This window comes from Lontra canadensis, unplaced genomic scaffold (assembly GCF_010015895.1).
Source record: "Lontra canadensis isolate GAN:19392208 unplaced genomic scaffold, GSC_riverotter_1.0 scaffold1, whole genome shotgun sequence".
Classification (NCBI taxonomy): Eukaryota; Metazoa; Chordata; class Mammalia; order Carnivora; family Mustelidae; genus Lontra; species Lontra canadensis.
This window is the reverse complement of record NW_022630995.1, coordinates 22821455-22892859: the sequence shown is the minus strand read 5'-3', so window position 1 is coordinate 22892859 and position 71405 is coordinate 22821455. Positions and strand designations below refer to the sequence as shown.

The 71405-nt window shown below is 40.4% G+C and overlaps 4 protein-coding genes across 7 annotated transcripts in view; 2 read left to right on the top strand and 2 right to left on the bottom strand.

Moving 5' to 3' along the window:
• The window catches only part of CRACD (capping protein inhibiting regulator of actin dynamics), a 266740-nt gene extending 259415 nt beyond the window's left edge, over positions 1 to 7325 (top strand). Inside the window, exons 11-13 of the mRNA XM_032851243.1 lie at positions 4317 to 4507; positions 5056 to 5218; positions 7034 to 7325. Of these exons, the coding sequence (XP_032707134.1) occupies positions 4317 to 4507; positions 5056 to 5218; positions 7034 to 7194 (515 nt within the window). The 3' untranslated portion in view covers positions 7195 to 7325. The remainder of the gene's footprint in view (positions 1 to 4316; positions 4508 to 5055; positions 5219 to 7033) is intronic.
• Positions 7326 to 12512: 5187 nt separating this feature from the next.
• On the bottom strand, positions 12513 to 49594 carry AASDH (aminoadipate-semialdehyde dehydrogenase). Of its 4 annotated transcripts, XM_032851236.1 has the most exons (15): positions 49482 to 49594; positions 46194 to 46468; positions 44577 to 44697; positions 40996 to 41312; positions 35441 to 35633; positions 27979 to 28220; positions 26784 to 26890; positions 25725 to 25897; positions 24891 to 25083; positions 24190 to 24305; positions 22005 to 22797; positions 17227 to 17390; positions 15472 to 15594; positions 14857 to 14988; positions 12515 to 13134 (listed from the first exon to the last, which is right to left on the bottom strand). In XM_032851236.1, exons 2-15 carry the CDS (start codon positions 46421 to 46423, stop codon positions 12745 to 12747), a joined length of 3294 nt encoding a protein of 1097 aa, XP_032707127.1. In that variant the 5' UTR covers positions 46424 to 46468; positions 49482 to 49594; the 3' UTR covers positions 12515 to 12744. The 4 variants fall into 4 exon arrangements, with proteins under 4 accessions (XP_032707133.1, XP_032707132.1, XP_032707127.1 ...); XM_032851240.1 differs by lacking the exons at positions 12515 to 13134; positions 14857 to 14988 and having other exon boundaries at positions 15538 to 15594; positions 17150 to 17390; XM_032851241.1 differs by lacking the exons at positions 35441 to 35633; positions 44577 to 44697; positions 46194 to 46468; positions 49482 to 49594 and having other exon boundaries at positions 12514 to 13134; positions 40996 to 41129.
• Positions 49595 to 58133: 8539 nt separating this feature from the next.
• PPAT (phosphoribosyl pyrophosphate amidotransferase) overlaps positions 58134 to 71405 on the bottom strand; it is a 36757-nt gene continuing 23485 nt past the window's right edge. Inside the window, exons 2-11 of the mRNA XM_032851213.1 lie at positions 69521 to 69587; positions 68704 to 68910; positions 66390 to 66502; positions 66151 to 66296; positions 65510 to 65582; positions 64805 to 64956; positions 64272 to 64399; positions 62765 to 62986; positions 61640 to 61760; positions 58134 to 60568 (exon numbers count right to left, since the gene is read on the bottom strand). Coding sequence (XP_032707104.1) covers positions 60372 to 60568; positions 61640 to 61760; positions 62765 to 62986; positions 64272 to 64399; positions 64805 to 64956; positions 65510 to 65582; positions 66151 to 66296; positions 66390 to 66502; positions 68704 to 68910; positions 69521 to 69587 — 1426 coding nt within the window. The 3' untranslated portion in view covers positions 58134 to 60371. The remainder of the gene's footprint in view (positions 60569 to 61639; positions 61761 to 62764; positions 62987 to 64271; positions 64400 to 64804; positions 64957 to 65509; positions 65583 to 66150; positions 66297 to 66389; positions 66503 to 68703; positions 68911 to 69520; positions 69588 to 71405) is intronic.
• LOC116863454 (multifunctional protein ADE2) overlaps positions 71191 to 71405 on the top strand; it is a 46550-nt gene continuing 46335 nt past the window's right edge. The window contains exon 1 of the mRNA XM_032850929.1: positions 71191 to 71405. This exon is cut by the window's right edge and continues 182 nt beyond it. Coding sequence (XP_032706820.1) covers positions 71206 to 71405 — 200 coding nt within the window. The 5' untranslated portion in view covers positions 71191 to 71205.

Here is a 71405-nt window from a genome sequence, read left to right as displayed (position 1 = left end):
GGGTGTGTTGGACTGAACGCCCTCATCAGAATAAAAATGTTAAAGCCTGGATCTCCAATTTCCTTTGTTAATTGTGTGCCTGTAGTGCTGTCATTAGCTAAAACCCCTGGAGCTCCGCGTGCATTTAGGGTGAAGTTCACTGAAACAACGGGGACATAAATCTGTTGCAGATCATGGTGCTTCCTTTTATTTTCTTTGGCCCGCTGCTTGACAGCTCTGGCTTTGTCATAAAGCAGCGGGCAAAGAGCTTGTCAGCTCTGCTAGGTTCTTGTGTTTGTATTAATAGCAACCTCACAGGATGCTAAAAGCAAAGGAGTGAGGAGAGCCGACAAGAGACAGCGTTAGTAGTTGTCCCCTCCCTGCACTTGGAGCTTCCACCTTCGGGGGGGGGGGGGGGGGCGCTGTCAACATGCTGTTTGTTCTAGGTGGCCTTCTGCAATATGGCCTGAGTGAGGATGTCTGTGCCAGTCTAAATATTAAATATTAGAAAAGCTTAATTTCATTTTTCTTTTTAATTTAAACATACTCAAATTCTGACCTTTTCTTCCTAACTTAGCCCCAGTGAATGGCCAGACACATTCCCTAGGGCGCACACACCCTTTATTTTGTAGGCCACTGGTGTAAAAGAGACTTCCATCCCCAAGGCTGAGGCCAGTGAGAACCAATCCATAGGCTGAGCCACTGGGAGGGCTTTGACTCTGAATCTGCCCCCGTGGGAATGAAAATAACAAAGGTGATCCCCCGTTTGTCCTCTAGAGGTCATCTCATTCTGAAATTTCCACCTCCTTATGGTGTGTGGAACCGATAATAAGTGGCCCTTTCTCCAAGAACTTACTGCCTTCAGGAGCTGTGGTTCAAACCCTGTAAGGCCGGGATGGACTTGCTTGTGTCCCCAGAACCCGAAGGAGGGCATCTGAATGGCCTGTGGCTCCCCTCGTCCACTGAGTTCAGAATGAGAAAGAATAACCCTGGCTTCTTCTTCCCCCAACTCTGATTTTTCCATGACCTTGTGGTAGCTGTCTGGGCCAGTCCGAAGTCGGTGATCTAGAACTTTACTTCAGGATATGAGAGTCAGTGCCATTGTACGTTGAAGGCCTTTGGGCAGCCTTGGCTGAAATTCACAGGAGCCCCATTTTACCTTCCTCAGATGTTTTCTGTTTATTGATCCCCAGCTATAATCCGGACCTGTTAGGCCCTTTCTCATAATGTATTAGAGCCTTTTTAAAGTCCGGTCATAACTCCAAAACATGCTATTCAAGCCACAGTTCTAAGGAAATAAAAATCTGACTAGTGATTTACCTTTTCAAATAAAAAAATTGGCAATTATACTTTAAAGGTATTTTGACCCTTGTGATAAAACACCTGTCAAACTGTTGTCAGGAAACTGGCCAGTGGTTTTAATGACCTTCAGATGGAATGTTTAGTGTAGGAATCCCTTTACATAATTGCTTTAAATAGAAACCATTTGGATCTTGGCAGTTTGGTTTTCAGACATTTTACAAACAGGTGTTACACGGCCCTTGAGTAAAAAACCCAAAATTTATTAAATTAGTCCCCATGTATCTAGAGCTTCTCAGTTAAGCATTATGCTTAAAGTGGTGAATGCACTTGACCCTTGAACATCATGGGGGTTAGGGGGCGCTAACTTCTTGCACAGTTGAAATAGTGTATAATGGTTGACTTCCCCAAAACTTAACTATTAATAGCCTACAGCTGACTGGAAGCTTTACTAATAATGTAATCAGTTGATTAACTTGTATTTTGTACATTACTGTATTTATACAATAAAGTAAGCTGGAGAAAAAATGTTATTAAGAAAAACATAAGAAAGATAATACATTTACAGTACTGTGCTGTATTTATAAAAAAAAAATCCACATAGAAGTAGACTTGCACAGGTCAAACCCCTGTTCAAAGGTCAACTGTATTTAATTTTTTTGGTTAACTAAAGATTAATAAAAAATACCTTTCAGGGATTTTGTTTTTTAAATACTTCCGAAGTATGCCAGTTTTCTTCACTGTGTTAGATCATACCTGAATCTTTATTTGATGATTAGGGATAGTGTAACCACCAAGACTCACTGTAATAGGCATTCTCTTTGTGTAGTGTTAGAGATCTAAAAGGTACAGAAAAGCAGAATCTGCCCCTTTTTTGTGCTTGAATTCCTAATTTGATTTTCTTTGGTTCTTCTCCTATAAAGTCGAGTTGCCTGAGAGCCCTGTTTGGTAAGGTTCTAGATCATCAAACTGTGAACTTCTAGTAGATTTCAAAAGAGCAGGACTATAGTGGGCCCTTTTCCTTTGAGATAGTAAAGGATTCAGTAACAGAATGATTATCTCTAAAAAGGCATAATTTTTACTTGAGGGAAAAGAAGGGGATGATTCTCAAAAACCGAACAGGTCACTTGTAAAACGGTTACTCTATGCCAAGCGCTGCTCTGAATGTTCTGATGCCCACGATCTCTTCATCTTCTGGCCAGCCTGAGGAGGTATGCGCCATTATCATCTCTACTTAGGGATTAGAAGACCTTAAGGAGGTTCAAGTAACTTTAGTTTGACATGAGGTCAGACCCAGGGCTGCTCAGTTTAAAAGCCTAATTACTCAACCTCTGCTGCCCATCTCCTGCGGAGCGCGTTTGCCCAGGTCACACGGGGGAGGCCATCAGCCATAAGAAAAGCACAGACTGGAAATCAGAAGTCCTAGGTTCAAACTTCAGCCTGGGCGCTAACGGCGGGGTGACCCCCAGCATGACCCTGGCTTGCTGTATGCTTACACTCCAGTCTGTCAGGGGAGAGCACTGGACCAAAATCACAGTTTCCTCCAGCAGCCGCACCAGGTAGAACAGCCTCCCTTGTATCTCTCCCATCCTTTGGGGTTCCACATAGGATGTTTGGAGAGGGGTTGAAAAGCAATAAATAAGAACAATAAATCAAATAACAGCCTGGGTCCCCTGTAGGCCTGAGATTTTCTGACACTGGAGATCTTATTTTTACTTCCATTTTGAGGGAAAGAAAATGCTTCTGTGTTTCTGTTGATCAAAGATGTTACCTCCCCATGCAGAGAAGTCTCTGAGGCATCCGTACAGAGTTCATTTCAGGAAAGGCCGTTGAGTATTTCATGTCATAAGCTGTAGGGGGTGCGGGATCCAGATAAGTGAGCAGTCTCACCGCGAACCTGCTTTCCGCCTTTCCCGGTTCTGATCACAGATCCGTGGGGGGCAGGGGCGGGGTGGGGGCTCGGCGTGCTGGGAGGGCAGGTCTCCAAACCACCAGACGATCCTCAGACACGTTTCAGCTCAGGTCTGACACTGTCTACCTAGAGATAGCATCAGGCCCCACCTGTTAAGGGCTCAGTCCCACAGGACTGTCCCCGCTTTAGATGCCATTTCCAAGGCCAGGCCATCACCTGTGCTTCCGATCCACTTTGAAATCAGAGATTCTCCTGACCCCCTCCTTGAGTTCAGTTAATTTTCTTTAGTAGCTCACAGAACTCAGAAACATCTTGCTTTCTAGATGACCATTTTATTACAAAAGACTATAATTCAGGAACAGCCAGATGGAAATGATACAGAAGGGCAAGCTATGGGGGATGGTATGGAGCTTCTCTGCTCCGAGAGCACACCGGTCCCTTCAAATCTCTCCGTGTTCACCAAGCAGAAACTCCCTGAATGCCCTCCTTCTGGAATTTTATGGAGGCTTCATTACATGGGCGTGACTGATTAAATCCTCAGTCATTGGCAACTGAACTGTCTCTAGTCCCTCTCCCCTCCTGCAGATTGGGGGGTGGGAACCAAAGATCCAGCCTCTCTAGTCCTGCGGTTGGCTCTTCTGGCAACCGGCCCCATTCTTAGTGTTGCTCCCAGAGTCATCTCTTTAATGGAATAAGAGACACCTCATGCTCTCATTGCTTAGGAAATTCCAAGGGTTTTTCGGAGCTCTGAGCTCTAGAAATGGGCACAAAGGCCAAATACATATTTCTTTTTAAGAAAAATTATTTAAAGTTTATTTAATCTCTGCACCCAGTGTGGGGCTTGAACTCATGATTCAGAGATCAAGAGCCCCATGCTGTACCAACTGAGCCAGCCAGGTGCCCCCAAGTACATATTCTAAATCACAATATTGGGGCGCCTGGGTGGCTCGGTCAGTGAAGCATCTGCCTTGGGCTCAGGTCATGATCCCAGGGTCCTGGAGTCCAGCCCCGCCTCGGGCTTCCTGCTCAGCAGGGAGTCGGCTTCTGTCTCTCGCCTTGCTCGCGCTCTCAAATGAATAAATCTTTAAAAAGATAAATCACAATATCTCAGTCTCTTTTTCCACAGAAAAGCCGGTTCTTCAGAGCAGGCACTCTTTGGATGGCTCCAAAGTCGCGGAGAAGGCGGACACCGCGCAGCCGCTGTGGATAACGTTGGCGCTGCAGAAGCAGAAGGGCTTTCGGGAGCAGCAGGCGACGCGGGAGGAGAAGAAGCAAGCCAGGGAGGCCAAGCAGGCAGAAAAGCTCTCCAGAGAGAACGTGAGTGTGCGTCTGCAGCTTTCACTTTGCCGTCCCTGAGTTTGGCTCTCTTTCAGGTTGCCAGGCTTATGGGAAGAGAAAAGCCAGAGCAGAAACAAACCGGCTGAGTGGCCGAGAGCACCTGGGCCAGAGCAGAAACCCGAGCCCCGCTCATCGGGGGCGGTGGCTCCGGGGTTGACTCTGGTTTCCTCGTGCTCTTCCGTTACCTGCACTCGGTAGAATTCCCGGAGGAGCAGGGACCCAGGCCCGCAGTCACACGAGAACTAGGAGCGGGATCGCGCTTGAGCAGGGCCTTGGGAGGAAGATCAGGAGTCTTGTCTGCAGCCCCGATTTGCGGGGCCGCTCGACAGGCCTCTGCAAAGTGGCTTCCGTTTGAGCTGAGCTGCTCCGCGGTTGGGCGTCGAGGCTCCGCGCTGCTCCCAGGTGCGGTGCAGCTGCCCCGCGACGGGCAGAGGTTGCGGGCTGGCGGGCAGAAGGCCCCATGGCCTTGCACGGTCAGTCTTCCCGTGTCCCCAGGCTGACGACCCACGTGCCCGACTCTCCCCCAGGTCGGCGGCGGCCTGCAGCCCGGAGGCGGCGGCGGCGGCAGGGCCGGGTCCCCGCACAAGGCCCGCGCCCCGCCGGAGGAGAAGCAGCCCGAGACGGCCGCGTCCAGGCTTGAGCGCAGGGAGCAGCTGAAAAAGGCCAACACGCTTCCTACATCTGTGACAGGTAGGGAGAGCAGGTCCCTGCCTGTGTCGCCGTGGTGACAGGCTTGTCTCAGAGCTGCTCTGTGTCCGTGAGAGCGAGCGCAAGTGCAGCCCGCGAGGCCCCGCAGGGCGCAGGCTGCCTCCCACCCACCGTCCTCTCGCAGCAGCGTCTGCTAAATCCCACCAGGGCCTCCCCCGTGGGCGTGTGCTGGTGGACGGTTCCCTCACCCTTTGGGCAGCGGGGAGGCCTCGGATTTGTAGCATTTGACAGTTTTCACGGGGTAAATCCTCCCGCCGCGGCCAGTGTCCAGCTCCCCGTGTGGTATCCGCTGGTCCCCCGAATTCCTGAATGTGACCGGGCCCTCGCCGCGCCCCGCGGCCTCTTGTCCCCGCGGCGTGAGCTGCACTAACCTGCTCCTGCGGCGGAGACTGGAGACCCTAAGATCGTCTCAAGGGAGGAGGAGGCAAGGTTATAAGAGGATATGGGGGAAAGGGTGAAGGTGAGGTACGATTCAGTGGAGTGGGGTTTTGACAGGTTCAGGACAGAGCAAGAGTTGTCTGTAAAGGGGCTGATTTCAAACCTGAGCTGAAAAGCGGACTCGGGTCCTGTTGCCAGGCAAAAGCTGGATGGTCTCCACTCACTGAGGGGATTTCAAAAAGCAAGTTTCTGGCCAGCATGACTTTAGAGGGCAAGGTTTTCCAGCTGAGTTGTTTATGAAACACTGCGTTAATATATTCAGGACACATAAAAAGACATTTAAAAAAAAAATTCTTTATTCTGTTAAAGCGATCCTGTAACGTTTCAAACTATTTCCTTGTTACAAATCACTTGAAGGATGGAGAGGAGTTTTGGAACAAGCTTCCTCCCAGCGGTTAGCAGAGCACCTGTTTTCCCTTCTGGGCAACCACCCAGAGACCCAGGCTGTTTTATGCCTCTGTCACCTGCTAGCTCAGGTTTGGAGACGTAAAGAGGTCCTGCCCTTGAAGCTCTATGTATTATTTTGGTGAAGAGAAAAAAACAACTGTATTAGAAGAGCACTTTGGAGCACTGTAATTTCTCAGAAACTTCATGGATGTAATTTCATTTGATCTTACACCCAAGACCTGAGGGTTCTAACCATATGGGTTGTAAAAGGGATCATTCTTTCAAAATAAAATTCCAAAGTCGGGGATCACACCTTTCTCTGTGTGACTTCTGTGGAAGTGCCAGAGAGTTAATGCAATTCAGAGTGGCTCCGCTCAATGAAGCAAACGTTTGTTCTGATATATTTGTCTTTTCCATCAGTATTTCCCGACTTCTGTTCAAGGGTTGGCCATTGCCACGGGCACTAAATAGGACTCAGAGATAAGCCCATATCCCTCACCTTAAGAAGCCTTTAAGGTCAGGTGAAGAAAGAATTGTGAGACAAGCCTGGAAGTGGTCAGAGCTGGCAGGAGCAGGGGCCTGGGGGTGGGGGGTAGCCTAGGCCTGCTCAGTGGAGAGGGTAACTTTTGACCTCACCAGTTAGATAAATTCAGGCTACTGGTTGGATGTTTTTCTTCATGGAACTGACCAGCTGGATAACTAGAATATAGCATTTACCTTTTATTTCCTATCATGGATCATATTTCCTATGCCTCCATGATAGGAATTAGGCTTCCAGAAACTCTGAGATTAAAAGCAGCTGCACTATAGTTCTGTAAGCAGTAGTTCTGATCACATTGCTTTCTTTCCCTAATCCTTCTCACTAAAGATGCCCAGTGTCTCACGGGGTTTCCTTTCTGAATCTTGTACTTCTATCACCTCAGAACGTGGCTCTGACTTACACTTATCCTTTTCCTTCAAAACGCAACCCAGTGGAGATCTCGGATTCAGCGCCCCCCGCGCCGCTGGTGAAAGAAGTCACAAAGAGGTTCTCAACCCCGGATGCTGCCCCTGTGTCAACAGAACCAGCCTGGCTGGCTTTGGCCAAAAGGAAAGCCAAGGCCTGGAGCGACTGTCCGCAGATCATTAAGTAGAGTGACTTTCATCCACTCCTCCTGCCAGCTCTTGGCTCCTCTCTTGCCCTTGTTATTTATTTTTTATATGAGGTGAAGACACCACACTAGGGAAAAGCAGCATGTGTTGTAGGCTCTAAAGTCATGTGCAGAAACTGTAAAGAGTGTATTTGCACAATCCTAGGTCCTGGTGCCTGGGGCTCCTCCTTGTTCTCAAGAGAAAATTCCATCCGAGGTACCACGTGAAGCAGAATCTCCAAACTAAGAATTTTTCACAAGAGCCTACTCGGCCCCTTCCCCACGTACACATGCACACACCATTTAGAACAGGACTCTTGCCAGTCTTTTACATGATTTGTCGGTTCTCCAGCTTCTTTAATCTGGAACATTTACCCTACCATGTTTGGTGGTTTCTTTCCTTTTCTACAATCATGGTGAAAGAAAGGGTCATACAGACAGAAACGAGATGCCGTTCTCCCGAGTGCATCGGGTACCTGGGAACCCTGAGAGCCTGGCTGCCGTCTCTGCCCGTGTCCGCTTGTCTGACTTCCCCCCCTCGACTGAAACCGTACCACCGTGAATCTCCTCACCCTTCCGCCGCACTGATGTCCCATAGGTCCTGTCAAACCAGTGCTCTCCGTGAAGACGTGTTAAACATTTGGCCCATGTGGCTCTGAGGGAACATTTTTATTTAGGGTCATGAAGAAAGGAAGCGACAGACTGTCTTCCCAGCTCTGAGAATCTCCCCCAGGGCAGTGGTTAAGACATCCCCGTCCGCCTCCTGCCTTCCGAATTAGAGCCTGTGAGTCTGGGCCGGGAAGGTCTATCAGACGAATTCTGACACATCCCAAAGGAGTACTGTGGGCTACACTGCTTCCAGGGTAATCCAGCTTTTAAAACTCGGAAGGGGAGGCTCATTTTACCCAAATAAGTGAGAGGAAAAATAAAAAACCCCCCAAGCCAGACTTCTACTGTAAGATAGGAGAAGCTACTGGCATTGAATGTCTCTGAATATCCCTTAGGTCTTTAGGGAGAATTTAACAGGAAGCCAAGACTTGGAGCCTTTGTACTGAGGACTTCTGTGGAAGTTTCTTCACCGTAGTCGAGTGATTCATATTCAGAGTCAGATGTTCAACAGCATTTGTAATTTTGAGCATTCACCTTGGTACCTTTAAAAACCATCTCCAAGTCTTAAGTGGCCTTGCTGCTATCCACACATGTGGTCCAAAGAAGGGACATGGCAGTTCAAAAGCACGAGGCATAGACCCACCAGCAAACCCACACATCGCCAACATGGACATTACAGCGCACGGGGGTGGCACATTCTCCTTGGCAGAAACCGTACCCCACAGTAGAAGTACACCTCTCTCGCCCAGTGCATGGGGAACTGCATTCCTTTTTCCCCTCTTGCAAAAACACATTTTACCATTATCCATCATTATTTTACTCTACGCAGAGCTCATTTGACTGGCAACGTATCGTTGCTGTCATTCACCATATAGAAGGCATTTTCTTTCTGGAAACGATGGCTCAGCCCCATGGTTAGCAGCGGGCAGGTGTGGTCAAGCGGACATTTGTACCCTTGCAAGTTGGCTTTAATGTTCTATAGACCGGACCTTCCATCGGTTAAGAATCAGTGTAACTAATTTTCTTTTATTCCTGTGGGAAGCAATTCATATCCCGCTGCATGTTTTCCACACCGATGTTCGTTTCTAAATCAAACGTGGCGGCATTTGTTCGTTCTCAGTGGTGTCACTACTGACAGAACACACTTTTTAATGGGAGTCTTTCCACTAGAGCCCTGGTCTACAGCGCGACGAGAATCCTTCTGAACTTTTCCTCTCATCCCGCCAGCTCTGGATGACACCGCAGTGAGGGCGGAGAACGGGGAAGCAGTCGGGTCATGACGAAGGATCCCGGATGAGCCACCACTGCTGGCGCACACAGCACCGAGCACACACAAAGTAGGAGAAAATACCTCAGTTACAAAGTTTCTCTTCAAGTCTTCAAGGGTACACTGAGGACAGGATAGTCACAGCACTTACTTCCAGCAACTTCTAAAGGGTCCATGTTTATCTCATGTAAAATGGCTCCAAATTTGCACTAAATACCAATGAAGTGTTATTTTGCTTTAGTTGTGTTGCAGTCTTTTCTGATCAACAAACTATGGGGGAAATTCTGTAAAAAAAAACCTTTTTTTTTTAATGAATGATTGCTATGTTAAATATTTTTTTTTAACTTAAACGTACTTCTCTTGGCAAAGGTAACAGATTAACCTCTGCTCATAAACATATATATATATAAATAGTTTTTTGTTTACTTTTTTAATTTTTCAAGTGCAATTGTTTCTTACACATTACTATTAAATTATCATTTTAGCCAGTTATCAGCAAATTATATAGTATGTATTCATTGTCTCTTCTTGTCACATTTAGTTTGCTTATTTTAAAGCAGAAACATTAGTTACACGTGTCTTGCAATATTTTTACCAATAATAAAATTAGAGACAACAATGAAAAATATCTTAGTGTGATTTTAATATTATTTTGAGATTTTTGGTTGTATAAAGTTTTAATGTAAAATGTCTATTATTGAAGGAAAATGATCTTTCAATAAAAAACACCTACAAGATCTTCAGCACTGATGAAATTTCCTTTTCGAGTTGAGGTTTTTGCTAATTTCAGGGACCATCTACAAGTAAGCTCATGTTTACATAACTTTTGTTGAGAAAGAAACATTTCAAGGCATTTTATGGGCTACCTTGTATTTTTTACTAGGTGACTCAGAGAAAAGTAATGAATAGGGGCAAATAAAATATTTATTTCAATCCTAAATTGGAATTGAATGCTCTGCATCTCAGAGAAAATACTACCACGCAGCCTCCTTCTCCGTGTGTGGGCTGCAGAACTGCCCCTGTGGCGGAAGCTGGAAGCCTGTGGGAAAGGCGGCTTCCGGCCCCAGGCCAGACCTGCTGACTCACAGGCCTACACACGGGGACGTGGTTGAGGGAGGGGAGCTGAGGCTTCCACCTTGGGGGCCACAAAGCTGATTAAGATAAAAACGATTCTATTACTATATTTGTTTAAAAATAAGAATTAGTACTTGGAGCACTTGCTAGCTCAGTTGGTAGAGCATGGGACTCAGTCTTGGGATCGCGGAGTTCAAGCCCCATGTTGGGCTTAGAGAGTACTTAATAAAAAATTAGTACAAATTCCATTGTGAACAAATATCAAAATTTTCAATAAAGACAGGGGCCTTTATTGCTATATTAAAGACAGACTTGGGGTCAGTATTACTGATTTTTCTTTTTGCCACAGGATCCACATGGCTTAGCAAAGCACCCTTTCAGCCCTCGTAATTGGAATGTGCATGTGGGCGGCAGGCCGGCAGCGGCGGGGAACGGTGTCTGCGTTAGTGGGTTGAGCATCTGAGCTTCAAGGACAGCAGCTTGTGTCTTCCCCAGGCCAAAGTCATGGTGATTTCAGGAATTCACAGTTCCTGGCTTCTGGGCCTTGTCCCAATTCTCTAAGGACTTCTAGTCCTTGTCCCAATTCTCTAAGCTATCCAACATTCTTTTTAATAATTCTTTTCTGCTTAGGGGTGCCTGAGTGGCTCAGTCATTTAAGCATCTGCCTTCGGCTCAGGTCATGATCCCAGGGTCCTGGGATCTAGCCCTGCATCAGTCTCCCTGCTCAGCAGGGAGTCTGCTTTCCCTCTCGTGCACACACTCTCAAATAAATAAACTCTTAAAAAAAAAAAAAAGGTGGGGCGCCTGGGTGGCTCAGTAGGTTAAGCCTCTGCCTTCAGCTCAGGTCATGATCTCAGGGTCCTGGGATCGAGTCCCGCATCCGGCTCTCTGCTCAGCGGGAAGCCTGCTTCCCCCTCTCTCTCTGCCTGCCTCTCTGCCTACTTGTGATCTCTCTCTCTCCTCTCAAATAAAATCTTAAAAAAAAAAAAGGTTATTTTCTGCTTAAAATAGCCCAAGTTGACTTCTGTAGCTTGCAGCTAAGAATTCTGGCATGTTTGATATTTGGGACTTTACTGGAGAACAAATGGACAAATGAAACTGATACCACAGTTGACTGTAGAGATGAAGGGAAGCTAAACAATGGGAAACATTTCTGTTACTTTAAGTGCTTGGGAGCAAGTGTCTGGTAGGTGATAGGCCCTAAGTAGCAGTGACTTCTACCACGAGTGGCAAAATTCTCAGTATTGTAGCAAAAAAAGAAAAAAGCTGATTTATTACCTGAACTAGATCATGAAATGCCAAAGAAAACTGAGACATCTGTCCATCTTTTGAGTAATTTACGTGATGTGAAAAAGAGTAACACGTAAGTTTTGTTCTAGTGATCTTTGCTACTACCACCCAGAACTTAATACCCTAACATGCTACCCTAAAACTTAGTGGCTTAAAACTGCCATTTTATTATTTCTCAGGATCCTGTGGGTGAGGAATTAAATGTCTGGCACCAGGATAGCCTGAATAGCTGGGGCTGGCTGGAATGCCGGGAGCCCAGTGCATGCGATGTCACCTGTCCCTGTGATCTGGCTTTCTCGGGTTGTAGAGCGTGGTGTCAGGGCCTCTCCCTCCCCACACGGCCTCTCCATTTGGCCACCAGACTTTTTATGTGACAGCTCAGGGGTTCTGTGAAAGCAGAAGCTGCCAGGCCTTCTTAAAGCTTAGGCTCAAGAGTGACAATAATGTCACCTCCACGGTGCATTCTACTGGCTAAAGCAGAACATGGACTAAGCCCAGGTACAAGAGGAGGAGGATGCAGAAAGGGCACAGCTCACAGGAGGAGGAGGGATGGTTCACGGCGGGCAACTTCATGCCAGCAAATGTGGCTGTGAGCAAAGTGCTATGGGACTGGAGAAGCAGCTCCAGCCCTAAACCGTACAAATTATGAGAAATCAGGATAATTAAAAGGATATAGGGTATTTCCCTTCCTAATGTTTGTTGTGTGCCCTTCCGCCAAGTCAGTGAACAACAACAAAAAGACCTACAGCCACAAAATCAATAAATTGATAAACAGAGGTATAAAAATACTAAGATTTGTGTGTCAAAAATTGGAAAAAAGAGGGTAAATCAACTTAAAACTCTACTATAGGAAGACACAGATATATAGATATAATACTGGTATTCTGTTCATTTAAAAATACTAATAAATATGGAACTTAATTTGACAAAAAGCTCCCACCTTTGAAAACCTTTGTTACGAATCTCACTGTAATTAGGTTAAGTGGAACATCACATCATGGACTAAGTTTTTAACCCACAGGGTATATTCTGATCTTGTTTTTCACAGAAGTCGTCTATAAAAACAAAGAAAAAACCCCAAAGTTGAATATCTGTAGCCTAATTAAAAGAAAGTAATAAATACATGTTTCTGTCCTATAATTCCTTTTAAAAGCATTTGTTGCTCCTACTGAAGTAAAGTATAATCATTCTCCAATAACGTATAATAGGCAAGTTTCTCAGGCAAAATATAATCTTTAGTAAAAAATAAGACTATCCAAATGCTCTGTAATATTTTCAAACAGCTCAGCTGATCCAATAAGAATGGAGTCTGATTATATTTGATAGCCACCCAACAAATCCAGACAATAAACATAATTATTTCTACATCCAATAATAAGCATTGATTCCCAGACCACAGGAGAAGAGAAAACTTCCCCCGGAAGTTCATATGCGCTTTGCAGTTGGCCATGCTTAGAGTCCAAGATCCACAGTTTCCCATCGGTAGATGCCGCTGCCAGCAACACTTCACTGCTGCCTTCTTGGCGACGGAAAGCAAACGGTGTTGCATACACCCGTGAAGTGGTTTCAAATTTCCACTGGAGATGACCTTTCATATCACAACAGTAGATGAAGCAATCGTGGGAACCAAAAAATATTTCTTGCTCTGATGCTGAGGTACATGGGGATGAAAAGATTGGTTCACTGGTAGAGAACTGCCAGACCTGAAGGGTGATAAAGGCAAAAATCATTCATTCATCTAATTTCAATTCTCCTGTACAGTGAAGCTTTTTTTTTTTTTTCTTAGAAAGTAATAAAGTCTTTTATTTTTGTAAATTGGAGAAATTCATCAGACAGAGTTAAGGGGAAAAAAATCAAGGGAGATAAAAATATTTCTCTATCTCTAGTGGCTGTCACAGCACCGTGCACGGATGCTACGTTACCCGCCTACAGCTGCCGCCGCGCTTCTTACTGCCGTGGAAGTTTTCAGGGCCAAGTGGAGCTGCGCTTCACAGTTCCTCTTAACGAAGTCAGTACAAGCCCTCTGAATAAAAATGCTTCAAAGGATGTGGAATGGACTAAGAATCAGGTTCACCAAAAGTGATTAAAAAAAAAAAACAAAACACAGATTAAGTAAAAGACCCCGAATCACTAAGGAAATGTTGAAAAGGGAAAACAAAATTGGGGCCATCACGTTGCCTGATTTCAAGCTTTACTACAAAGCTGTGCTCACCAAGACAGCATGGTCCTGACACAAAAACAGACACACAGACCAGTGGAACAGAGTAGAGAGCCCAGATATGGACCCTCAACTCTAGAGTCGACTAATCTTCGACAAAGCAGGAAAAAATATACAGTGGAAAAAAGACAGTCTCTTCAATAAATCGTGCTGGGAAAATTAGACAGCTATGTATAGAAGAATGAAACTCGACCATTCTCTTAAACCATACATAAAGATAAACTCCAAATGGATGAAAGACCTCAATGTGAGGCAGGAATCCATCAAAATCCTAGAGGAGAACACAGGCAGTAACCTCTTAGGCCCAAGTTTAAGGCAGTGTTTGCAAATGCACGGTAACAGCAGCACAATAAGAACGAAATGAACAGTGGGCCTCTTCACGAAATAGGATTTGTAATCCTAATTCTGTCCCTCGCTTGGACAAAATCACTCTCATCTTCCTATGGGTTATCCAAAAAAAAAAAAAAAAGGAATAATAGCATTTGCCTCTTCTAAAGGTTCGAGAATATATTCAAACAACTTTGTAAATTAAAATATTAAGTGAACATAATAAAAGATTTCATCACAAAGTAACTGTCACACAGCAAGAGGAACTGCCAGGCTATGAGAGCTGAGAGTAGAAGGAAAAGCACCAGAATCCATGCTGGCCATGACCAGGCTAACTCGGGCGGGAACTCGTGTGCTCGAGGCCACCACAAACCCTCCAGAGCACACATCCAGCACCAGCTATGCCCTCAATGACAGTGACCTGTGGATAAAGAAGCGGAGATGATGCTCCCAACAAAAGAGCTCATGTCGCCTAGAAGCAGCCTCCCTGTCAGTCATGATGTTGAAGACGGGACGTCCACTCGTGCAATTTGGGTTACGCAACCTATTTCAGTTTTCACAGAAAAGGCAGGGGCTTCTTTAAATATTCAAAACCTCAACAGAAGTTATAATAAAATTGGCTAAAAGCTGGTATAGTTTTTAAAATTAGAGGCGGCCATGGCACATCAGCAGAACCATGGTTGAGTAGAATCTTCAATCTACCACCCCCTCATTCAAAAAGTAAGACAATCTACCATCCCCTCATTCAAAAATTAAGAAACCCATGGCCTGACAATTAAAATCAAACTCGTTTTCAACACAGGGAGTTGAACGACATTTATAAAATTTTACTACAATGACTTGGAGAAAGATACATAAAATTAAACCAGAAATTTTTCACCTGTTCTCCAAAGTGAGTAAAGCAGAGTAAATTCCCATCCACACAGCCAATACAAACATACTGCAGGCAACACCGTGGAGAAGAAAAGAGTGGTTTTCCACAGCAATGTTTCCAAACTCTGTTCCCAGTGGCCTGCCATGGGCAAAAAGTGATTGACAGCATTTAAGTCATCCTACTAATCTACTAATCAATTACCCTTTATAAAACAAACTCATAAATCTCCCAGAGGCAAAGCTATAAACATCGGAGTAAGCTATACTGGCATGCTGACAACATAAATGAAGCTAGTATACGTACACACAGCTATGAAATTAGTCAGTGCTCTTTACGAGAACTGCAATAACAACTTACAATAAAACCAGGAAATAATTAGTACATAAGATCTATCCTCAAACCATTCTAAGTTCTAGTATGACTGAGAAACTTCTCTCAATTTAAAAAAGAAATAAAAGACACATAGAACTTCTATTTTCTCATCCTTCTAGACTTCATGATATATTTAATGAGTTCTGGTTCAGTAAGCACTCGACTATATCTAATTAAAAACTACTTCGAATTGCAAAAATAAAACATTTAAAAAATAGGTAATAACATCAATACGTATTTTATGCCTACAGGATTTATAGCCAGCAAATGTCCTCCCAGTGTAGCCACATATAAGTGATGTGGAAGCAGGCTCAAACAAGGGGAAGAAAAGACAGCTCCTCCACAATTTAACTTCCAAACACACTTCTTTTCCTGCAAGTAAGAAAGCAAATTAATTGGCTTCTGTTGGTGGTTAACAAATCTACATGCCCTAATCCTCATGATATTATGTCTATTTAGTTAAGTAACTTTTTATTCTTAGTATAAAAGGAATACAGGCTCCTTGTATAGATTCCAGTCAGCATAAAGACAAGGACCACCCAGAGATAATTATGTTAATAGTTTAGCATTTTTTCCTTTTGCTATGTTTAATATAGAGTTTAATGCACAGTTTAATATAGAGATCATTCTGAATATATACTGAATATATATCTACTTTGTTTTAAAAAGATTTTATTTATTTGAGAGAAGAGAGAGAACAAGCAGGGAGGAGGAGCAGCAGGAGAGAGAAGCAGGCTCCCCACCAAGCAGGGAGCCCAATGTGGTGCTCGATCCCGGGACCACCACCTGAGCTGAAGGCAGGTGCTTAACTGACAGCCACGCAGGCAACCCTACCTGGCATGTAATTTAGCTCACTTACTTGGTAAAACTCCTTAGACACTACTTTAATGCATAACATCCCATCTGAACATAAAATAATTTCTCTTATCACTGAACGTTGTCTGGAACGGATTTCCTGGTATTATGGACAACTTAGAAATACACATCTTGGTGTACACGTATATCCATGTTTCTGATTGGTTGGCCAGGATAGAAGAATTTTACTGAATCAAAGGATATGAAAGTTACCTGTGGCCAAACTGTTTTCCTCAGAGGCTTCACTAGTTACGACCTCCCCCAACTCCCACCAGCATTTACCATACCACTCCAATCTAATACTGTTTCTTCATCATATAGTTTAGAATTTTCATTCCTTTGATTATTAAAGTTATGAAACACTTAAATATACTTATTAGGCATTTCTTTTTGGGGGACTTTTATGTTTAAAGCCTTTCTTTTTCTTTTTTTTTTTTTTTAAGATTTTTATTTATTTATTTGACAGAGAGAAAGAGATCACAAGTAGGCAGAGAGGCAGGCAGAGACAGAGAAGGAAGCAGGCTCCCTGCTGAGCAGAGAGCCTGATGTGATTTGTTTATTTTCTATATGGGTTTTTATAATTTGCCTTTGTTCTTTTTTTTTTTTTTAAAGATTTTATTTATTTATTTGACAGAGATCACAAGTAGGCAGAGAGGCAGGCAGAGAGAGGAGGCAGCAGGTTCCCTGTTGAGCAGAGAGCCCGATGCGGGGCTCGATTCCAGGACCCCGGGATCATGACCTGAGCCGAAGGCAGAGGCTTTAACCCACTGAGCCACCCAGGCGCCCCATAATTTGCCTTTGTTCTTTATTTCCGTTTATTCTTATCAACGATTTTTAACCATCGCACTTGCTTCACATTGTTTCCCCAACTTACCAGGTCTTACTGATATTTTCCTTTGTGATTCTTTTATTGTCAAGATAGTAATTCTAAGTTCTTTATATTTAAAAACTCTGAGTAGCAAATTCATTTGTGAAAATCTGGTAAGGAAGTAAAAATGTCTTCAGATATTAAGACTGTTAATTAACTCATTCTTCCCAGGACAAAGTGCGAAATTTAGGGAAGAGTTAATACCTGCTCCCTTAGTCAAGAGCACCTGACAGTTTCACATTCTTCTAAGCTTATAGGAAACCGATGGGGTGAATTCTCACATAAATATCCAAAGCATATGCGCGCCGGTCATGAGAGCCGACGTAGAGGAGTCCTGAGGTCGCGTCCACGGCTGCCGAGCTCCTGACAGCATCCTCCGCAGGAAACGTCCAGTGTGTTTCTCCACTATTACTTCTCAGAACATAAACTAACCCATTGTAACAGCCTGTCGGGAGACAAAATAGGAAAGATGAGATTTAAATAGGTCACTGGAAAATAATTCTCCAGCCTCGATCATGAGGATTTATATTCGATGCTCTTCGTGTGTCCATCTGTGTTCGGCTCAGACTGAAATTTCAGCAATGCAAAGCAGTAACCACTTATAAAAAACATTGACTTAGAGACACACCTTATTATGTCTGAAGTGCCCTGAGGTGCTTCACTGCTGAGAACACAACTGAGAAACTCTCCACTGCAGAGCAGAGAGGCTTTGACAGACCCGGGATCAAATCTCTTCATGGCCATCCCTGGGCAAGTTACCCAGCACTGCTGAGCCTCAGTTATGTTCTGCGGCCTGTGGACACCTCCGCGCCAGTGTTAGCGCGATAATTAGGATAACCTGGGAAAGTACCCGGCGCATATCATTCAAGAAATGCGAACATTGACAGCGGCCAGCATTTACTGAGCGTTGTCCTGGTGAAGTGTTCTCAGAACTTTACATCTATTAATCCATGGAATCCTCCCAATGAGGCGAGTGCTATTTTAAATATCCGCATTTTACAGATGACAAAAGGAAGCGCCGAGAGCTTACGCTACTAGGGTAAACTATTCAGCTGACATGTGGCAGAGCCAGGACTTGAATCCAACAAGTCGAGCTCCAGGCCCATGCGCGTCACTCCAGCAGACTGCTTCTCCCAAACCGCTGCGAGAATGAGGAGACAAGGCAGGAGTCCCGACCTGGTGCAGCCAGAGTAACCCAGGGGGACGTGGGGGTGCTCAAAACCTACAAGGAGAAGATGGTTCAAGTTCCCCGCAGTGCATCTAACTCAGGGGAAGTTGCCTTGGGGCACCGGCCCGCCATTTTCTACTTGGCTCTGCCTATGCGCATCACCTACTCACTTGGGGCTCACTTGAGACCCAATTTCCGAAGAGCGATGTGCTGTCTTCTTTCGCGCAGCTACTACTTAGTAGTAAGGCAGTGGCCTGCTCAGTGATGGCGAAGGGAAGCGTCCTACCACGGTGCAGTACCCCAAGACTCAGCTGGGTGAGGAAACATTTCTTTCAGTTCATTTCCAGAAGGAAATCTTTGTGACCTTGGGTTAGGCAAAAATTTCTTGGCTAGGACATCAAAAAGCATGATCCATAACAGAAAATAAATGATCAACTGGACTTCATTAAAATTAAGAACATCTCTTCAAAAGACAATGTTAATGAATAAAAGGGAAAACAAGCCACAGACTAGGAGAAGATATGTAAAACATGAATCTGATAAGGGACTTGTATCCAGAATACATAATATTCTCAGAACCCAGTAAGAAAATAAGCAATAAAAAACTGGGCAAAAGATCTGAAGAGACAGGTCATAAAGGATACACAGATGGCAATTAAGTTTATAAAAAGAAACACAACATCATTAGTCACTAAAGAAATGCAAATTAAAACCACAATGAAAGACCACAACATAACAGTCTGAGTGGCTAAAATAAAAAAAATTTTTCAAATTCACCATACCCGGTGTTAGCAACGGGGAACAACCACCTCTCTTATATCGATGGTGGGAATGCGAAGTGGTTCAGTCAACTTGGAAAATATTTTAGCCATTTTTTACAAAGTTAAAATTACAGGGGCGCCTGGGTGGCTCAGTGGGTTAAAGCCCCTGCCTTCGGCTCAGGTCGTGATCTCAGGGTCCTGGGATCGAGCCCCACATCAGGCTCTCTGCTCAGCGGGGACCCTGCTTCCTCCTCTCTGCCTGCCTCTCTGCCTACTTGTGATCTCTGTCTGTCAAATAAATAAATAAAATCTTAAAAAAAAAAAAAAAAGCTACACTTACTATATAATCTTCACCTCCTAGGTATTGACCCAAGTGAAATAAAAACTTACATTCACACAAGATCTCGTTCACAAATGCTTACAGCAGTCTTACTCATAATTATCAAAAACTGTGGGGAAAAAAACTGGAAATAACCCACATGTCAACGGACAAACATGGTACACCCACACAATAGAATACTCGCAGCAATAAAATAAACCTCTTGGGGCACCGGGTGGCTCAGTGAAGCTCTCACTCCTGATTTCCGCTCCGGTCATGATCTCAGGGCTGTGAGACTGAGCCCTGCGTCTGCCTCTTTACCCCATGCCCACCCCCGCTCACACAGGCGCTCTCTCCCTCAAAAAAAAAAAAAAAAAAAAGAACAAGTCTGCTGATATATGCAACAGTATGGACGAATCCCAAGCACATGTAAGTAAAAGAAGCCAGACTCAAAAGCAAAGACCAAAAAAAGCAAAACTAAAGGGACAGAAAACAGATCAGTGGCTGCCCAGCGTTGAGTAGGAGGAGGGACGACTACAAAGTGACAGATAAGTAATGGACTTGTGATTGTGGTAGCGCTTACATGACTCTACACATCTGTCAAAACAGAGCTATGAGGGTAAGTTTTACTGCATGTAAATTGTTTCTTAATTTAAAAATGTCGGAGCACCTGGGTGGCTCAGTCAGTTAAGCGTCTGACTTCAGCTCAGGGTTCCTGCGATCAAGCCCTACATTGGGCTCCCTGCTCAGCAGAGTCTGCATCTCCCTCTGCCCCGCCCCCTGCTCGTGCTCTCTCTCCCTTTCAAATAAACAAACTCTAAAAAAGAAAAAAATATCTGAAGTCTTAACTGACCACCATGTGCCACAAGCCTTGACCCTTGGGCTACAAACAGTCACATCCGTGAGCTTTCAGGACGGGAATGACACGTGCTCACGCACACGTACCGCCGTAAGTTTCCTGTACCAGATGTTTCAAAATGTACGTGGACAAGAGGGAAGGATCAAACTCAGATTCAAGCACATCCCAGCTAGGATACCCCGAGCAGGGAGACATACTCCGAAGCACTTCCCACAAGACTCGACAAGCAGATAAAGGAAAACTTAATGTAGTGCGGGGAGTAAAGAGAATGGCAGACAGAAGGGGAGGCATTCCACCTGGACCCCATATTCTTAGTCAAGTAAAAGCCACCTATAACCTTAATGAAACTGAACAGCAGCTGGCAGCCAACGCTTAAGGAGTCTCTACCTAACAATGCACCAAAGGATTCATGAACAATTACCTCGCTTCATCTTCTCAAAAGCTCTATATTTTATGTGGAATTTAAGAAACACGAGCAAGGGGAGTAGGGAGACAAACCACGAAACAGACACTTAGCTCTAGAGAACAAACTGATGGTTATGGGGGGAGTGGGGGGAGGTGAAAGAGGTGATGGGGATTAAAGAGGATACTTGTCATGACAAGCACTGACTAATGCACAGAATTGCTGAGTCACTCCATTGTACACCTGAAACTAATGTAATACTGTTAACCGTACTGGAATTAAAATAAGAAACGTTAAAAAAAAAAAAAAAAGCTCTATGATGATTGTAGTGGTTTTAAAATCTGTCCACAAATTCTCTGATACTCTTCCTTTCAAGAGCTGGAGCCTAAATTCCCTTCCCCTTGAGTACAGGCCAGGCTTAGCGATGTGCTTCTTTTTTTTTTTTTTTTTTTTTAAAGATTTTATTTATTTATTTGACAGGCAGAGATCACAAGTAGGCAGAGAGGCAGGCAGAGAGAGGAAGGGAAGCAGGCTCCCCGCTGTGCAGAGAGCCCGATGCGGGGCTCGATCCCAGGACCCTGGGATCATGACCCGAGCCGAAGGCAGCGGCCTAACCCACTGAGCCACCCAGGCGCCCCTAGCGATGTGCTTCTAATGAACAGCAAAAAAGTGAGGGTATGCAACTTGGGAGACTAAGTCATAAAAGTTACTGCATTCCTCCTCCCCTTCCCTCCCCTCCGTCCTGCCCCCCCCTCTGGGAGCACTCTCTCTGACGGAAGTGAGCTGCCAGGCTGCGAGGGTGCTCAAGTGGCCTGGAGGGGCCCACGTGACAAGAAACTGGAAAGTTCTTGTCAAGCATCAGCTCGAACTGAAGCCTTCTGCTAGCAGCAGCGTGAGTCCGCTGTCCCGGAAGCAGATTTTCCAGCCCAAGTCAAGCCTTCAGATGACCGCAGCCACGTGGGAAACCCTGAACCAGGACTTCTAGCTAAGCTGTTTTGGTTTTTTTTTTAAGATTTTATTTATTTGACAGACAGAGATCACAAGTAGGCAGAGAGGCAGGCAGAAGAAGGAGACGAAGGGAAGCAGGCTTCCTGCCGAGCAGAGAGCCCGATGTGGGACTTGATCCCAGGACCCTGAGATCATGACCTGAGCCGAAGGCAGAGGCTTTAACCCACTGAGCCACCCAGGGTCCCTAAGCTGCTCCTTTCTGACCTCAGAAACTGGGAGGTGTTTGTTACTCTAAACCATTAAGTTTTGGGATAAGTTACGATGCAACATGCTTTATTTATTATACCCATATGCTCGGAAGAACACACGTGGCCCCAAGAGGTTCAGCAACCCGTCAGAGTTCACAGAGCTGAGAAGAGTTTTAGCGCTAGGTTCAAATCCGGGGACTAAGACCCAAGGCCCGCACTGTGAATGAGGTAACGATTATTCTTTAACCAGCACAAACCCACCATACATAAGTTTTTAAATTTACCTTGCTCATACCAGCATTATCATATGGTAATTAAGTTTAACTCTATAAACCTCCAATTCAGAAACTTACCCACTACAATGAAGTTTCCACACCTAGATACACACGCTGAGGATTCAATTCGGTCTCCCAAAATCTGCTCCCACTTCACCTTGCCAGAGTGAAGGTCAAGTGCCGCCATTCTGTGAGAATGCGAGCCCACGTACACGGTCGGGGAGGACTTCTCGACAGCAGGGATTACAACCAGAGGGGACGCATCCACACATTTGCCGGTGTCTGCCCTCCATCTCACGTGCAGCTCCATTTTCTTGGCCGCTACCACACATGGTCCTGCTTCAGAAACTTCTGCAACACAGGATGCATCTTGTGACCTCCCAAGAAGAGCGGGAGGGTTTAAGCTTTTTACATTTTGAGTATTAGTCGGTGAAATTAAATCCAAAGAATGGGCTGAAGAGCAAAGCCCTAACCTAGTTAAAAGCTTCGTATTCAGTGACAAAATCTGACTTCCTCTGCTCACCGCAGTAAAAGCAGTTAGTTCATCGTCACAACTTAACGTCACGACAGATTTCTGATGTAAAGATTTTCCACTGGTTTCTTCTTGGTTACTGTCGCTGAATTTTCTTTTCGTGGCATGATTCTTGCTGAATACCAGATCTTCATCTGGAAATACTGTCTTAAGGACATGATTGTAAATCTCTAAAATGGAACTGCTTAGAATAATTTCCAGAAGCCCAGGCACTGATGTGCCAACTAGTTTCTCAATCTCACTGAGGAACCGTACAGACTTTAAGGAATCTCCACCACTATTTAAGAACAGTGACTCATCGGGAACCTTCAAAGGATCTTCTGAGAGATTCAGAATCGACTACGGATGAGAAAAGGGAGAAAGAAATAAAGAAATAAAGGGCTAAAACCAAAACAATTCAACCAATTTATAGGTACTATATAAAGCACAGGACTTAACATTAATGATATGAACACAAGACATACAAGACACACAAAATAAATATTTTTAATAATTAAAATAAATTTTAAATTTTAAAGGTATTTTCTTTATAGTACAGAAGACGATCACTAGTCTACCAATTTTGTTACAAACTCACTCTAAAACTACAAGTTACATTTTCCTTTAGAGCACTTTTCCTACCCATAAAATAGCGAGTGAATTTATAAAAATATTATTTACTAATTATAAACTCCACAAAATATTAATACCTGATATTTCTATAATATGGGAACAATATTTATATTCATTTGCTTCACTAAATCAAAACTGTGTCCAAGAATCTAAGAATGAAGTGAGACTTTTTGTCAAGATAGCCTTTATTTTCAGACAAGAATGTACAATTACATCCTCTTTTCAGAACCCTTCAAGAAAGCTCCACATTTTATCTAAGAAAAACTGTATTGACCTATGGTTGTAATATATACATATTTCAATATAAACTTTTTTAAATGTTTGCTATACATATTTCTGTATATACAAACAGTCCCCAACTTAACAATGATTTGACTTAAGTTGTTTTGCTTTTTTGTTTAAGTAGGCTCCAGGCCCAGTGTGGACCTCAATGCAGGGCTTGAACTGATGACCCTGGGATCAAGACCTGAGCTGAAGACAGAGGCTTTAACCCAGTGAGCCACCCAGGTGCCCCCCCATAAAGAAGTTTTTTAGAAGTGAGGTAGACAGGGACACCTGGGTGGCTTAGTTGGTAAGCATCTGCCTTCAGCTCAGGTCATGTCCTGGGATTGAGTCCAGCAACAGGCTTTCTATTCAGCGGGAAGCCTGCTTCTCCCTCTGCCTGCTTTCTCTCTCTCTGACAAATAAGTAAATAAAATCTTTTAAAAAACAAAACAAAAAAAGAAGGGAGGTAGACATAAAAAGCGTGGATAGACAAAACCCATCTTGACATAACTTGGGATCAAGCCTGGGATTGAGCCCTGCGTCGGGCTCTCTGCTCAGAAGGGAGCCTGCTTCCTTCCCCCTCGCTCTCTGCCTGCCTCTCTGCCTACTTGTGATCTCTGTCTGTCAAATAAATAATCTTAAAAAATATAAATAAATTTCTTTATGGGAAACTTAATCTTAGAGAAACTAATCCTTATTTTAATACAGATTGAATAAACAATGATATTATTACTTAACATTTGGGAATTAATAACATTCTCAGAAAAGTTTATCAGCTGTATTAGGATGTTAATAGCCCCAAAAGATAAAATATGACCTCTTTATAATAACAAATTTGTATCTTAAAAGTTGTACCTTCCACAAATACTGTAATTTTTCCCAAAGTTCCTCTTTTCCATTGAGTTTGTACTCAGATTTCAAGTTTAAATAGTTTAAATATATCTTGTTTAACTCCAAAACATCAATTTTGCCTAAAAAGAGAAATTGTTTAAAAATTTCAGTTCAAATCCCATCTCCATTAGTCAGAAGAATCCACACATTTTTCAATGAAAAACTTTGAAATTTTATAGAACATTTTGTAAAAGATAATCAATTCTAAAGAAAGTAGTTCCACACTACCAAGAATGTAATGGGTGGCAAGAAAGGAAGAGTTAATGTGAGTAAAAATGATCCTACTAACTGAACAACTACTGTATTTTGATGTAAATATTAAGTAAAGATGAAATTGGGAAGGCAATATGATCATTAAGAACATATGTTTGAAATCAAAAAGTCTTAGCTAGAATTTCAACTCTACCATTAACCAGCAATGTAATTTTGTGAAAATTACTTAACCTCTTTAAGCCTTATTTTCCGTATCTGTAAATGGGAATTACACTATCCACTCACAGGATTTTCTAGAGATAAAATGAGTTATTTATACAAAGTCCTTAAAAGAGGTCTACCACAATATATGCTAATATTACTTAGAATAGTAAGGATTTTAAAGGCCTTTAAAGTAGTTATGAATTAGTATTCATTTGGCACCAAAACAAATCTGCTTCAAATGATTTTACCATGAGATGTAAATGGTAGAGATTCAATCAACAAGAGTTCATCCGGGATTGCATGACTTGGAAGATGTTTCTGCAGTTCTTTAAAGATGTATTCCTTTACTAACTCATTTTTGGACACCACGAACAGAATTAATTTTTCCTGATTATACCAGGTAACGGCGCAAGACTCCACTTGCTGAAGTCCTTCAGCAACCTATGAGAGAGATTACCCCAATCTGTCAGAGGACATTTAAAAGCAAACTTCCTAAATGCTCAAACTTCTCATGTCTGAAATCAACAGTCAAGTAAAATTGTAAAGTAGCTAGAGACTTAATGACAAAAACCTGACTGCTACTACTGCTATCACCAGCACACTGGGTTCTTCATGTTTTTAAAATAATCACTCTCACAGCAAAGTAAACCATTATTTTCACAGTTATCAAAATCCATTCTGTCACTTATTTAAAATACAACTCTTCTGGGGCGCCTGGGTGGCTCAGTGGGTTAAAGCCTCTGCCTTTGGCTCAGGTCATGATCCCAGGGTCCTGGGCTCCAGCCCCACATTGGGCTCAGCAGGGAGCCTGCTTCCTCCTCCCTCTCTGCCTGCTTCTCTGCCTACTTGTGATCTCTGTCAAATAAATAAATAAAATCTTTAAAACAAAAAAAAAACCTCTCTCTTCACGCTGAGAATAAGGGCTCACTGAATAACCCACACCTATTACTGTAATTAATTACTAATACCAAAAATCTTAGGTTTAAATAACATTAATAGAGAATGCTGGCACAGAAAACTGGTGATGGCTACCTCTAAAACCTACATCTGTTAGTAGAGACTTAATATTTAAAGAATTCTACCTGTTGCACAAGTTCAATGGTAAGACGTTTGCCATGTCGTTTGATCTGACTGTCCTTTCGTCCCAAGAAAAACATCTCTCCATCTTTCACCATCACCAAATCTCCTGTGGCTCTCATTGTGCCAAGTGGTACTGTCATTTCATCATCAAGAAAACATACTCTGTTTCTGCCACCTTCACAAGATATAAACACCAGTGTAATAATAATAATAATAAAATCCATAGAAAATATATAAAGAAACCACCAAATCAAGAACATCTTCAAAAGTTCAGCTACTAAGTTTCACATTTTGAATATTTGTATGAAAAAGGGGCAGCACACTTTTAAATGTTACCTGGTAAAAGTAAATACAATAACCTCAGTAAAATAAAGGAATAAAACAAGAATTATTTCTAAAAAATATATGTGATTAAAAAAAATTCTTAGAGGGGCGCCTGGGTGGCTCAGTTGGTTAAGCAACTGCTTTTGGCAGTCATGATCCTGGAGTTCCGGGACTGAGTCCCGCACTGGGCTCCCCGCTCGAGTGGCAGGGAGTCTGCCTCTCCCTCTGACCCTCTCCCCTCTCATGCTCTCTCTCACTCTTCCTCTCAAATAAATAAAAAATCTTAAAAAAAAATCCTTAGAATACCGACTATAGGGGTATCTGGGTGGCTCAGTCGTTAAGCGCCTTTGGCTCAGGTCATGGTCCTAGGGTCCTGGGACCAAGCCCTGTGTCCTGCTTCTCCCTCTCCCACTCCCCCTGCTTGTGTTCCTTCTCTCACTGTGTCTCTCTCTGTCAAATAAATACATAAAAACCTTAAAAAAATATACTGATTACAGAGAATTTTGGCTATAAATATAAAGGTCCAACTTGCAATTTTTAAATTACTTTTATATCTTCTCTAAGGGTATCAAATATTGTTACCTGAAATAATTATGGTAACACATTAAATGTTTCATGACTGTGAGAATGAAATTAAAAATTATCATCACTGAAAAGAATAGAATAAAATTAACATATCTGATATTTTTCTTGGGGCAAAAAAAGAAGATATTCCCAATCAACAAACGTAAAATCACCTAAAAATACTTGGCCATGGCCCTCTTGAATTGTGAAACCATTAGTATCTCTGACTTCAACTACTGTTCCAAATAGTGGAAATCCCAGTGGTACCGGCAATTCACATCTACGAAAACACAACAACCCAAATCATATTTAAATTTCTCATTTGAATAGAAAATTTTCCAATGTATTTAAATCACATCAAACCAAATAAAGAAAACAAGTTTTGGTTATGCTATAATTCAAAGACGGACAAGAGTAAAAGGTTAGGTGGAAAGGTTATTATAGGTTATTTATTTGTTTAGTCACAAAAAAGTTATAACAGATCTGCAGCACCAGTTATAAGAAAGGTTCTGGATTCCCATCTTAAAATTCTAGATAAAACAGGCACCCAGGTTGCTCAGTTGGTAAGCAACTGACTCTTGATTATGGCTCAGGTCATGATCTAGGGTTGTGAGATTGGGCTCCGTGCTGGGCATGGAGCCTGCTTAAGATTCTCTCTCTCCCAGGGCACCTGGGTGGTTCAGTGGGTTAAGCATCTGCCTTCAGCTCAGGTCATGATCCCACGGTCCTAGGACTAAGCCCCACATTGGGCTCCCTGCTCCGTGGGGAGCCTGTTTATCCCTCTTCCTCTGCCTCTGCCCCCACCCCTTGCGCTCATAAGGCCGTGTTTATAAATCATTTTGGAAATGTACTGAAGCAGCATTACCTTCTTAATGGGGATATCAGTTTTGCTTTAGCAAAAAACTTAAGAAAAATATTAGTTATGCTTTACTGGATAGCTCGCTCTCCCAAATAAATAAAATCTTAAAAAAAAAAAAAAATTCTCGGGGCACCTGGGTGGCTCAGTGGGTTAAAGCCTCTGCTTTCGGCTCAGGTCATGGTCTCAGGGTCCTGGGATCGAGCCCCGCATTGGACTCTCTGCTCAGCAGGGAGCCTGTTTCCCCCTCTCTCTCTGTCTGCCTCTCTGCCTACTTATGAACTCTCTCTCTCTCTGTCAAATAAATAAATAAAATCTTTAAAAAAGTCTCTCTCCCTTCCCATCCTCCATCCTCACTCTCTCTAAAAATATTTTTAAAATAAAAATTCTAGATAAAATAATGTTTCCAAAATTATTACTGCAGTGCCTATCAAAACCATTAATAATAATAATGTTAAGATACTGGAAAAATGCAGTTTCTCTCTAATCTATTTAGTAATTGAAACCCTTACTTTAAAGTAGAATTAAGAAACTTCTCTGGGATCCTGTAAAAAGTTGCCCAACTTGATACCTCTGTGATACCATAAATATTAAATATTTGTGTTTTATTGTCTACTCCTCTCCAGCTTTTGAGAATAGTCAATAATGGAAATGCTTCACCGCCAAGGGCTAATACTCGAAGAGAAGTACTGGCTGATAAAACGGTTGACTTGATAAGCTGAGATCCAAATCTTCTAAGCAAAGTTGGTGTTGCCTGTGAATACATTAAAGATAATTTATTTCCCTTTACTTCTTTAAAAAAGTAAATACCGTAATAATTAGTTCAAAGCTTAACAGCAGGCACCCACATGGAAATTAAGGCCGTGTTTATAAATCATTTTGGAAATGTACTGAAGCAGCATTACCTTCTTAATGGGGATATCAGTTTTGCTTTAGCAAAAAACTTAAGAAAAATATTAGTTATGCTTTACTGGATAGTTTAGACAAGATGTCTTAAACATAAAAAGGACATTTTTTTTAATAAAATCAGTTCATATTTCCTTTCCCATTATCTCTATGTAGAAAGAAGTATATAAAGGATTAAAAAAAAGTTCCTAAACAATATAAAGATCTTTAAAAATAGCTTTAGTAAGGTGTAACTGACATAGAATAAGCATATTTAAAGCATCCATTATAAACTGAGATACAGATACAGAGATACATCAGTGAAACTACCACCATAATCCAAATAATTAATATATTCTTCAGCCCTAAAATTACCTACTTTACCATTGTAATTCTCCCCTTTGACTGGACCCCTTTTCTAGACAACCACTGATCTATCTTCTAATGATCGGCTGGCATTTTCTAGAATTTTCTGAAAATGGAATCAAACATTATGTATTCTGTTTGGACTGGACTTCTTCCACACCATATAAATACTCTGTGATGGGGCACCTGGGTGGCTCAGTGGGTTAAAGCCTCTGCCTTCAGCTCAGGTCACGCTCTCAGGGTCCAGGGATCGAGCCCCACATCGGGCTCTCTGCTCATCGGGGAGCCTGTTTCCCCTTCTCTCTCTGCCTGCCTCTCTGCCTACTTGTGATTTCTGTCAAAGAAATAAATAAAATTAAAAAAAAAAATTCTGTGATGCACCTATGTATTTATGAACTCCCTTTTGGTCTCAGTTCAGGCTGATACAACAAAATACCACAGACTAGATAGGTTACAAACAAAAGAAACTTAATTCTCAGTTCTGGAGGCTTTAAGTCCAAGACCAGGGTGTCAGCATGGTTGGGGTCTGGTAAAAGCCCTCTTTCAAGGTTACAGACTGTCAAGTTGTTGTAGGCTCACATGGTGGAAAGGGCTAGGGAGCTCTGTAGGGATTCTTTTCCAAAAGTACTAATTCCTTTCATGAGGGCTCCACCCTCATGACCAAAGAACTCCCAAGGGCCACACCTCCTCATAGTATAATACATTGTTCATCAGTATTTTAACAAATGATTTGGGGAGGCACAAACACTCAGACTATGAGACTCTTTATTGCTGAGTAGTCCACTGTACAGATTAGGAGTAGTGTTTGCATTTCCATAGAAAATTCTGGATCAGTTTATCAATTTCTATCCCAAAAAGTCCACTAGGATTTTGACAGGAACCATGTTTAATGTATAGATCTTGACAATATTGAGGTTTCAATCCATAAACATTTAACGTCTCTTCATTTATTGAGCTCTTTAATTTCTATCAGTAATGTGCTGGCTTTTTGGTTTTTGTTTTTCCCTGATCACACTGCCTGGAACCACTAGAGTAATGATGGAGAGAGATGACAAAAGGAAACATCCTTGGCTTGTTCCCAATGTTAGGGGGAAAGCATGTGGTCTTTCACCAAATAGGATGTTAGCTGTGGTTTTCTGCAGATGCCTTTCATCATATTGGGGAAATTCTTATTCCTATTTAAGGTTTTATTCTTTATCGCAAGTGTTGGGTTTTGCCAAATACTTCTGCATCTGTTAATATATACCACATAGATAATGAACAAAAAGCATAATTATCAGTGACTTTTGGACTTAAACCAAATGTGCATTCCTGGAATGAATGAATGCCACTTGGTTCTATTTTAAATTTACCAAAATTTGTTTTGTGGTTGAGCATAGAATCTATCCTAGAAAATGTTCAATGTGCTCGCAAAGAATGAATATTCTGCATTTACTGGATGTTGTGTTGTATAAATGGAATTTGGTTGATAATGCTGTTCAAGTCTTCTATATTGTACGTTCTGATTTCTGTCTAGTTTTTCATTCAATTGTTAAAAGTGGGGTATTAAAATTTCAAACTATTGGGTTGCCTAGTTCTCATTTCAACCCTGTCCATTTTGCTTCATGTATTTGGAACCTCATTTTTTGGTGGATATACATTTATTATCGTTACATCTTCTTTATACAACATACTTCTTGATGTACTGACCATTTTATCATTATGTTTTTGTTGCTTTTTTGCTTGTTACTAAGTAGCCTTGTTTAAATCTGTAAAATCTGTCTTCTTGGGTCACCTGGGTGGCTCAGTGGATTAAAGCCTCTGCCTTCAGCTCAGGTCATGATCCCAGGGTCCTGGGATTGAGCCCCGCATCGGGCTCTCTGCTCAGCAGGGAGCCTGCTTCCTCCTCTCTCTCTCTGCCTGCCTCTCGGCCTACTTGTGATCTCTGTCTGTCAAATGAATAAATAAAATCTTTAAAAAAAAAAAATCTGTCTTCTTGGTGATGGGTGGCCACTAATGTCATCACTCAATTGTCCTTTTAAATACGTATTTTTTTTCTAAATTCATTTGAGAGAGCGAGAACATGAGCAGGGTGGGAAGGGTGGGGAGCAGACTCCCAGCTGAGCAAGGAGCCCAATGTGGGGCTCCATCCCAGGACCCTGAGATTATAACCTGAGCCAAAAGCAGATGCTTAACCACCTGAGCCACCCAGGTGCCCCTTAAACATATATTCTTTTTTTCATTTTTAACTCTTACTTCCTACGAGTCACGTTGTGTCTGCATAGTTCAGTAGTGGAGCAGCGATTGGACAGATTGTCCACAGAGATGGATTTGTGTGAACTCAAAGTTTAGGCCATTTTCAAGCCTAATTCAGCTTTTATTTTCCATGGGTCTTTTTGTATCTCTAAAATACATGCACATACCCTCAAGGTCAGCCAGGAATGTACTTGGAACCTCTGGTCTGATTCACAAATGCAGCCTTAGCCAGAATGTGCTTTCCCTCCCTATGACCACAACCTCAAACCAGTGGAGTTTTTAGCCTTCCATGCCGGCCTATATCAATATCATTTCCACAAACAGTGCTTTGGGGCATGGATATAACCTACCATTCCAAACTGAATAAATGCCCTTTTGAGCAGGAGGCCCTGACGGGAAAGTCTGTACTGACTGTGCTGGAGGAGGCAGGGAGAGCAGCTTAGTCTAGAATGCCACGAATTCCATTTTTATGCAAAAAATAACAGTTTTTAAAAACAAACACTTTTAGATAGTTGTAGACTTTTGGTTGATTTCCGAAGTGTTGAGTAGTTGCCTTTGTCAATTTTCTCCAGCTTTATAATTACTTTCTATTAGGGAGAGGACCTGCCAATCTCTTTACTTGACCATAGAAAATTTCCATGTGAATCAAGATTTTTAAATGGTTTCTTTCAATAAAAGCTAGAAGCAGCCCCAATGGACAACTTGAATTTTAATTCAAAGAGATGATTTAAAGTCTTGGTTTATTAAAATATTTAAGTAACAGGATGACCCTACATCCCAGGACAAATTTACTGTTCCAGATTCCTGTCTAGGAATTTAGCACCTAGATTCACTCTCAAGATTCTGGGTTTTTGGTAATAAATTATAATGGCCACCCTACTTAGAAGGCATCCTAAATCAAGTAAACTGTTCCACCAAGGTTTTTTTTTTTTTTTAAAGATTTTATTTATTTATTTGACAGACAGAGATCATAAGTAGGCATAGAGGCAGGCAGAGAGAGAGGAGGAAGCAGGCTCCCCGCCAAGCAGAGAGCCCGATGCGGGGGCTCGATCCCAGGACCCTGGGATCATGACCTGAGCTGAAGGCAGAGGCTTTAACCCACTGAGCCACCCAGGCGCCCCACACCAAGTTTTATCATAAGGAAAATCTCTTGTCAAAATGAAATGCTCTGGACATGCTTGGGTGGCTCAGTTGGTTGGGCATGACTTTTGGTTTCATCTCAGGCTGTGATCTCAGAGTTCTGCTTTGAGCTTGCTGCTTAGCACAGAGTCTGCTTGCCCCTCTCCCTCTGCTCCTCCCCCTATGTGCACATGATCTTTCGTCCTCTCTCATAAATAAGCTCTTAAAAAAAAGAGAGACAGAGAGAGATGATGTAGCCTAATTTCTGGTGCTGAAGATAATTTCAACTTTGAACTCTACTAATAAAGGCACAGCTATGAATATTCCGCAAGACAAAGCAATTGTAACAACTTTCAGATACTCATAAACTGAAATGATAAAATTTAGTGGCAGAATACTAGTCAATATACTTTGTTACCAGATCATCTTAGGCACAGAAAAGTAAGACTTACTAAATAACAGTCAAAACAGAATGTTAAGGTTCCTTTCAAAATTTCTAAGGAAAAATTCACATAAAACTGAAAAACACTATTATGCTGACATTTTGGTAGCTAGCAACCTGAGATTTCACTCTAACTGAATGGTTTCACATTTGTTTATTTATTTATTTTAAGATTTTATCTATTTATTTGACAGAGAGAGAGATCACAAGTAGGCAGAGGCAGGCAGGGAGTGGGGTGGGGTGGGGGGAGGAAGCAGGCTCCCCGCTTAGCAGAGAGCCTGATGCAGGGCTGGATCCCAGGACCCTGAGATCATGACCTGAGCCAAAGGCAGAGGCTTAACTCACTGAGCCACCTAGGAGCCCCAAATTTCACTTTTAAAGGGCATCAAGTTTAATATAACATTGCTACCCAGAGTAGAAAAAAGCCCAAATGTATTTTAGGTTTGTTTAAAAAAAAAAAAAGTAGGACTTTCTTTCCATAAGGTCCTTATTCTTTATTCCTGAAACAAAGTCAGTCTTTAATTTCCTCAAAGACTTAGTCCACTTCACTTTGGGGCCTTTCTCCCCCACAGTAAATCAAGATGTTCAATTTTTTAAACCTTAATAAAGCATGTACTCTCTTTTAAGCTTTTAAGATCCTTGCTTAATATCCAATTAGGGGGCACCTGGCTGGCTCACTTGGTTAAGCATCTGCCCTGGGCTCAGGTCAAGATCCTGGAGTCCCGGGACAAGCAGGGCCCCGCATCAGGCTCCCTGTTCAGTGGGGAGTCTGCTTCTCCCTCGATCTCCCTAGCTCTCAAACACAATCTTAAAATATATCCAATTATGTTTTCAGGTAAGGTTATTATTTGTAAATAAAATCTATATAGGAAGCTTTTAAAGTACAGAATATATATTATATATGTAAAAAAAAAATCCTTGATGACTTCTATTATCCTTTGATAAGAAATCTGACTTTGGAAGGAAAAGATGAACCCAAACAGCAAATGCCTCACTATGACATGAGAGATCCCACAACACTGAATCCCTCTTCAGCACTGCATCTTGTTCATATCGGTGGCCAGGTGTTACAGGCCCTTGGGAGATTAATATACGTAGCTTAGCAATGCCCACTGAGGCCAGGATAGTGGGAGGGAGAGGCTCGCTTTGGCCCTCCATAAATTTGTTCAAGGTAACACATTTCCTCTCCCCTTTCTGAGGAACAGATAGTGCCGCGAGATCTAATTAAAGATTAGCTGTCGGGTACAGGTAGGCCCTTCAGTCTTACTACAGTGCCTTCCCCTACACGTCCCTTTGGTCTATAAAACCTGTAAACTAAGGTCTGGTCTTTGCAGATAATAGCTGTGCCCCTCCACATTGTCGTCCCCCCAATCCCCCCTGTCAGTACTTTACCACGCATGAAACTATTTAAACTGTACGGAGTTGCCTGCTTCGTTTTTTCATCTCAAAGTCCCTTTGCAGTTGGGAGGATACTTTACAGCTCTTCCTCCCCAAACTTCTAACAAGACAGGACATGCCTTATACAGAGGAAACGATAGCCTATCAGCTTGTGTACCTCTCTTCCTTCCTCAAACTCAAAATTTGGGGGTGTCTGGGTGGCACAGTCAGTTAAGTGTCCAACTCAGTTTTGGCTCATGTCATGATCTCACAGTCATGAGGTGGAGCCCTAAGTTGGGCTCCGAGCTCAGTGGGGAATCTGCTTGCAATTCCCTCTCCCTCTCCTGCCTGTGCTCTCTCTCTCTCTCTCTCTCAAATAAATAAATCTTTAAAAACAAAAATAACTCAAATTTGATCTGCTGACAATACTCCAGATTAAGTATTGTGAATTAAATAAAATCACCATGAAACTGTATGTACAACTTGCTGTATTCTCGGATCAGAGTTAGTAAATGTATATACATTTTTCAAAGATTTAGGACCCCAAAAAGGTTAAAACCCACAGCTAAAGTCAATTTATTTGAGACTGTGCTAAAACATTAAGCAAGGGGATCGGATTTAAGGAAACAGAACTCACTGACTTGACACAGAAGGAAATTCTCCTTTCCTTTAGTAACTATCTCTCAAATCTACTTAGATACTTTGCAAATGTTTCCTGAAAACTATACTCCTTGAAGTCGGAAAATAAATTATATTAAAGTCTTGTCAAGCCTGATGGAATGATCGTCATAGATGAGAATTTATATGCATTGATATACCCAGCAAGCTGCAATACTATATTTTATATATATTACACACACACGCACACACACACATATATAATATATATATATATATATATTTTAAGGATGAAAAACTGCCTGGAAACAAATCAGTATCAAATTTTGCCTTTATGGCAGAAATTTAACATCCTCGAGTCTCTTACACTAGATATAAATCTGCTATTTTTATTTTATCATGATTTGCATATAATTTTGTTCATTCTCTTTAGTATCTTTAATCACTTGCAATGTACTATCTTATCTTTAACCACTTGCAATGTAATATCTTAAGGCTTGTATACCAGTCACATACTTTCAGATAAACATTTTTAAAATTTATTTCCATAAGTTACTGTAAAATATATTGATATAAAAAGTGAGAAAATCTAAATTCCTAACTAATTATAATTTAACTTTAACTTTGTGTTTTTCACTAAAAGCTAAAGTTTAAGATAGGAGAAGCAGTGTATCTCAAAAGATTTGAGTGAAGGTCAACTTCCTCTAGCTATTATTGTACCAAATGGATAGTAAAATAATTTTCTAAATAGAATTAACTGATTGTTTTCATTCTCAAGCAAATTAGGTCCATATCATCAGGAGACAACCCATAATAATCTAACAGATTATCATTAACCTACTGTAAAGAACTACAGGAATATAAAATATTCTGTAAGACTTTAAAAATGTTAAATAAAAGCCAAAGCATTTTATTTACCCCCCGAAACGTACCTGCAAAATAGTTACTCTGTGATGGGAAAAGAGAACAGCAGCTAATTTTGATGGAAGCACTTTGACAGAAGTTGGTACAATAAGCAGACAGGCGCCACTTGACAGAGCAACAAATATTTCCACAACAGAAGGATCAAAGGTCAGAGGTGAAGCAAGAAACAAAACATCTTCCTGTGTGACCTCAAAAAGTACCCTAAGGCAAAACAGAATGCAGTTATGAAAAATGTCTAACATTTGGTACTCATATATCCTAAGAAATTATGACCATGAGGTTTCTGGATGTTGGCCAGATTTTTACTCTTTTACTCTTAGATTAACCAAAATGGTGCTATTAATTCCAGAACTCGTCTTTACGAATGTGAGGATTAAAAGCCATTTAAAGCAATATCCACTTCTTTACAGGACATTTTATCATCTGTGATGGGTTTCTGATGTGTTAAGTGTGGCTGGATTAAACCACACTCCCCAGAATTTCCTTTCTAGTATGTTTTGTTAGGGTAAAAAACAAGGGACTCTCTCTCAAGAGCTGGAGGACAGAAGGGAGGCAGCTGCCATTCTGCAGAACACACACCACTCTGTTACTCCATCAAACCCTAAACTAGGTCCTGCCGTGAAGGGATTTTGTAGACAAAGTCCCTACTCAGCTGACTTTAATCAAAAGGGAGATAATCCTGGGTTAACTCAATTTACTCAACTGGGAGGCCTTTTAAAGAGTGTTAGGCCTTCTCTGAAAAAAAGACACAGCATCTGGATCTGCAATTATTCTCCCTTTCCCCTAGATCCTTCCTGACTTGCCTATGAACAAGCACATGCCTATGGGGTTCCAGTTTGCTCCTGATCATTCCTTTCTTTTTTTAAAACATTCTTTTTTTAATTTTTTTTAAAGATTTTATTTATTTATTTGACAGAGATCACAAGTAGACAGAGAAAGCGAGAGGAGGAAGCAGGCTCCCTGGTGAGCAGAGAGCCCGATGTGATTCAGATGCCCCCTGATCATTCCTTTCTATTTACACGACGGACTTCAGTCTTGATTAGCTCCCACAAACATAAGCCAATTCCTTATAGTAAGTCCTTGATATAATCTCCTGGTTCTGCTTTTCTGGTAGAAACTTGACTTACTCTATCCTTCGTATTTAATGATGCCTAACAGAGACCTCCGAGTCACTTTTCCCACTTTTGGCCTTTTCTCTCAGGAGCTGAACAAAGAGCAGAATACATGTAGTTAGGATATTACAGAGTATTAGATAGTTAGTGACAAGCCTATGGCCTTGCTTCATTTTGAACACACTAAACCTACTCTATCTAAAAAGCAAGGATTAGGGGCACCTGGGTGGCTCAGTGGGTTAAGCTTCTGCCTTCGGCTCAGGTTATGATGGCAGGGTCCTGGGGTTGAGCCCCACATAGGGCTGTCTGCTCACCAGGGAGCCCGTTTCCCCTCTCTCTCTGCCTACCTCTCTGCCTACCTGTGATCTCTCTGTCAAATAAATAAAATAAAATCTTAAAAATAAATAAAATAAAATCTTAAAAATCAATAAAGGATTATCTTAGCTTTAAAATATCTTCAAGTATGGTATTGTGGGGACCCACTTGGAACCCCAGAGTTGAGAGGAAGATTACTTTGAACTGAAGACATTTTGGATTTAACAGATGTGGAAAGAGAACCTCTTAGAGCTTCCCTTATATGACTAATCATAAAAACTTCTGGGAAATGAGGTTGCCATAAATTCCTTCTTCGGAGTGAGTTTTATTCCCAGGAAGGAAACTGAGTGAACCTACTATAACTCCCCTCTGCAAGTGACTTTTCTGGCCCTGAAAGTAAATCAGAAAAGGATTTTTAACAGGTGAATAGATTCCATTAAATTCAAGCACAAATAACAATCAAGAAATTTCTATACTTTAAATCAGTCCTTTATCCCTCACTGGGCACATACTTGTTCCCACTTTACACACAATTCCTGCCTCTGCTGGCCCATTGTCTCTCCCACCTACAGTAGATTCCAAATCTGCTCCACTCCCCTCAAGCTCCCTGCGTCTCCACTCCGCCTCACCTCTCATACTCTTCAACATGTGACTTTGCCTAGGAAGTTACTATCCATCAGCTTCCTCTAACATTCCTCGCCCTTCCATCTCAAAGTAGCTTACTCCTGTACAATACTACTTTCTTGATTTTTCAAAAACAATTCTCCCTACCAATTCTCAACCACCAGCCTATTAATGTCTCCCACCTTATTTATTTATTTGACAGAGAAAGAGAGAGTGTGCGCAAACACAAGTAAGGCAGAATAACAAGCAAAAGGAGAGGGAGTAGCAGGTTCCCCACTGAGCAGGGAGCCTGATGCAGGGCTCTATCCCAGAACGCTGGGATCATAACCTGACCGAAGGCAGCCACTTAACCAACTGAGCCACCCAGATGCACCCCCCCCTTTTTTAAAGATTTTATTTATTTTAGAGAGAGAGAGAGAGAGAGTGCACCTGTGTGTGAGGGAAGGGACAGAGGGAGAAGGAAAAAAAATCTCAAGCAGACTCCATACCGAGTGGAGAGCCCAATATGGGGCTCAACCTCGTGACCCTCAGATCACGACCTGAGGGGAAATCAAGAGTGAAACACTCAATTGACTGAGCCACCCAAGTGTCCCAATCTCTCATCTCAAAGATAAACCTATACCCTCCCAGAATTCTTTCTTTCCCATTCAAACTAGCTCTGAGAAATGAATACTTTATTATCTCCATTTTCCTGTTTCTCATTCCCTTATCCCCAGCCTAATACAGTCTGTCTTCAGTCTTGGGCACTCGGAAATCAAGTCACTAAAGACCACATTATCAATTAGAAGACTCCTCTCTGCCTCATGTCACCATTCCCTTCTTCTAGATCTGCACTGCCCAATATGGTAGGCATAAGAAGCATGTGCCTACTGAGCACTGAAAATGCGGCTAATCCTTATTGACATGGGTAAGTGTAAAATACTGGCTAGATTTAAGATAAGCATGAAGAGTATAAAATAACTAATTTTCATATTGATTACATATTGGTATTTTAGATATTCTGAATTAAATAAGATATTGTTGAATTTTCTTATTTCTTTCTACCTTTTTTTTAGGCGGGGAGAGAGAGAAGCAGAGGGAGAAAAAGAATCTTAAGCAAAGCTGGCTCTACAGCCAGCACAGAGCCTGACATGGGGCTCAATTTCACAACTCTGAGATCATGAACTGAGCTAAAATCAAGAGTCAGATGGTTGGGGCGCCTGGGTGGCTAAGTTGGTTAAGCAACTGCCTTCAGCTCAGGTCATGATCTCAGGGTCCTGGGATAGAGTCCTGCGTCGGGCTGCTTGGTCAGCAGGGAGTCTGCTTCTCCCTCTGACCCTCTCCCCTTTTATGTTCTCTCTTGCTCTCATTCTCTCTCAAATAAATAAATAAAATCTTTGAAAAGGAAAAATAAAAGTCGGATGCTTAACTGACTGAGCCACCCGGGCACCCCTCTTATTTCTTTGTATTTTTAAAATGAGGTTGTTAGGAAGTTTTTAATTATATAAAACTTAAAATGACATAAAAATATATATTTGTATATCACAAATATTTGTAGTCACAAAGTTTCTGTATCACTATTTCCTCTTTTGATTTCCTAAGACTACTCTCCCTTAGTTCCCTTCCTCTATTTCCTTCTTTCTTCTTTTTTTTTTTTTAATATTTCTTTTTTTTATATAAGATTTTATTTATGTATTCGACAGAGATCACAAGTAGGCAGAGATGCAGGCAGAGAGAGAGGAGGAAGCAGGCTCCCTGCCAAGCAGAGAGCCCGACTCGGGGCTCGATCCCAGGACACTGGGATCATGACCTGAGCCGTAGGCAGAGGCTCAACCCACTGAGCCACCCAGGCGCCCTCCTTCTTTCTTCTTAAACTGAGAATTGACCTTTATAGAGATTTTTCATTTCCTGATGAGCAAACCAAATTCTACAATGCTGTAAGAATGAGCTTAATGAAATCCAAATCTTTTCACATCTACTGGATTTAAGTGCAAGATTCTTCAACTGGGCATAACGGGCTCCTGCCCCTCAGGTCACATGGCTCCTGCCCTCCCACTCCTTCCTCAGCTCTGCCCTGTGACACGCTAGCAAGCCAAACCCCTCCTTTCTCCCACACTTCTGCCAGGAATACACTTCCTTCTTATTAATAACTTAGAAGCAAAGCATCAACTATCATTTGTTTGCTCCCTGTTTGGCTCCAGGTCTGGATCAGAGAGTGAAGTCCTAACCTGCAAAGAACTAAAGTTCAGATATAGCCAAAACAAGAGACCCAATTACTTATGACTATCAATTTAGGAACAAGAGTTCTAAAAAACAGGAACATCTCAGTGGCTCAGTTGGTTAAAGTGTCTGACTCTCAATTTTGGCTCAGGTCATGATCTCAGGTCATGAGACTGAGCCCCACATCATGCTCCGCACTCAGCCGGAGTCAGCTTGAGAGTCTCTCTCCCTCTCTCTCTGCTCCTCCTACCCACTCGCATGCTCTCTCAAATAAATGAATCTATCTTTAAAAAAATAGTTATAGGGGTTCCTGGGTGGCTTGGTGGGTGAAGCCTCTGCCTTCAGCTCAGGTCATGATCTCAGGGTCCTGGGATCGAGCCCCGACTTGGGCTCTCAGCTCAGCTTCCCTCTCCCCTCTCCCTGCCTCTCTGCCTACTTGTGATCCCTCCCTGTCAAATAAATAAATAAAACCTTTAAAAATAAATAAATAAGAAAATAAAAAATAGTTATAATGAACAGAGATTAAAATTTCTTCCTTGAGGGGGCACCTGGGTGGCTCAAGTCACTTAAACGTCAGCCTTCAGCTCAAATCATGATCCCAGAATCCTGGGATCCAGCCCAGTGTTGGGCTCCCTGCTCACCGGGGAATCTGCTTCTCCCTTCCCCTCTACTCCTCCCTGCCGCTTGTGCTCGCTTGCTCTCTCTTGAATTCTTTAAAAATAAATAAATAAAAATTAAATTTTTCCTTTGGGGTGCCACCAACTGGCTCAATTGGTAGAACATGCAACTCTTGATCTTGGGGTGATGAGTTCAAGTCCCACATCAGGGGGAGAGTTTACTTAAAAAAATGTTTTTGGGATGCCTGGGAGGCTCAGTTGGTTAAGTGTCTGCCTTCAGCTTGGGTCATGATCCAACAGTCCTGGGAATGAGAACCCCACATCAGGCTCTCTGCTCAGGGGGAAGCCTGCTTCTCCCTTTCCTACTGCCCCTGCTTGTGCTCTCCCGCTCTCTGTCAAGGAAATACATGAAAATCTTTTAAAAAATGTTTTTTCTGGGGTGCCTGGGTGGCTCAGGGGTTAAAGCCTCTGCCTTCGTCTCAGGTCATGATCCCAGGGTTCTGGGATCAAGCTCCAAATCGGACTCTCTGCTCGGCAGGGAGCCTGCCTCCCCCTCTCTCTCTGCCTGCCTCTCTACTTGTGATCTCTCTCTCTCTCTCTGCCTGTCAAAATAAATAAATAAGAAATCTTTTAAAAAAAAGTTTTTTCTCCTTTAAAATACAAGTTTTGAAGAAGGATTTGAAGAACAGAACTCACCGAAAATGTTGGATGTTTGGCACTATACATTCATGAGGGACTCTGACAATCTTAGGTATCCCCGTAGTGCCGGATGTATGGAGAACATAGGCCAAGCAATGCTTTAACCTCACATCCATGTGCTCTTCTGACTTTTCTTCGTTGCTGTTCCCAGAATTTGTGCTATTTGTCATTTTTTCTTTTTCATATTTCTGTTTTCTGTTCTTTAGCATCAAGCTCACTTCAACATTTTTCCAGTGAAGCCTGAAGAGTACGAGGTCATTATGTTCTTTAAGTGTATCATAATTCAATAATGTTTCGTAGTAAGATTTGAATTTCTGTTACATGGGAAACAAAGTTCATAATATTAATATGTTAAAAAACATTCTTTTTTACATAGAAGTAATACAAAGTATTAATTTACTCCTTTCCTTCAACATGGTTTTGAGTACTTCTATGTAACAAGGGATTAAAAAAAATTAGAAACCTGTAAGAATATAGTGCTTTCCTTACTTTCAACATCACCTTCAAAATAAAAAGACATATGGGCTCCTGGGTGGCTCAGTGGGTTGAGCCTCTGCCTTTGGCTCGGGTTATGATACCAGAGTCCTGGGATCAGGTCCCACATCGGGCTCTCTGCTTGGCGGGGAGCCTGCTTCCTCCTCTCTCTCTGCCTGCCTCTTTGCCTACTTGTGATCTCTGTCTGTCAAATAAATAAATAAATAAAAATCTTAAAAAGTAAAAATAAATAAAAATTAAAAAATAAAAAGACATAAAAACATACAACGGTAGGGCAACTGTGAAAATGAATATAGTTGAAATGTTAATGGGAACAGAGGAGACTGAATTTAACTCTGGAAAGTCTGAAATTGCTACATCATATGTAATGTCTGGGTTATAAGTAGCTTTGGTCCAAGTAAAGAGGGGTACTTTATTAGGCAAATAGCTAATGCAGAGTACATGATCCAAGAAAACTAGTATTATGGAGAATGTTAACCACTCCAGTGAGTTGAAGAATTGGGGGAGAGGGAGAACGTGAGTAGAAGAGATGCTATCCTTAATAACTCTGTATACTCAATACTGAAGGTTTTACACTATAACCTATAAGCAATGAGATCCAGCTGAAGGTGGCAACTGCATAAGCTAGACTTTACTCCATCAAGGACAGACTAATAAGACTTTCAATAAGTGAGAGTCGTCTAATGAACCTTTTGCAACAACTGACATATGATATATAGGCCTGAACTAGTCCATTGCAACAAGAGTGGACAGAGAGAGCCCATGAGTTAGAGTCAATAAGGATCGTATAACTTTCCGGATAAGGAGTGAGCATAAGAAGATTGCGGAGTTTCTGGCTCAGATATTTGGTAGGTGGAGACAGATTAATACAGATTTACTGAATTTGGATAAAAAGATGCTACATTCAATTTTTGCATGCTAAAAGTGAGGTTCCTTTGAATACACCTTTTTAGGTTGACAAAAAGCAGCTTAATGAAACTTTTCACATCAAAGAAATTACTATAAAGGAGATAAATGAGAGAAAAATAAGAAATGAGAGAAAAAGGTCACAACGTAGGAGCCTATAGTGTTTTGTTCGTTTGTTAAGTATATTAAGGATCAGGTATGGTGTGACCTGCTTTCCTGTTTGACAAAACATTTGTCAAAACTCATTAAAATATACACATAAAATTGGTGATTTTTATATGTATATTAAATCTCAATAACTGATTTCTAAAAGATGTGTAGGTCATGAAAAAATTTTTTTAAAAGGGCAGGGGAGCTGTTCTAGATGAAAGGATATTAAGGAAGTATGAGAAGTGGATGTATTCTATGATCTTTGACCAGATTTTGAATCCCTCCCCACAAAAAGCTAAAAGGATATTTTGGGGGAAAATGTGAAATTTAAATATGACTATATTAAAATCTATCAATGCTAAAAAGAAAAACATAAGAAAATATGTGTATGATACTGTACTATACTGTGTTTATTAAAAAAGTGTAAGTGAACCTGCAGAGTTCAAACTTGTGCTGTCCTAGTGTCAACTGTGTATTGTAAGCAGCTAGAAGGCAAGAATCAGGTCTCGGGCTTCTTTCGCACACTAATGCCCTCCCAAACAACTTGTTGTAGGGTTTCTCAATCTCAACACTACTGACATTTTGGACCAGATAAATCCTTGTAAGGGACAATACAATCTTTTAAAAAAATAAAGTCATGGAATATTAAGCAAGGTACTTTCTAGGGGATTTTCCTTTTTTTTTTTTTTTAAGATTTTATTTATTTATTTGACAGACAGAGATCACAAGTAGGCAGAGAGGCCGGCAGAGAGAGAGAGGGAAGCAGGCTCCCTGCTGAGCAGAGAGCTCAATGCAGGGCTCAATCACAGGACCCTGAGATCATGACCTGAGCCGAAGGCAGAGGCTTAACCCACTGGGCCACCACCCACGTGCCCCTTTAGGGGATTTTCTATGTGCCCAACTCCTTATAAGCAGTTAGAAAGAATACCTGATACTGACAATTCTCACACCAATCACCTTTTTAAAAAACTTTCACCAAGGTTAAGAAAAATCAATGTCCCATCCCCATTTTAGTTTTGCTTACATCAAAAAAATAACCAATTTCTTGTCTAGACATGAACAGATTTAGAGAATATTTATCAACCCATTATATGTAGCCTATTATACCTCAGTTGTCTTTTTCTAGAGACTTTAATACCCGTGATTCTCTAGGAAGTCCTTCATACATCTCAAGCTCTTGATATTTTTTGTTCTATATACAGATGGAGATGTACACACACACAGATACATAGGTGGAATGCACTTCGGTTCCCTCAAATATAAATTGGTTCAGATAGAAAAAGGGTAAAAACAAGCTACATTATGTTCTATAATGTTCTATTTCTCTTGGGTAAAAAGAACATTTTACAAATAAATAATAAAACATGGGATGCATCTTGATGAACACCTAACACCAAATATTACCCATAAAGCAGTTTTCCTAGGCTAGGTATCTGGCTGGCAGTCATTTAAAAAATTAAAAAATTAATTTAATTTTCCAGAGAAGTCTAAGTGCTAATCTCTTTTTCAAAATTTAAGCCTGGTTATAATTCTTTAATGTTGCTGACTACTGTAAATTGAAACATTTATCTTTTAAATCTGTGGCAAGTTTTACAAAATTTTCCTAGTATAGAAACAACTTTGGAAAGGGAAAGGAAATTTGAAACAATGCAGTACCTTAGTATACATCTAGAACATACGTTCATAGAGCAGTGTTTCTCAACAGAAAGTAGGGGATAAAAGGTGCCTCCAGGAGACATCTGGTAATTTCTGAAGACAATTTTGGTTGTCACAACTCATGGGGGTTAGGGGGAGCAGTGCTACTGGCATCCAGGGGGTGGAAACCAGGAATGTTACTAAAACAACCTGTAATATACAGGACACTCCTCACAACAATTACCCAAACCAAAAATGTCAACAGTGCTGAGATTGAAAAACTGTAGCTAGAAAAGCCGGATATGGAAAGATTTTCGGACAGACACATCAGGTCTTCAACTGAAAGATAAACACATTTTTTTAAAAACCCCAATTTAAATACACACACTTACATTAATTTGCTGTTTTTCAACAAGAATATAACTTAGATTACATTTTTTCATAAAATGAGTTGATAATGCTGGTGGTGAATCTGGATCAACGGGAGCATAAGCAGCAGGGACTTGGAGAATTCTAAAGAGATAGTTCAGAGTCAGCATAGAAGATCTGCTGAAAGTCATCTTTAAGTATTTCAATTTCTCTATGTACTTTACTATTGACTATATCAGAATTGCCCAGTATTTTTGTTGACACATATTTGGTTATAGTTATTTTTATTTTGTCTTTAAGAGAGAATATCCACTATTAAATTATCACTTAATATATAGAAATCCAAGATTTTTTAAAGCTAATGTATTAAGTACAATATACCTGGTTAACATCACTACTAAAATACCAAATAATAGTAGAGTCTTCTTTCTTATCTATAATAACGTACGGTAAATATCCACATGTAACGTACGAGTATGCAGATTAATACCATCTATACTACAAATAACATTTCACCAAAACCAGGAAACCTTGGGCGGGGGGGGAACAATTTTAAAATTGATTTTTAAGTGGCAATAAGATCCAAAATCAGTTAGTTGTTTTAACTAAAAGTACTTTGAGGTAGGGGGACCTGGCTGGCTCAGTCAATAGAACATATGATTCTTGATCTTGGGGTTGTGGGTTTGAGCCCCACTTTGATATAGAGATTACTTCAAGATAAAACTTTTAAAAAGTATATGTAGGTATATATACTTAGCGGTATTATTTTGGGGACAATAGATTTTTGTAGGAAATTATCAATAAAATTTGTCAATGATTGGATGAAAGTAAAATTTTTTTAAAAATTAATTTTTTGCTTTATATTTATACAATTAATCTACTAACACACACCCCATGGGATGAATATCAACTTTTCTAATTTTTTAGCAGCTCTTATTTACTGCAGAACCTAGTACAGAAATCACTATGTAAGGATAACATTCTAGAACAACTCAATGAACATTTTGCAAATGATCATTTGAATCAGTGTCTTCCTCAGCTCATAGCTCAGTTTTTATGAACCATCATCCAAAACTCTCATTTATTCATTCATTCACTTACTAAATACCCGAGTACCTAAAACTTTCTCTCAGGGGGAAAAAACCAGTTACACTATTTCTGAAACACTTGTTTTCTTTGATATAACAGAATTTACGACTGTTTTCTTTATGACTGTTTTCTTTTAGCAGACAAAAGAAGCCCTTATATTTTGGAGATATATAAGTATTCTATTAGCGAAAACTTCTGGTTTCTCCTAAATAAACTCATATTAACTTTAATGATTAAAAGTAATCTTGGGGTATGGGTGCCTTGGTGGCTCATTCAGTTAAGCATCTGCCTTCAGCTCAGGTCATGATCCCAGGGTTCTGGGACCCCCTCCCTGTTTCCCTTGCTTGTGCTTACGTGCTCTGTCAAATAAATAAATAAAATCTTTAAAAAACAATAATTTGGGGGTAAATATGAATTCCATCAGCTTATAATCGAATAAGCAATACATAAAAATAAAACAGTAAACAGAATATTAAGTTACAACATATTCTGTGTATTAAAGAATTATAAATTCGGTTAGAAAACTAAAACTTTAATATTAAAACAATTACCCTAAAATCCAAGAGGGTAAGTTTATCCCAGGATGGCAGTAGAGACCAACTTCCCGAATTCCTTGAAAGTCACAGTGTAATTGCAGGAAATTTGATAATTCTGAGGCAACAGTAACCACAGTCTCATAGGTATAATAAACTGGAGGCTGGCTGTTACACTCATCAAAACATACAGCTATTTTATCTGAATAAATGGAGGCAGCCTGATGCACCAGTTCTTGAAGAGGCATTTCACTGAAGTTTCTCCAAGCATCACTGGTAGCAGAGAACTCCACCTACATACAGAAATATTATGGGAACAGAGAATTTTAGGGAACCTGGTAGGACGAGAAAGGGAGAGGGAAACTTCTATATAAATCATTCTTCACAAAAATAAATATATCAAAAACATAATTAATCTCGGAGCCCAGGAATGATCTGTGGTGAGACAGAGTGGTTGAAAATTAATCTGATACCACTGACCTAACACTGGGTCAGTGCTGGAAGAAAATTTGGGAGAGGAGTGGTATACACAGGGGAGAAAAAAACGGGTAAAAATGTAGTCTCTCTCGACTGCCCACAATAGGAAAAAACAAAAAAACTAACCAATAAAACTCAAATTAAAGCACTACCTGCGGAGCACCTGGGTGGCTCAGTGGGTTAAAGCCTCTGCCTTCCGCTCAGGTCATGATCTCAGGGACCTGGGATCAAGCCCCGCATCCGGCTCTCTGCTCCGCAAGCAAGGAGCGTGCTTCTCCATCTCTCTCTGCCTGCCTCTCTGCCTACTGATCTCTCTCTATCAAATAAATAAATAAAATCTTAAAAAAAAAAAGCACTACATGCTTATTTTTTTATTTTTTTGGTCATCATCCCAGATTAAGGCAAAGTGGTTAAAATCCTGCACACTGTCTTTGAAAAGACTAATGGGAATAAACTGTGCTTTTAGGAACTGAACTTAAGTGACAGCACAATAAACCCTTGACAGAAAAAAGAAAAGAACTACCTACATCCACCCAATTTTAGTCCACTATATATAAACTATATTATTTATTATAATATTTCAGAGATCACAAATAGTCGCTTTTATAAATGCTGAATAACCTCTTTATTCTCTACATTTAAATTCCCAATAAATTCATTTAAACTACAGCATTACAACTCAAAGCATTCTACCAATATTCTCTGGACTTCAATAAAAATATAAAGATTTTAAACAGTATTTCATCAAAAAAAATTTTAGGGATCATCGGTTAAGAAATAACTGCTAGAGGATGCCTGGGTGGCTCAGTTGGTTAAGCGGCTGCCTTCGGCTCAGGTCATGATCCCAGCGTCCTGGGATCGAGTCCCACATCAGGCTCCTTGCTCGGAAGGGAAACTGCTTCTCCCTCTGCCTCTGCCTGCCTCTCGGCCTACTTGTGATTTCTCTCTCTCTCTGACAAATAAATAAAATCTTAAAAAAAAAAAAAAGAAAGAAAGAACTGCTAGTATTTCCTTGAGATAAAAGTGATTTTCTTCTCCTCTGTGAACTCCTTTCCATATTTCAAAAGCAAGATTTACGAAGTAGCCTAGTTTTTTTCTTACTTGCTTATACATATTTGAACTGATTGATTCAAAATAAAATAAACTTTTATCTATATAATTTTATTTATATGAATTAAGGGCGCCTGGGTGGCTCAGACTGTTGAGCGTCTGCCTTCGGCTTCGGTCATGATCCCAGGATCCTGGAATTGAGTCGCGCATGGGGCCCCCTGCTCAGCCGGGAGCCTGCTTCTCCCTCTCCCTCTGCCTCCCCTGGCTTGTGCTCTCTCTGTCAAATAAATAAAATCTTTAAAAAAATTGTATATGAATTAGAAAATAGAACATTCCTAACGAGTGCAAAATGAACCAACCACCATTAAGACCCATAAGGTTTGAAAATGCTAGGATATCTAAATACAAAATTAGAAATCTAACTGTAGTGTAGTTTTTAATAAGCATTTCTATATTCTCTGCTGTAATGTACAAGATAAAAAGATTGAATTTTTCCTCATACACACAAATTGGATAAAGACTGTTCATAGCATGCATTAATTATGCCAAATACATTTATTACAGGAGGTACAGTCAGTACAGATCTCCCATCACTCTCTCCTGCTATCAGTAACAAATTGCTCACATTATAAGGCATTTTCACAAAAATGTTATACTGTATGTATACTGTATGTATAAAATGTTATACTGTATGTATCCCCCCCAAATGCATTTTTAATGCAAAAACAATTACAGCAGTTAAGTATTTTTCACATGAGGACATTCTGATTATTATACTCCAAAATACTTAACATCAAAGGGGAAAGATTATAAAGCTTAAACTTTTAAAAAATACTTTCATCGCAAATTGCAAAACTCACCACACATATCTATATAATTCAGATGTTTTTATACTTTTAACTGCCAGTTCCCTGGTGGCTGCTACAGAAACTTAAGGCAAGATCTATTATGTGAGGTTTTTTTATCAATCAAATACATTCTCTCCAATGAAAAAAATATATACTTATTCGACTCCCAAACATTTCTGAGACCTCCCCTCACGGAGGGGAGCAAATCTGGTAAGCAGATTTTGTATGTAATGCATATTCGCTACTTCATTTACAACAGTAGACGCTATTAAGTTACCAAAGGTCTTAAGAATGTCAACAAATTCTCCTGCTCCAAGGGTTCTCTTCCTAGCTTATCAGTTACTTTATTTTTTTTAAAGATTTTTTATTTTATTTATTTGACAGACAGAGATCACAAGTAGGCAGAGAGGCAGGCAGAGAGAGAGGGGGAAGCAGGCTCCCTGCTGAGCAGAGAGCCCCATGCGGGGCTCGATCCCAAGCCCCTGAGATCATGACCTGAGCCAAAAGCAAAGGCTTAACCCACTTAACCCACCCAGGTGCTCCTATCAGTTATTTTAAAAAGACAGTTAAATAATCTAGAAACGTTATTGTGCTGCCTCCATTGGCTTCTTAATTTACATTCTGCAATGACATTTAGTAACAATGCACTCTGTAGCTCCCAAAACACTTTCGTTCGCTCTTCCAAACAGTAGAGCAGATTTATATCTTTCAGAACGAAGCGGCAAAGGGTCTGAGTCTGGGTATCTCCGGAGAGATCACACAGATGAGTTCAGCCTCTGCACGCCACCAAACTGGCAGACGCCACTGTCACATCCCGGACGAGGCGGTGGCCCTGAGGCTGAACGAAGCTGCACACCCAGCCTGTAAGCCTCCCCCTACTTCAGTTCCCTCACACAGGTCCCCGCTGGATGCAGCTTCCTGCGAGACTCACTCAGAAGGCCTGAGGACGGCGACAGAGGCTTTAGCCCATCCGGACCTTCCAAAAGACCGAACCCAGCATCTCCCCCAACACACGTGAAAGCAGCCATTACCCACAAGCCGTAAAGCTTACCCGCCGCACGGGCAGCCGGGATCTGAGAGGCACCGGCTCTCGCGTGATCTTCTGCGTCGCTGTATTGACGTCAGCTGAAGCGACCGAGGGCTGATAGTGTCTCGCTGCCCTGCCCCCTCCGGATGATCTTGCGGCAACCTGGAAGGAGATCTGGCAGTGCTTCTGCCTACTGCGCTCAACTCTGACACCTGTTGTTGTCACGCTGGATTTTGGACAGGGTTTGCCAAGACTTTGGAGCTGACCAGCTTAGAATCATGCCCTTTCATACTTAAACTCGGGTGAGATACTTTAATTTGAAACCGCCCTCTCCTTGTCCACAAAGTGGAGAGAAAGATACTGTCTAGGCTTGATGGGAAGGAAGGTGATATAGCGGTGAAATGCAATAGTAAATGGACTTAATCTATCTGACATTTTCTGAGAGTAGAAGTAGAGTTTGGAAGACTGAGCGCCGTGATGAACCCTGCAAAGGAGGTCCCTGTTATAATTAGGCTGACATTTTAATTGCAAGAGATTTAAACGATGACTAAGAAATTCTCATTGTACAGTAGTCGCAATAAAATAGGTTGGGGCGGGGGAGAGAGTTACCTAAGCTATATGCCTGAATAATAATTGATTTCCAAGTTATTACAGTTGGAGACATGTAAACTATTACAGGTGTCAAGGGAAACAATAAATGTTATTTTTAAGCTACTCTGCAATAGCAGAGATGAAGTGATCAGGTTTTTTAAATTTTTGCTTAAGGACTGAGAAGACCGCCCGGTATTGACTATATATGAAAAGTCATGGGACATCCTCCTGTCCTTAGGGGTCAGTGGCAAGAAACTATCAGTAAGCCAAGCAAAAGATAGATGCATCCTCGCACAATGGTTTCACACGGATGTACCACAGCCTACTCAAACTATTGGGGGGGGGCGGTGTTGTCCCCATACGTTTCTGTATTCGAGAATAACACCATCATCCAGCCAGCAAAGAAACCTAGATACCACCCTCGCCTTTTTCTTTACCCTCCTATATCCAATCAGAGCCTGTCTCCACTCAAAGTCAGCTGACTACATCAGAATCACCTGTGATGATGTTAAACAAAGATTCTAGATTCGTGGACCTCCATCCCCATAGGTTCTCAGTAAGTTTTCTACTGAGGGGCCTACAATCTGCGTTTTTAAAATGCTCACATCTTCATTTCTGCTACTGCTACCTTAGTTCAGGTCTTCTTGGTCAGCTTTTCCCTAAAGCCTGTCTAGCCTCGCTTGGCTCTAACTCTGCATTGCCGCTAGAGGGATGTTGGTTTTATTATAAAATTTCAACTTGGAGAGTAATGATATATTTTTTTTAAGTTTTTTCCCCTTGTACAATCTACTTTTTTTTTTTTCTTCTGTTGGTTTTGGACACTACCTTTCACATGAGAGGCTTCCTGGGGTATCTGGTAGTCGTGAATTACCTGCGCATATTTAAAAGTGAGACATTTGGGACGCCTGGGTGGCTCAGTTGGTTAAGCGGCTGCCTTCGGCTCAGGTCATGATCCCACGGTCCTGGGATTGAGTCCCGCATCAGGCTCCTTGCTCGGCAGGGAGCCTGCTTCTCTTGATGCCTCTGCCTGCCGCTGTCTTCTTGTGTGTACTCTCTCTCTCTCTCTCTGACAGATAAATAAATAAAATCTTAAAAAAAAATAAAAGTGGGACATTTGACTTGATTGGAAACAGTCTGTAGGACAAGTTTGTTGAAAATCAAGTTGAGAGAAAAGAGCTTGGTGTATGTTTGGGGGTGTGTGTCTCAGAATTGAGTATAAAATTTATCACTTAATTCTATTTCAGGTTTCTAATGTCCTCCAATATGAAGACATTGTTTTAGGGGCGCCAGGGTGGCTCAGTTGGTTGAATGTCCAACTCGACCTCAGCTCAGGTCTTAATCTCAGGGTTGTAAGTTCAAACCCTGCATTGGGCTCCATGCTGGGTGAGGAGCCCACTTAAAATTAAGGGACACCTGGGTGGCTCAGTCAATTAAGAGTCCACCTTCAGCTCAGGTCTTGATCCCAGGGTCCTGAGGGCTCCCTGCTTAGTGGGGAGTCTGCTTCTCCCTTGTCCCCCCGCCACTGGTCATGCCAACTCTCTCAAATAAATAAAATCTTAAAAAAAATTTTTTTTTTTTTTATTAAAAAGGTGACTGTGTGGCGCAGATGGTTAAGGTCCAACTTCTGGTTTCAGCTCAGGTCATGATCTCAGGGTCGTCAGATTGAGCCCCCATAGGGTTCCGTGTTCAGAAATCTCAAGAATTCTTTCTCTCTCTGCCCTTCCAACTCATGTGCGCTCTCTCTCAAATCTTTTTTTTTTTTTAATTTTTAAGAAGAGAGAACAAAAAAACCCCCCAAAGACATTGTTTTACTTTCTTCTGAACACAATGGCCTTCAGAATTAGGCTATACGGGGGTGATATTTAGGGGCACAAAGATGTAACTCATTCCTAAATGAACTTACAATGCTGTTACCCTCGTCACCCCTTTCCAGAAGCCAACTTCTCAGTTTTTTAAGAGGTTCTATGATGTAAATAGGATTGTTTATTGGCTTTGCCGCTGCTGGTTTAGAATTTAGCTTTTCCAAATCAGCTGAGCCCTTTGCTTTTGACTCCAGAATCTTTCCCTCTATCCTTGAGAGTTTAGGACTCTTAAATCCCTTTACCGTAATTTTCAAGGGGTCTTAAGAGGAAGCAAATGCAGAAGACTAAGTTCAAAACACCATTTTTACCTGGTAATCTAGAATGATAATTCTAAAATATATATCAGATTAATCACAGCATTCTCCTGCAGTGCCTGGGTGGGTCAGTGGGTTAAGTCTCTGCCTTCAGCTCAGATCAAGATCTCAGGGTCCTGGGATCGAGCCCTGCATGGGGCTCTCTGCTCAGCAGGAAGCCTGCTTCCCCCTCTTTCTCTGCCTGACTCTCTGCCTACTTGTGATCTCTCTGTGAAATAAATAAAGTCTTTAAAAAAAAAATCATAGCATTCTCCTGCTTAAGACCTTCTTTAGTGGTCTCTCATTGGCTGCAGGAAGTCATTCAGACACCTTACCAAGATAAACAAGATGGCTCATTATCTAACCCTACCTGTAACACTTAACCACTGCTCTCCTACCCTCCATATTCCTCATACATAGTCCTCGAAGTTCAGCTATGATTAAGACCTTCATAAATCTTCTGAGCCAAATATCCACACCTGTGTTCTGGCGGGATTTCAGGCTGAAATACCCTTTCTTCTCCCCAAGTCTGCTTGATGAACATTTACCCCTCTTATGAAAACACAGCTTAAATATCACCTCCTTGGGACGTCTGGGTGGTTCAGTCGGTTAGGCGTCTGCCTGTGGCTCAGGTCATGATCCCAGGGTCATGAGTCCCACATCAGGCTCCATGCTCAGCAGAGAGCCTGCTTCTCTCTTGTCCCCCCGCCACTGGTCATGCCAACATCAGGCTCCATGCTCAGCAGAGAGCCTGCTTCTCCCTCTGCCTGAGATCTCTCGTGTGCTAACAAATAAATAAAATCATAAAAAATAAAATCACCTCCTTGGTGCCTTTCTTCAACGCTTGTATTAGAATTTACCCAACCTCCAATCACCATCCCATGAACCCAGCATACTGTTGGGAGGGACACTCTGCCATGGTCCTGAGTGTCCTTGCAAATTCTTGCTGGGTATGCCCAAAACACAAGGTATTGATTGCTCTTTATTCAGGGCTGGCTGTTTGGGGTGATGGATCTCCAGACCTGAGGTAATGTTTTTCCCAAGGAGCAGGTTTGCTTCCATTTACTATAAAAGCAAATCCCCCAAACCTAATATCCCTTTCCTGTCACACAACTCACTGCAAGTACAGACATCCATGTCTGCCTAACTCTATCTCCCCAGTGGGACTTGGGAAACATGGGGAACTGACAAATGAAGCTCTGCCCACTTTTTGCCATGAGCAATGCATTTCTCTTTGACCCAGAAATCTCAGGTCTACTGCCATGAAACAGTGACAGTAATAGCTTTTCAGTAGGGTCACCTTCCCAAACGGTGACCTATACTTCTTACAGAACCTGGCAACAGCTGCATTATTTCTTTGACTTCTTATACTAAATAGTTAAGTACCCTGAAAACAGTTTCATTTCTTATGCACCTGTTTCCCCAACTATCATTTTATTCTTCTCCCTCCACTACATCAATTCCTGGGAAATATTAAATGTCTATCCCAGAAACTTGCTGATCCTTTGTCCATTTATTGATGCATTCTAACTTCACTTCTTTTCACCTAATTCTCCATTCATCTCAGTTGCCAATGTCATTTCTTTTAAGAAAAATTTCATAAACAATTTTGATTATCCTTGACCCTACCTCCAACGTGTGGGTTTTCCATCCAACACACAATTAACTCAGGAAGAGCCAGTTGGAAGAAACGCAGAGGACAAGGTATATAGAAAGGGAGCATGGAGCTACTATGCTCTCCAAGCATACCAGACACCCGAGTCTCCGTGTCACCAACCCAGAGGTTCTCCATACCCTGTGTCCTTTCGGGTTTTTATATGCTTAATGGTGAGGGCATGATTCATTTTTTTTAAAAGATTTTATTTATTTGACAGAGATCACAAGTAGGCAGAGAGGCAGGCGGGGGCGGGGGGCGGGGAGCAGACTCCCTGCTGAGCAGAGAGTCCGATGCGGGGCTTGATTCCAGGACCCTGAGATCATGACCTGAGCCGAAGGCAGAGGCTTAACCCACTGAGCCACCCAGGCACCCCAGGCATGATTAATTTTTTAAAGATTTTAAAAATTTTATTTTGACAGAGGCATAACGAGAGGAAGGGGGAGTGGGAGAGGGAGAAGTGGGTTTCCTGCAGAGCAGGGAGCACAACGCGGGGGCTTGATCCCAGGACCCAGGGATCAAGACCTGAGCAGACGGCAGATGCCCAACAATCAACAACCAAGCCCCGAGGACGTGATTAATTAGATCATTGGATGTTACCAGTTGATTCAATCTGTAGCTCCTCTCTCCTCCGTCAAGGTCAAGGATGTTCAACCTGATGATCACATGGTTAGTTCCCAAGGCAAGTAGTCCTTATTCGTAGGTGTTTTTAGAAAGTCACCTCATTAACATAAACTCAGGTGTGGTTGAAAAGAGTTTGTTATGAATAGCGACACCTTTATTAAAGGCAAACCAAAAAACCCTCAATCACAGAGAATTAACAAATGGTTACCATAGAGGAGGTGGGTGGGTGGGGGATGGGTGAAATAGGTGATGGGGGGGTTAAGAGTACACTTACCATGATGAACACTGAGTAATACATGGACCTGTTGAATCACTGTATTGCACACCTGGAACTAATTTAGCACCGTATGTTGACTACACCAGAATTTTTTTTAAAAACCACACCTTTATTTCTCCTACCGCTTAGGAAATCTCAAGGACTTTAGGATAACTGTGCTAGAAATAGGATAAAGACCAAATATATATTTATTATAAATCACAGTATCATACTACCCTGAAGACAAGGCTAGCTCCCTGTCGTGCGCTTTGTAGCATCACAGCTGGTATAATGGTGTTATTTGATTTATTCTTAACAGTGCTCAGCTGCCCAGTTGGAAGATGGAGAAAATTAGTGGTTGGGTTCATTCAGGCTTGTTTTGTCAGATGGCTAGGAAAGAATGAAGTGATGAGGGAGGTCCCATTGTTCGCAAGAGGGAGTCTATTTTATTAAAGTTCTGCAGGGGACCCAATAACATTATATACATACAAACACTACATAAAATATATAAAAGGGATGCCTGGGTGGCTCAGTGGGTTGAGCCTCTGCCTTCAGCTCAGGTCATGGTCTCAGGGTCCTGGGTTTGAGCCCCACATCAGGCTCTCTGCTCAGCAGGGAGCCTGCTTCCCCTTCTCTCTACCTGCCTCTCTGCCTCTCTGTGATCTCTCACTCTGTCAAATAAATAAAATCTTTAAAAAATATATTTATGCACACTCAAAAATGAGTATATATGTATACATTTGAAAGAGAGACAGAGATACATGTATTTTTAAGAAACTGGCTCACACAATTGTGAGGGCCAACAAGTTTGAAGTCTAGAGAGCAGGCCAGTAGGCTGCAAACTCTGGCAGGGTTTCTGTGTTGCAATTTTGAAAATTCTACCTTCAGGAAACCTCCACCTTTATTCTTAAAGACCTACAACTGACTGGATGAGGCCCATTCACATTCTGGAGAGTAATCTGCTTTCTTCAGTCTACTGCTGGGGCACCTTGGTGGCTCAGTCTGTTAGGTGTCCGACTCTTATTTAGGTTCAGGTCATGATCTCAGGGTCATGGAATTGAGCGCCACATGCGTTGAGCCCTGCATCGAGTGGGGCTCTGTGCTCAGCAGGGAGTTCACTTGAGAGTCTCTCTCTCCCTCTGCCCCTCCCTCTACTCAGGCTCTTTCTAAAATCAATCTTTTTTTTTTTTTTTTTAAAGTCTACTGATTTAAATGTTAATCAAATCTAAAAAATAACTTCACCAATCTAGATTGGTATTTGAACAAACTGGGCACCACAGCCTAGCCAAGTTAACACAAAATTATCTCAACAATCAGTATGTCAAACAAATTAATTTTCAGTAAAGCAAATTCAAAGGCCGTGGGCCCCTTTTGTGCAATCGTTTTCCATTTTGTCACAGGGCAAGGAGTTCAGTTATTATGGTAGATCCTGAGAACTTCCAAAACAGTTAAAAGCATTGGTTCCGGGGCACCTGGGTGGCTCAGTGGGTTGAGCCTCTGCCTTCAGCTCAGGTCATGATCTCAGGGTCCTGGAATTGAGCCCCACATCGGGCTCTCTGCTTGGCAGGGGAGCCTGCTTCTCCCTCTCTCTCTCTGCCTGCCTCTCTGCCTACTTGTGATCTCTGTCTGTCATAAATAAAGAAAATCTTAAAAAAAAAAAAAAAAGTATTGGTTCCTGCCATCGTTTAACAACTTCTCAGCTACAGAAGAAGAAATTTATGCACACTCAAAAATGAGTTTACATCGCATACTATAGCTTAGTCTAAAATGTCTAAGGGCCATGCAGTTTTTCCTGAGAGGCTTGGATTTTCATTTTGACTTATAAACAAGAAGGCAATTTTCCTTAGGAGTTGACAAGGCTCTATTTGAAATCCAAAGAAAGAAGGCATGAGAAGTGATGCCCTGGGGCAAGATTTTCAGAGGCAATAGCATATATGCATATATTACTTTTTGTTTAGAGGTGGGTCTTGGTATGTTTATTTTATTTTTTTAAAGATTTTATTTGTTTTATTTGACAGAGATCACAAGTAGGCAGAGAGGCAGGCAGAGAGAGAGAGGAGGAGGAAGCAGGCTCTCCACCGAGCAGAGAGCCTGACTCAGGGCTCAATCCCAGGACCCTGAGATCATGACCCAAGCCGAAGGCAGAGGCTTCAACCCACTGAGCCACCCAGGTGCCCTGGTATGTTTATTTTAAAAAATAGACTATATTAGGGTGCCTGGGTGCCTCAGTCGTTAAGTGTCTGCCTTCAGCTCAGGTCGTGATCCCAGCATCCTGGGATCAAGTCCCACATCAGGCTCACTGTTTGGTGAGAAGCCTACTTCTCCTCCTCCTGCTTATGTTCCCTCTCTCACTGTGTCCCTGTCAAATAAATAAAATCTAAAAAAAAAAAAAAGAGACTTTCTAGAGTACTTTTAGTTCACAGCAAAATCGAAGTTCTCACAATCCCCCCCAACCCCAAACATGCACAGCCTCCCCCAATATCAACATCCCTCAGAACAGTACATTTCTTTCAACTGATAAGCCTACATGGACATGTCATTATCATCCAAAGTCTATAGTTTACATTAGGGTTTACTCTCGGTTTTGTACACCATGGGTTGGAACAAATATATAATGACATGTATCCACCATCACAGTATCACACAGAGCAGTTTCACAGTCCTAAAAATTCTCTGTGCCCTTCCTATCATATGTTCCTCCCCACCAACCCCTCATGTCTCCACAGTTTTGCCTTTTCCAAAATGGCGTATAGTTGGGAGTCGCACAGTATATAGCTTTCACAGGCTGGCTTCTTTCACTTGGTAATATGCAGTTAAGTTCCCTCCGTGTCTTTCTGTGGTCTGCTAGCTCTTTTCTTTTTAGGACTGAATAATATTCTATTGCCTGGATGTACCACAGTTTATTGATTTACCTACTTTTGATTTAAAAAAAATTCCCCCAACATACAAACACATGCACGCACACATTTTGGAAATCTGTGACACCTCTTCTGTTACACTCCCCATTCCCAATAGTCTTTCTACAGAGCTAATATTATAGTGCTTACTTATTAGCATTACAATTTAAATAACGTTATGTGTCCTTTCTACTCAGCCAGGAGTTTTTTCCTGTTCATAAGCAATGGCCTATTTATTGAAATGTCTGGATCAGAGAAATAAGATCTGACTAGCTAGTGTCAAGAAAGAAGCATGGATGTCACTACTACTGTGCTATTCATCATAATGCACTAACTAAAGGTCACTATTAAAAAAAAAGCACACACACATATTTAAACATACTTATTACATGTATTTGTCACCAACGCATCACAATGAAGTCACAAAAAAGTAGGCTTAGTTTAATTCACAATAAAGATCCTGTGAAAACACATTTTTTATCTTCTTTGTGATTTTCAATACTCTGCTTATTTTAATTTAAAGCAGTTAAGCAACATTTGAGAGTATTTGTAAAAAACTGTAATTTAACTGATTTCAGAAACTTGGGAAATAAAATGTCATGATGGAGAAACATTAAGAAATTTGTAGAATTACCAAACTCTCACAGTACCATATTCCTTTATAAAAGCATCTCAGTAAAACAAATAAAAACAATGGGAGACAAAAAACTATGGAAAACACAAAAGTCAAATCAGAGATTTTGGTTTAATACTTTCCCTGAGTCTCTTGTTTTTAAAAATCAAATGTAAGTGAGGCCAATTCAAAATTGACCCACAGGTCTTGCCTCCTCCACGCTGATACGAGGAATACATTTAAGACAAGAGGCTATACACTCAAATGGTCCCAGGGCTTTATTCAAATGCCAATTTGCTTATGTCACTGCCACAGGGTTATGTGACCTGCTACTGCCCGCTGCATATGGGCTTAAAGAACTGTCAAGATTTTATCTTGGCCTGCCATACATAATATAACATATGAGACTATATACCAAATGAAGACAGAAGATTTCAGTTATTAATAAATATTAAATTTCTAAATGGATTTGGACACTATATACATCAAATTAAGGTAACGTAATAACACAGAAACAAACACCTTTATGCTTTAAAAAATCTCACATAAACAGGAGTTGGGGGCAGGTCAACTAAAAATTTTCAATCTCAGATGTTATAAGAAAACACTTTAAAAAAACTGTGTTTCTTAAATCCCAATAAAATAAAAGAAAAAAGTGGTAAGGTGATGCTCAGAATTAGATGGGCATGCTAATTCCAAAATAGTTGTCACCTTGATTCCTAAACAAAATTGGCCCCGACAATGTTTCTACTTGATCATTTCATTTCCACTATGTATATATATTTATACATATATGTGTGATATATGTGTATATGTTTGCAAATGATCAAGCACTTCATTAAAAGAATATAATTAATAAGGATAAAAAGGTTGTTAGAATCTAAAAATTTATTTTTTACTTCAAATGTACTAGGTTACTTGCTGGGCTTACACTATAAGGGCACTAAGTAGTATGAATCATACTTTATAGTCAAATGTAGGAAAACACCTTCCACAGACATGTTTTTAGAATCATTTTTAAGACATCTCAAAGACAGATGGCAAAGCACTGCTAAACTGTATGTCTCCCTTTATCAGAATGAAATAAATTTCAGAATAACAGACAACATTTCAAAAACTAATAATCATGCACTATCTTAAAATTGAGGGGTGAAATGATTCTAACCTCCAAAAGCATGACACTTTTTCATATTCCTATAATTTTTAATCTTGCAATATAAGTACCCCGTTGCACAGTCAGGAAAAGCGAGGCACAAAAAGGCATATATTTGTAAGACAGGGAAGCCAAGGTCAAAACCACACTGAGAACTCCAGGAGCCTGACACTTTTGGGATATAAAGGATTCAAGGTTTGCATGAAATGTTATATTTAACTCATGTCCTGTTTGCATCATACCACCTCAGTCTAACCTCCTTCTAACTCTTTAAAGCATGGACCTAGCAAATGCCACTTACCCCCGCCTTCTCTGACCAGGTAAAAAAGGCTAGCCAATGCTTGTGCGTTTAAAAGAAATAACAAAAAACAAAAGAAACACCAATGTTGTAGTACTTTACACAATTAGCAAGGTTCAATTACGAAAATATTCCACAAGTGAATTTCAATAACTTTCAAGAAACAGTCCACAAAATTCTCTAAGAATCTGTGGGAAGGTATAGTGCCTGGCAATACTCACTAAAACAGAAATTTACCTATTCTTTGCATTATTGTTGCTGATGCAAAATTAAATGTATATGATCTCAGAAGTGGTAGCCTCAAAGTACTAAACTACGAAATAACTGAAAGGATCATCCAAATTCCTAGATAACACCAAAATATTTATCTAGGATTGTTAAAGAAAGCACTTTGGTACTTTTCTCAGAAATCGCAAAACTTATAACGGTAAACATAAGCATGTGGCATTTTACATCGTGTCAAGGGAGTGACAGTAAATGAACAGGGTGTTAACCACCACGAAAACTTCTTGACCAACTTTGTATCTTAGAAAATCATATCTGTCCCTACCAGCTACCATTCCAATTCCACAGGGTATTTTCCAGTGAGACAAGCTGTACAATGACCATTCTTTTCAAAGCATTCCAGACCATTCCCATTCTCTTGAATCATAATATCCTGCTTTTCCACTTTCTGTTTTTTAAACTTTACCCCTTCTTGTACAGATGAAACCAGTCCTCCCACTGACAGATATACAACACTGTTTGCTCCTACGGGGGAAAGAGAGAAAAAGGAAAAGGTCATTACGCTTCCTCTGGAAAAGATGATCTGCTTCAAAAGACAACATTTACAAACAGAAAAACTCAAGCCAGGATAAAAATTCCTCCTTTAGCTTCTTTAAAAAGGGGGAAGAGGAGGGAAGGAGTAAGCAATAAAACTCTGGGCCTTTATTATTTTTTAAAACATGAAATTGGAATTCAAGGAAGAATATAATTTAAAATAACAGTAGAAGCTTCAAATCTAGAATGCATTCAGAAAGCTTCAGGAGTAATTTTCTGGATTACAAAATAGACTCTGAAGTCAGGAAAATCTGGGTTCAATTTTAAGGTCAAGGTCACTTACTTTTCCTAAATCTATTTTTTAATCTATAAGATTAGGGAAACATTGCCTAACTGTAGAGTAGCCACGATATTATTATAATAATATAGATATGTTCCCGGCAAAAGGTAAATGTTCACAGTAAGGTATCAACTAGGTGATATCCAAAATATTTTAACTGGTAAGGCACAGCCATGTTAAAAGAAACACCAGCCATAATCAAGCAGTGTGGAGGTACCAAGGTACACCGGCTAAACATCCGTGTAACATTTAAATAGTTAATCTCATCTAATTTGAAAAGCAAATGTCTTCTCCAGGATAACCTAGATCTCCAAGTCTGCTGACTTCATTATCAAAGATAACCCTACAGTACCTTTTCACTTTCTGATTTGTACCCACATACAAATTATTCCATTAGAATCTGTGGTAAAATTGTTGTTTTTCTTGGGAACTGATCTCTGGAAGGCTTTAACTAAAATGCCTGCCGTTCCCTCTACTTGGAAAGCTTTTCTTCCTTTTCACTGGATCTCACCTTGGCCTAGGTCTCCCATATAGCACTTACCATGGGGTCTATACACACCAAGCACTCTCATTATTCGGAAGAGTGTTCAGTATCTGCTCAGCATGTCATACAACATGTATTTTTAACAAATACTGGACATTGTTTTTTCCTACAAGTGTAAAAACTGAGAAGCTTTGGATTTTCTCTGTGAAAAAAAGCTTAGAGAAATTTTAATACCTACCCAGATATTTTGCAAGATGTTCAAATTCAGGTTTATTGGCAATAAGCTCTTCTTTTGTTGGTATGTTTATTCCCATAAAGCATGGATATCTAATTGGTGGTGAAGCTACTCTAATGTGTACCTTGGAAAGAAATCATTTTCACACATTATTTTAACATTCATTTTAAGAATAATCATGCAAGGGGCGCCTGGGTGGCCCAGTTAGTAAGCAGTCTGACTCTTGATTTGATTTAGGTCATGATCTCAGCGTCATGAGACGGAGCTTCGATTGGAACCTGCTTGAGATTCTCTCTCTCCCTCTGCCCCTTACCTCCCTCACATGCTCACAAGCTCTCTCTCTTGCATTCTTTAAAAAAAAAAAAATTCTGAAGAGATAATCATAATCATAGTAACAGTCATAAAAAAGATGGAAACTCACAACCACAATTACCTTTAAAAAAAAACCAATCAAACTTATTTACTTTTTAGAGAAAGCGTGCATGAGCGGGAAGGGCAAACGGAGAGGGAAAGAGTCCCACTGGCACTCTACACTGAGCGCAGAGCCTCATGCTGGGTTTGATCTCACGATCCCCGGATCGTAACCCTAGTAGAAACCAAGAGTCGGATTCCCAACTGACTGCGCCACCCAGGCGTCCCTCATAATCACAATTATCTTTAAAGCTTTGTAGAAAGACTGCCATTGCTTTCCATGACACTTCCTCCTAAAACAGACGTTAGTTTTGAATCCATTCAACTATTAGTTATAAATGACATTTCTGTAATTTAATTTATTTTTAAAAATCACTTCTGTAATTAGAATTACTGAGAGAGTGAGTTAGAGTAATCTCTGAGATTTAAAAATATAACCCAATGTGGCAAATTTATTATAACAGGATTTGTTCTACATCTTCAAAGACAAATACTCTAAAAATTTAAAAAGCATTCTATTTTGTGGTTTTAGTTTTTAGACTACATATATGTTTTCCAAGTTGTTGCATACAGTTATTACTAAACCCAACTTATTTGAAAGATGACAATTTATCTTATTGAACTATCCATTTTCATTCACTGTACTAAACTGCAATTTTTATGTCAGTATCCTATGGTTAATTATCGACACTTTAGGATAATTTTAATATCACTTACCTCTTTTGCGCCAGATTCTTTGAGCAATTTGATTATGGGTGAGATGGTATTTCCTCTTACAATTGAGTCATCTATAAGAACAATTCTTTTGCCTTTAAAGTTGTCTGACAATACTCCAAATTTTTTTGCAACACCAAGTTGTCTTAACCTCATGTTTGGTTGAATGAAGGTTCTTCCTACATACCGGTTTTTACACAGCACTTCCACATATGGAAGCCCACACTGACAGATAAGAAATAAAAGGACATGAGACCCAATATAGAACTGTAGGTTCCTATTTTCTCTAGGTCATGCTTCCATTATGATATGTATACAAACATTTTAAATTGGTATTCTGAACTCTCCATCAACAGATTACAATTTTCCTTCACTATTTAAACTATAGGGAAAAAAGGCAAAAAGAAAAATCATTCAAAGTAATATACTCATTATATTTTCCACAATTGGTGGGAAAACCAATTCATTTGCCAGGAGTTCCAATGCTTTTAAACAAATATTTCTTTGTTTTGGAAGGGAACACTAAGTATGCGAAGACATGACAAAGAATAAATCACTGTCAGAAAAATTGATAGGATATGCTTTCTGAGGAGGCAGGTGGTGATTTATCCTTCTTTCAAGGTAATACCAATCTAAAATGCATGCATATTGTTTCTTTTAAAAACAAATAACCTAAACTTTTCAGTGTAGTGAATGTCGAGCAGGACACCCCAGGATCGCTATAGTTATATAATCAACCTAGTTATGAAAAATGAAATTAAGCATAGTACTAAAAACATTACATAAAATAAAATTTTAAAAAGTTTTAGAAAAAAAAAAAAAAAGGTTTTAGAAAAAAGGAGTGCCTGGGTGGCTCAGTCAGTTAAAAGATCAGCCCTTGATCTCAGCTCAGGTCTTGATCTCAGGGTCATGAATTCAAGCCCTGCCTTGGGCTCTGCACTTGGCATGGAGCCTACTTAAAATAATTAAATTTTAAAAACCTTAAGCAAAATGAACATAAATGGCTTTATTATCACCCATACTAAACAGGAAACAAATATACCAGGCTACTTCAAGAAATGGGTTTTAATAATAAGTAAACATTACCACTAAATTCTATATATATTCAGGAGGTTATCTTTTTTTTAATATTTTATTTATTTATTTGACAGATGGAGATCACAGAGAAGCAGGCAGAGAGGAGGAAGCAGGCTCCCTGCTGAGCAGAGGGCCCGATGTGGGGCTCGATCCCAGGACCCTGGGACCATGACCTGAGCCGAAGGCAGAGGCTTTAACCCACTGAGCCACCCAGGTGCCCCAGGATGTTATCTTTTTAAATGAAGGGGATCATTCTGCAAATCTTTGGGCGGACTCTACTAAAGCAGGGCCATTGAATGAAAAGGCTGGAAAGTAACTCTATAAAGGACCCAACATTTTCTTTTTCCTTACACTATATTGGTTTCTCTTTATAAACAAGGATTTCCAATTTCAGAGCTACAAAAGCATTTCACTGCATGTCCAAAGAAAATACCTTTGCTGCATAACCAAGAGCAGCAGGGGTAGCAGATTCCGGAACAGTGCTAACCAAATCTGCATCCACAGGTGCTTCAATTGCCAGCTGCTGACCACAACGATATCTTACTGTGTAAACCATCTGGTCTGGAATGTTCAGGAAAGGAAACGGATTATTTTTTTCTTAACATGGTATTATTATTCTAAGAAAATTAGCTTGTTAGAATGCTGTACATGGAGTATAAAAAGTAAAGTAAAACATGTAAAACAACTAAAGTGGAAATACTTAAACTGGGGAATTCACTATTCAAAAAAACCTAGCCTTAATACACATCTGAACATCATAATCCTTCCTCTTAAAAAGGAAAACAAAACCCAAGAGTCAAATGAAAGGGAAAAATAGCCATCATATGACTTATAGGTTCAGTCCCATATCCACAACAGAGAGCAGTGGGACCCCGAAGAGCCAGGTAAGCCTTCGAACCAAGAACTGCCACATTTTGATGAGGTAAATGCGACACTTATATAAAAAGTTAAAGATATTTTATTTACCTTCAAATATACTATCTGGTCTCGCAAAATAAACATATTCAAAGATACAAAACGCCACTGGGTTTCCTTCAGACCTTGGTATAACAGCAAGAGTTTGGACACTACGTTTGGTTATTTCCACGATTTCTCCAGGCAAGACTTCACGGTAATATCTTGGGAAACAATGTTAAAGAAAGAAGACTTTAAATAAACCAGACCTTAGGACTGATAATAACATCTATTGTAAAGTATACACCAAGTCCCTGCCCTTATAAAGGGAAAGTGGTTCTGTTTTAGAGATGGCTTTAAAAATTAAAAAGTAATATTCCTCCAGCAGTAAATCTAATATGTGTATCTTTTACCTCTGAAGTCTAATTTTGAATTTTGAAAAATAAAAGCCTGAAGTTTTACTGAGTTTTGGAAGAACAGAGGCTAAAGAGAACATTTTGTTCTGGCTTAATTTTTTTTATTTTAACTATTCCTTGTTGAGATTCTTGAGTCTTCCTTTCTAAAAATAGGTCTCATGGTATTGTGAAAACAAGATGGCAATTTCAGAATTAGAAGGTATTATAGGAACATTAAAGTCAACGCAACTGCTGAATACAATGTACAAAAGAAACTGAATTTATAGATATGTCTTCTTACAGACATCAGAGAGAAAACTTTCATTTAAAAATTTTTTATTGATATGGAAAAAGTGAATATGCTGAGTGAAACAAAACTTACCTTGCACCAATTGATAAAAAGCTACAAGATTCTGAAGATACCACCCATCCTTCTGTTTCTGAAGATTTTTTCTCTGTAAATCACAAGGCAATTTAGTTAATGGATTTAAGAAATTTTACAAGAGGCTACCTACTTCAAGTGAACAGTTAAACACCAAATAGATAAATTTAAAAACTATCCATTTCTACAAATTTTTGTTCCATTTCTACAACTTTAAGAGTACATGAATCTAACTAGAACTTAAATAAAAATTTGAAAAGAAAAAAATTGATCTTCATTCAACTTGAGCCAAGGATAAAACTAATGATACCAAAATTCTTTCAAAAACTGATTTCAACGTCTCAAATAGACATCTAACAAGTCAAAAAGAAAATCACTGAAATCATACCACAATCAAATGAAAAAGCTGGGCCAAGGCAATTCAGACAAGACAAAACAGGAATGTCTATTAAATTCTTTAAAAATGGCTCATCCTCAGAAATACTCAAGGAAATGTACTTTAAAAACTATCATTTGTTTCTTTTTACTTAGTTCCTTCTCACTCTTAGACTTCTTAAGCCTAAAGATTTGAGGGTGTGCCAACAGTAGGATGACGACTTGGAAAAGCACTATGAAATTTTATTTCTTCTGAAGTGCATTACCTTTATCATTTATATCAGACACAGGCATAAGACGTCCAATGCACAGAGGACGATTTCCGTAAGGATCTCTTACTGCATAAATAACATCTCTGTGCATTATAAGCAGGGAGTATGCTGTGGGTGCTTCCTTCATTAGGTTTTTAATCCTGGAATTAAATAATTGAATGAATAATTCCAGTTAGAAACACATGTAAGACAGAGCTCTCATTACCAGAGCTATGAGCTTAGTCTAGTTTTACCTTGCTACCCAATCTGGGGTGCCATCTTGTTCCTGAGGAGGTGTATATGCCAGTAACTGGGTAATCATTTCGCTATCAGAACTTGTTGACAAACCAATACCATGCCGCAGAAGCTAGAATGGAGAAAAGTGTAATCATTAGAGGGAGAGCTCCACCCGACCCTTCTTCACCCAACAGCCCACAATTATACAAGAAATCAGGCATCGTGTGAAATTTCAGTTATGAAAATCCTGCATTCTACTAATGACATGTATACAGTAATGTGGAAGCACTGCTGGAGGCAATGGGAAGTCTCTGAAGCTTTATGTATGTATGTATGTATGTATGTATTGATTAATTGATTGACTGACAGAGAGAGAGACAGCCAGGGAGGGAACACAAGCAGGGGGAACAGGAGAGGGAGAAGCGGGCTTTTCGCTGAGCAGGGAGCCGGATCCCAGGACTCTGGGATCATGACCCGAGCCAAAGGCAGACGCTTAACGACTGATACACCCAGGTGCCCCAGGAAGTCTCTGAAGGTTTTTAAGCAAGAAAAAAAAAAAGTGTGCTAGGAGGCATAAAGAATAGCTTTTGAAAACTGAGTTTGAAGGAACGTAGACCCGCAATAAAGGTGGGGGAGAGCAGAGAAGGCACAAGGGTTTAGAATTGTGATTCTAACATTTTCAGCCCTCGACAATCCTGACCAATACGATACATTCCCTTAAGAGTGGCATACTATAGTGGGGCCTCTCAAGCCAGGTTGAGAGTGGTTGCTGGTTGCAGTGCTAGCGGCTACCCATCCCTCACAGATTATCACTGACAGACGAGAAGAAAGGAATTAACCATACTGAAAAATTAAATGTAGAAGATGTAATAAGAATTGGTTGAGTGCTTTCATGATGATTGGAAGGTTCTGAGCAAGACTGACCAGGACTAGAACATCACCATCGACATGTACAGGCTGAGTTTAAACTCATACTCTACAACATTTTCAGTAGGCAGCTAAATGTGTAGAAGTGAAATCCAGCATGTGGGTAAGGGGTTATGTCTACAAAGAATGAGCTAGATATTGTTCAGAATCGAACTTTTGATGGTTATCTCTAAGCAATGGTTTTTTTTTTTAAGTAATTTTTACTTCAATATTGATTTTTTTTGTATGAATTAAAAAGCTTTTTCATTTGGGGGCAGAAAAACATTTTATTATCATTATAATACTAGAGCCTAAGAAGAGGGCAGAAGAAAGCTCTGGGAAATAACTAAAGCTAGAATTAAAAATAAAAGGACAATGAGTGATATGGAAGCATGGGTCTAGGTATTTTCCACCCACCAAAATTCACCATCGTTTGACTTCTCTCACTACTTAACCCATGTAAAATGCCTGGTTCTAGAATGCTAAGGAGACAACTGCGTGTTTAGAACCATCCTGTTAATGAATGCCACCTGAGGTTTTATTTGCAATGTGACCAGATCAAGATTATTAGAATCCAGTGGAGGGAAGAAACTTGGTATCCATAAATGAATGGCAAGAATAGATAATTAAGCTATCAGGAATATAAATATACCAGATAACTTTATTTTTTATTATTATTACTTTAAAGACTTTATTTGACAAGAGTGCTGGAGAGAGTGAGAGAAAGCAGAAGCACAGGGAGCACCCAAGGGAGAAGCAGGCTCCCCACTAAAGCAAGGAGACCAAGCAGGACTCGATCCTAGGACCCCAAGATCATGATCTGACCTGAAGGCAGACGCTCAACCGAGCCACCCAGGCACCCCATACCAAGTAATTTTTTAAAAAGGAAGATGAATTGATGAATAAAGGTAGAAGCACAAATTAGCACAGAATGCTCCAAATAACATGCTATGAACAAAAACAGAACATAAGTAAACTCTTTGCCCTTTCCCCAACCAGTTTCCTATTAACTGTTTCTAAATCACTTTTTCTTGTATTTGTTATCTTCAAGTTTATATTCCATTTTCTTCTTATGCTTTGGACATAAAGACAAAGCTAAAAGGGACAGGAGTCCATAAACCCTAATTTCTGTTTCTAACAACAGCCATATATTAACTTTTCCAAATCTCTGTTCTAAAGCAGCACATCAGAATCACCTTAGAAGCATATTAAAATGTAAAATGACCACCCTCCCACCCCAGAGTCTGGGGAGATATCTTAGAATCTGCAATTATAACAAGTAGCCCAGGTTATTCAAATACAGTTGTCCTTTGCAGTTAGGTAACAGGTGGCAACAATTAGAAAATATCCTGCACCAAGGTTCCCCAATACTTTCATTTCATGCATTTATCCCAATCATGAAAAAAAGCATAAAAAAAAACTTACCTTTTTTCTTAATTGAGCAGCATTTACCAATTCGCCATTATGTGCCACAGCTATTTTCCCATGAAGTGTTTCAACAACAAAGGGCTGACAATTTTCTAATTCACAGTTTCCTGTAGTGGCGTATCTTGTGTGTCCAATTCCAAGGTTTGAAATATATAATTTCTTCAAATTGTCTTGAGTAAAGACATGATTTACAAGACCCATTCCCTTGCAAAGTCAAAGTAAAAGCTCATTTTAGACAAAAAAAAAGTAGACTTGTGGCCCTAGTCAATAAAGACTTACAAGTTTCTGCTCAGGCAATCCCAAATTAGACAATTCACTTCACTTAATACCTCTGTGCTCCAAATGCTAATCTTAAATAAGGACTAATCTAATTTTAAGAACCATAAGACATCTCTTTAGAAAAAAATTTGAGGTGAAATTCATATAACATAAAACTAACCATTTTAAGGTAAACAATTCAATGGCATTTAACATAGTCACCATGTTGAAGTGTGTGTTTTATGAGATACTTTTCATTAAAACATTGAAGAACAAATGTACTAAACAATCAAATTTGTCAAATGTAATACACTAAATCAATTGCATTTTAAAAATTCAAAGCACGTTTAAGTAAATGACCTGCTTCACTGAGTCAGTCTAGCAAACCATCACGCGGGAAGAAATGCACCTTCATTTGACAAATGGAAACGGCTGATCCAGAGTATGACTTCTATATGCAAATTATCTGTTCAAATTTCCTTCCCCCACCAACATACTAGGTATCACCCGGCTATTGTTATTTTTATTATCAACATTTCATTATGTTCAAATATACCTTGTGTGTTTTGAATGTTGGTACTGAATTCCCATCGCTGGTCACAATACCAGCACTCTCCTGACCCCTGTGAATATAAAAAGGCATCAACTGTTAAATATAAATTTACCTCATTGGTAAGCTTCTCTATGAAGCATACTTTTCTCAAGAGCATCCAGAAACTGACGACACATTACATGCTAATGCTACTCCCATTCATGATGATGTGACCAGCCAGCAACAAGTGACATTGTCTGAGTTCTAACTAACATGCCAGGCACTGTCCTAAAGCATTTACATGAATGATCTGATTTACTAGGCTCTCACAACAATCCTTTGAGATAGATACTATGACTATAATTCCCATTTTACAGATAAGGACACTAAAGAAACAGAAGTGAAGTAACTTGCCCAATGTCACACAGAGAGTGGTGGCACAGCCAGGATGAGAATACAGTCTGACTACAGAACTCATGCTTCTGATCTCTGTGCTACATGACCTCTAAATAAAGTTGAGTACGTAGATGTAAATGGAAATCTCCAAGTAAACTAGCAGGTAAAATGTCTAGTGGTGGGTAATAGAATCATGAGCAAAATTCATTTATTTTTGAGGTTTTTGCTTTGCTTTGCTTTCCACTTTTTTCCCAACATGTATCTATCACTTTAGTTACCACAAAAAGGGTAAATACTGCTTCTAAAAATCTTAAGCTGATTGGGTACTTTGCATTTCATTTCCTGTGTTAGTATTTTTAGGTAATGATATAGATTAGAGAAGAAAGCCAAAAGCTAGGCCAGAGGTAGCATATAAGACTTAAGAGGATCTGTACTACTGTGGAGTATCAAATGATAAAATAAAGGTTCTAAATGCTCCACAATTTTTAATAGTTCTAAACAAATGATAAAAATATCAGATGTTTATTAACAAATTTTTGTCCCAAAGAATATACATCAGGGTGGAAATAAAAAGTAAATCTCTAATATATGGATGTACACATTAATAATTAATATATTGACTTATTTGGTAAAATAGATCTTTTTCTAAACTACATGCTGTAGTTGTTTTGGCATTTTAATAACAAGAAAAACTACAACATTAAGTATGCCTACAAAGTAAAAGTCTAAAATAATTAAAATTGAAATTTTACTAAATTATTAATACCTTTACTAAATTATCAATACATCAAATAGACATGCATAATACTATACACCCTGTAAGATTGGACAATTTGTGACATAGGATTACTTTAGTGAAATGATGTGGTCTTTAATATTAACCTGTGCTAGAAGACTAAATGATTAGTACCAGAAGGGGAAAAATTAACGTTAGCCATAAATCTTAGGGCAGAAAGAGCCTCTGCCAACCACATTTTATAATTTTTTAAAAAAATCAACAATCCTTTAGTAAGCCAGAGTACATTATGTAAGAAAAGAAATTAGAAAATGGTTTTCCTTCCCTTTCATCTCAAGGGTAATTTCCCCTTAAGGCTGAAATGGAAAAAAAACGTTAGGAATCATTTAGGTCCAGGCTTCTTTAATCACAGAGCCTGCTTATTTGGCAGTTTCTCAAGTTACTCCCCTCAGGCAGCTTGAACCAGTTAAACTAGATCTTTTCAGCTCTTTGGAGCTTATTGACAACCAGCCATCTGGTTTCCTAGGAAACAAAACCTTGGCTAGAAATAGTGAATCATTTCCAGGTCACTTTCAACATGGAGAGTGGAGCAGGAAAGCACTGGACTGAAGAAGAGGTTAAAGCTTTGCTAAGTGTCTGGGCAGAAAAAGATATACGAAAACAACTTTATGGAACCCTGAGAAATAAAGGAATATTTATTTACATTGCTAAAAGGCTGCAAGCACTAGGAGTATACAGAGATTGGAAACAGTGCCGGGCAAAGTACAAAAATCTCAA

Bases quoted from the DNA above. Each gene is read 5' to 3' on its own strand.
- AASDH (XM_032851236.1), bottom strand. From the start codon at position 46,423: ATGCCTCTTCAAGAACTGGTGCATCAGGCTGCCTCCATTTATTCAGAT. The intron at 26,891-27,978 runs GTAAGGGTTTCA...GTGTTTTCGTAG, and splicing joins TTTCTTAATTCTACTTTAAA to ATGTGAATTGCCGGTACCAC. The intron at 13,135-14,856 runs GTGAAAAATTTC...ATCACCCTTCAG, and splicing joins TTACTCACTTTGGAGAACAG to GTCTGGCAGTTCTCTACCAG.